The sequence below is a fragment of the Pseudorca crassidens genome, chromosome 17 (assembly GCF_039906515.1).
Source record: "Pseudorca crassidens isolate mPseCra1 chromosome 17, mPseCra1.hap1, whole genome shotgun sequence".
NCBI classification, from domain to species: Eukaryota; Metazoa; Chordata; class Mammalia; order Artiodactyla; family Delphinidae; genus Pseudorca; species Pseudorca crassidens.
The window spans coordinates 2028336-2095535 of record NC_090312.1 but is presented as its reverse complement, the minus strand read 5'-3'; the positions used below and the strand labels follow the sequence as shown (position 1 = coordinate 2095535).

Below are 67200 nucleotides of genomic sequence, written 5' to 3'. Positions count from 1 at the left end.
AGCCATTTAAGTGCACACCCAACCTCTTTCCTTAAAGCTCTCACACTCCAGGCCACTGTGCACCCACCCTAACCACCCCACGCCGGGTACCAGGCAGTGAGGAACAGCCCAGTGGTCCAGCTGACCCCCAGCCACAGGCCACACACGCTGCCCCAGCCTGCAGTACCCCGCACCTGGGTGCAACCCCGTGTGGCCACACTCTAAGTTACAGAGTTCTGCCTTTCTTTCTCCCGGTGTCATCCTGCTGGGTCCCGCTATCAGAAGAAATTTTGCATCTTATAAAACAGACATAGAAGGACCGGGGTCCCAGCTGTGCTGCTCACCAGCTGTGTGACCTTGGGCAATTCTCTGCTCCCCTTGGTTTTCCCATGTAAAGATGGGATCCCTGATGCATGCGGTCAGCACGTGGGCTAAGTGAGAGGATGCAGGTAGAAATCTTAGGAAAACGTCAGGCTTCATACATGCTCAGATGATTCCTCCCCGACACTTTGTCCATATCTGCACCTCAGATATCTGCAAACCCAGCTGCGGAGGTTGTGCATGGCTAGCGTCATTCTGATTGGACAATGACCGTGAACACCACTAGGCCCCATTGCTTCCCTGATGTCCATCCACCCTTTTCCTGGACAGAATCCAAGTTTTGTCCAGGTGTGCACCTTTCTGTGAAGGCGACCTCTGCCCGGGGTAAATCCTTCCTAGTGTCAGCCAGGTGGGGTGAAACATCGGTTGGTAATTAGTTGAGTCAAAGGCTTAGAAAGCAATTCTGGCCAAAGAGGATGTCTGAAGGGAGGGTTTATGGAAAAGGTCCCTCACCGTAAAGGAGAAACTCGGCCGACCCTGCTCTCAGGAGGACAGAGTCGTTTGTGGCAGGTTCATGCTCCCACTGAAGACCAGAAAAGGCAGATAAATCACAGAAACCATCTTTTAAGACACTAGAAACTGGAGAAGCAATAAGGACAAGAGGGACTAAAATTCCCGAGGTGGAAAATCTGTAGACTCGACGGGAAAATTCATCACCGCCTCCCCCGCTGTCTTGGGGCCGCCGGGAGCCTGTGGATCTGGCTCTGGCCAAGGGAGAGGCCACTCCTAGGGGGAGAGGAAACAAGCAGAGCTTCTGGCAATGACGCAGGGCAGGAAGGACGAGACCGGAGAGTCGAGAGGCCTCTAATGTATGGTTGGTCTCACACAAATTTTAGAATCCGTTCATCAATTTCCACACCCAGAAAGTTAAAAACACAATGAAGCACCACTACGCACCAGAAGGGCTAAAATTTTTAAAAACTGACAATACCAAGTGTTGGCAAGGTTGTGGAGCAACCGGAACCGTCTTGCAATACTGGAGGAAACACTTTGGGAAGACATTTGGCGATACCGACTGAAGCTAATCGTACGTATATTCCACCTCTGGTACCTGCCCAATGGAAATGAGGGCTTATTTACACCAAAACATGTGTAAAGTATGTCCAGAGCAGTGTCCTGCATAAACGCCACAACTGGCCAAATGCCACCAGCATTAGACTAGGCAACGACCCTGGTATTTCTGGACAATGGAACACAGCACAGCAACAAACATGGGAGTGGATGGACTGCCAGTACGTACAGCTGTGTGGGTGATTCACAGAGCAAGGCTGGACAGGAGACGTGGGACACAAAGTAGCTGATGCCGTTTACACAGGGTTTAAAAAGGAACAATTTGTGAGGAACTTCAGGGGATAGATTCGGGCAGGAGGGGCACAGGGAGCCTTCGGGGTTTCTGGAATGCTCTGTATCCTGATGTGAGTGGTGGCTACATTGCATATCTATGTATATATATTATATATGTGCTACATATATGGTATATGTATATCTAATTTCATCAATCTGTACACTTAAAGTTTATATACTTAGCCATATGTAAATTATATCACAATTCTTTTCATGAAGGAAACAAAGAGACATCTACAAGCCTGTTCAAAGCAGTACTATTTGAAACAGCCAAAAATGGAAAATTATCCAAAGCTCGTCCACTGTAGGGTAGATGAATAACTTGTGGTGTATTCACGTGGCACAATACTATGTAGCACTTGAAAGAGGCAAATGACATCCAGCCACAGCGACACAGGTGAGTCTCAGAGGCCTCCTTGCGTAGAAGAAGCCAGACCGGGAAGAGTACGATTCCAATTGTACAAACAGGCGCTACTAATCCACGACATCAGACGTCAGTATGCTGCTCACCCTTGGGGGTGACTGACGGGGACATGACAGGGCCCCCTGAGGTGCTCTTAGTGAACTGTTTTCTGATCTAGAGGCTGATTACATGGATATTTTCACTTTGTAAAAATTCATCAGCATGAATTTGTGATTGGAGCATTTTTCTCTATGTTGGTTATAACTAAAAACAAACAAAATCATGGCATGAAAAATGGGTCCCCTTCTTCTCTGGGTTGTCATGCTTGTATGTGATGTCTGGAACTGCAGCAGCCACCTTGTGAGCTTGAGGGGCGTTATTCCAAAAACCGATGATTACAGAGTGAAGAGATGCAAAAACTCTTGTGCTGTTGAGTCACTGAATTCAAGAGTCATCCTGGGTCGGCAGAGGCCAGGTCTTAGCTGACTGAAGTCACGACAGCCAGCAGAGGTCAGCACCATCAGTTTTCTGGCCCAGTTAGTCTGGTGGCTGATTGTTCGAGGGGCTTCGAGCCCTGTAACATAGCTCAAGAATGTGCGCCAGGCTATTCTTTACCTTTGAAGCGGAACTGGGAGTCTTGGTGACTGATCTGTCGTCTCTGTTATGGTTAAGTTATTTCCCTGGCCTGGTCAAGGGCAAGCACTGTGGCCAGGCTTAGATCACAAAATAGCTTAGGCCTAAAATGGCTTCTCTTATTGATCTTGAGGGGCTGCAGGGTGCAGTGGCCTGAAGTAGGATCTTAGTTTCCTGACTGGGGATCAAATCCAGGGCCATGACAGTGAGAGCGCTGAATCCTAGCACTAGACCGAAAGGGCTAGCGGGCTTAAAGCGGGGCCTAGGTTCTTGTAGCGGCCTACGGGTCCACGAGGGTCAAAGAAGAACAGCAGTGATCCCGAGCGGTCACCTGGCATGAAGAGCCCACTGAAGGCGAGGCTGGGGCCGCGGAGGCAGCACCACCACGAGGGGCGCGTGGAACCGAGGACCACGGATGTGGTGGCTGCTCTCCACGCACTGGACGCTTGAAGAAGGAGAATGGCAAGTCCCAAATCTCTGACTCATGATGCAGACTGAGAGCCAGGGTTCCGGTGAAAGGAGCTGGCTTCCTGCTTCTGGGGGCTGAGCGCGCCAACGGCGGGGGGCAGCTGCTCACGCAGGCCCTGCTTTACAACAACCAACACCCACCAAGTCTCAAAGTGAAGTTAGAACGTGGATCAGGACCCGAAGGGTTCCAGGGGCGTCCTGAATAGCCCCCCCGAGCCTGCCTTCTGGCCAAAGCAGCCCCCCGCCCAGCGTCCGCTGCCCCTTTGAAGACCCTGGGGGAACCATGGAGCACAACAGGGGAGAGGTTTGGAGTTTCAGTGGTGGGTGCTGCCCTTGCACCCAGATGGGTGGAGAAGCGCCAAGGGTTGGACACTGGTTCCCCAGCCCAGAGGAGGGGCGGTCACTGCCGTCCTCAGCACGAGCCCCTTTTGTGCCTTGAGGTCACCCCTTGCCCTGAGAGGTGCATGGTGCCCACCACCTCACTGCTTGATTGGAGTGGGGTCTCCTCGGTCCCCAGTGGGCCTGGTCAAGCTCTGGTTCCAGCTCTGAGAGTGGAACCTGCAACGTGTTTGCCCAGTCGGCCTTGGCAGGGCTCTGGAGAAGGCTCTAGAAGCAGAGGGTGGGAGCACAGGTTCCGAGCGGCGTGACAAGGTGCCTCCCCCAGGCCCGCCCACTCCTGCCTTTACAAGGAGGTGGACCCCGCTGCCCTGCTCTGAGGGAGGGAGACGAGGGACAGGTAGGAGTCCGTTCCTGACCAGCCAGTGTCTGAGGGGCTCACCAGTGCCTGTACCCAGGCCGGGCCTGCTCCGTGGCAGGACAGCACCTTCCTGCGCAGGGTCAACTGTTTTGCGTGCATTAATCCGACCTGAATGGCAGATGGAAAGAGGCTGTGGCCACCTCGTCACCCATGTGCAGAAACAAGGCAGAGAGGTGGAGAGGCCTGCCCAGCTCGAGCTGGGAGCCCCTCTGAACCTCCTTCTTGTTTCACGAGCCAGGACCGTAGGGAGGGTCAGGAGGCGCCTGGAGAAAGTGGTGGGGGGGCAGGTTTCTCAACCGCCCCTCCCCAAACGTGCCCAGACGGAAACCCGTGGGGCGGCCGGACCAGCACCTGCTAGCCTTCACCTGAGGTTCCTCATCTCACCCTCCCGGTGCCTGCTCTAAACTGAGATGTGAGTCTTGAGCCAAGCCTGGGTTTGAATCCCAGAGCCCCAATTCCCTGGGGGTCCTGGTGAGCCCAGAATGAGAAGAGGCACCAGGCTGGGGGAATGAGGAGGGCAGTCCAGGAGGGAGGCAGCTCCAGCAAGAGCAGAGGCGGGGCTTCCCTGGTGGCGCCGAGGCTGCCCGGCTGCCTGCCGATGCAGGGGACGCGGGTTCGCGCCCCGGTCGGGAAGATCCCACATGCCGCGGAGCGGCTGGGCCCGTGAGCCATGGCCGCTGAGCCTGTGCGTCCGGAGCCTGTGCTCCACAACGGAGAGGCCACAACACTGAGAGGCCCGCGTACAGCAAAAATAAATAAATAAATAAATAAGAGCAGAGGCGGGACCTCGCCTGGGCTGCAGATCAAGGGGACTGACCCCTCCCGTCCCAGTCCTGCTTCAAAGTCTGGGCCCTGGAGTCTCTCACCTGCGGCTCAGGGGGCCCAGCTCCATAACAAGACCCCCAGCTCCCTGGGAGCAAGCAGCTCGCTGCCTGAGTTCCACCTTCTCCAGGGCTCTCTGTGTCCCGGCCCCCATCACCCAGAATCCCCTGCCCCATCCCCGCCCCACCGGATCCTGGAGCCACAGCCTCCCACTCAGCGAGCTCCTCAGGCAGTGGCAGGGCCCTGCACCCCAGCTGCACTCCCTGCCTCGACCCCCCCAAGCTCAGGGCCTCGGCCAGTCCGCCCATCCCTGAGTCTCAGATTCCTCATCCACACGGCCCCCCATGGGCTCCCCCATCCCCTCCTCCCCACTCCCCCCAGGGGTCTCACCTCGCCCCTCTCCCACCACCCCCTTCCCCAGCAGGACTGCTGGCAAAAGCCTTATACCTGAAGTTCTGCCACCACACCTGCCGGGAGTCCAGGTGGGACGTCCCGGGATGCGGGTCCCACTGCCCTCCCTGTGCGGGAGAAGAGCTGCGGCCGGGAGGGCCCTGAGGGCCCAGCCCACGGCCCGGGGAGGGGCGCCCGCTCGTCCTGGGCCGCAGCCCTGGCTTCTCGCGGGGGCGCGTCCCTGCCGCCAAGTTTGACTTAAGTGACGCCCCCCCGCCAAGTGCAGACCCCCGTCCCGAGCTCAGCCATCAGTGGCTTTCCTTTCTTCCCGGCGTCTTAGGTCCGAGCTTGCGGGGTGGGCAGCGCGGGGCGGGCGCAGTGCAGACGTGAGGTCTTGGCACAGAGTGCCAAGCCCCCCCATCCCCCCTCTTGCCACGCAGCCCCGCCTAGCCCGCGTAACCGCTCCCCGATGCAGGACACAAAGAGCTTCTTCATCCCTTTCTCCGGCTGCAGAGAATCCCTACAAAATTACTTTCAGCAGTAACAGCTCAGCGCAAGGGAGGTGGGTCCCTACTGCCGGGAAATAAATGCCGTGCAGGATGTGCCCCTCGCCGGCGCATTTTCCCCAGGGGGCGCCAACACCAAGGCCTGCAGCCCTAGGCAGGGGTGGGCGAGGCCGACGGTGGGCGGGGCCAGAGCAGCCTCAGCCCAAGCCTGGGTGCTCCGGCCCTCGCGCCGGCGCGGAGGCCGGGGGTCCGTGGTGGTGTTACAGGGCTCACTCGTGGGCGAGAGCGCAGCTCCTGGCACGTGGAGAGGTCCCCACATCGCCGTCCGAGAGCTGCACAAGGAAGGAGATGGGAGGAAGTTTGGGTGGAGAATTAAGGAAAAGGGTGGCTTTTCAGGGACTTGTTTTTATTTTCTCAATGAGAGACACTTGAGTGTGCTTACATGCAGAAGGAGAGGAACCAGTCCAAAAATTAAACACAGAATCACCATGCAGTCCAGCAATCCCACTTCTGGGCACAGACCCCGAGGAATCGGAAGCAAGGACTGGAAAAGCTGTCTGCACACCCGTGTCCGCAGCGGCATTACTCGCAGTGGCTAACACACGGTGGCGGCCCGGCAGTCCGCGGCAGATGGAGGATAAACACGATGTGGTCTCCACATACAACAGAATATTATTCGGCCTTTGAAAGGGGGGAAATTCTGACAGGAGCTGCAACGTGGATGACCCTCGAGGACTCTACGCAGGGGAGGGGGATGGGGAATGAGTGTTTAATGGGGACAGAGTTTCAGTTTTGCAGATGGACAACAATGTGAATGTCCTTAATGCCGCTGAACTCTACACTTAAAAATGGTTAACGTGGCAAATTTTATATTATGTGTATTTTACCAATTAAAAAAAATTGGGGGGGGGGAAGGAAGAACCAGGAGACAGAAGGGAGGGGAGCTGAAGATACAGGGGAGGAGAAGGAGGCCGGGGATGGGGAGGCCGGAGGAGGGGCCATCCAGAGGTGGGTGACGCTGGGCACAGGGTGGGCAGGGCGGCAACCTCGGGGCCCTTGCCCCCAGAGGCCTGGCTTCTCATAGAAGTGGGGGGGGCGGGTAAGCTGAGGGTGCAGGAGCAGGGCGTGCTGACAGGCACCGTGGGCTGCGGGGGGGTACCACAGGCAGCCCCGCAGCTGGCGCCGGACACCAGGGATCCGTGGTGGGGCTTGGGGGGCAAGGGGAGGTGAGACTCTCCGAGGTTAATGTGGATGGGCCGAGAGTGTCCAAGGGTTAGAGGAAATCAACCTGGGGTGTGGACGTGTGGAGGTGGGACGGGGGCAGCTTGAACAAATGGAGGATGGGGGCCTGGAATCAACAGATGGCTCCTTACACCCTGATGTGTCTCCTCACGGGGTCCCGGGGCGCAGGGGAGTCGCCCCCCGAGACCACCTGGAGCCGGCTCCCTCTGGCTAGCCCACCCGCACGTGCCTGTTTCTCAGTTATGGATTTCAGGAAAGAAAGAGGCTGTGCCGGATCACCGTCCCTGGGAGCTGCCTGCCTGGCCAGTCACTGGGGGGCCATCAGAAGCAGAGAGAGAGCCCACGAGAGACCCCTCATGGCCCTCTGACCACCGGGGAGGACGGTCTGGACTCTGATCTAAGAAGGAAGGCCCTCCCTCTGCTCCCAGAGGCGGAGACAGTTGGCTGCACAGAGGGTGGGAAGGAGCCCGGAACAGGGAGGGGGGCAGGAGGGCCGGCGCATCTGCAGCCCACATCTGCCTTCAGAGGCCCCGCTGGCCCGTGGCTGTGCGCTGCCAGGCCGGGCAGATGCCCTTCCCGCACCCACAGCACCAACCTCCACCCCTCAGTCAGAAGCGTTGTCCATCCCTCCCCAGGTCTGGGTCCGGTTCACTGTGGTGACCCCAGAGGCCCAGAGTGTGGGTTCACAGCGCAGACTGGGGCCACACCGCTCCCCAGAGAGAGATCAGGGCTCATACCCTTCCCCTACCACCTCCCCCTCTGCCAGGGCCGGACGGGGTGTGGACGGCCAGGGTGCCCCGTCCACGGCCGGCACCAAGGTCTGAGGACAAAGCTGTGCTCCGCCAGCCAGGAGGAACAAGGTGACTCACTCAACTCACTCGGCCAGAGGGGGCCAGGCCTGGCAGGGGGGGACCCACACCCGCTGCGCCCACGGACCATTCACGGGAGCCAGCCCGACCGAGCAGGGCAGAGCAGGCAAGGCCGGGCCCACACCAGGCAAGGGTCTGCAGGCAGGAGGCTGCCCAAGAAGAGCGCTGGTGCGCGTGGGCAAGGCTGAGGGAGAAAGCCCTGACGTAGAAGGGCAGAGGCTCTAAAGTGGGCCTCGGGTGCCCACAGGGCCACCTGCCCTCAACCCTGGCCCTTGGGGTCTGAGGGAGCCATGTCCCCACCCGGGGGGGCTTCAGGGGTGGTCCTTGTCACGGAAGCCTGGGGTCAGAGAGCTCCACCAGCAGGCGTGTCTGAGGCCAGAATGTCTGGGGGGGTTGAAGGGGGACCCCACAATCACTCTGACCTGAGGGCTGGGGGCCTCGTGCACTCCTGTGGGCCACCAGCCTTGGCCAGGCCTGGCCATGTGACTGCGTCCTCGTGAGCGGGACCAGCCCCCAGCCCCCTTGCTGGGATGCGGCAGAGGGAGCAGCGCCCACTGTGGGGGAGGAGGGGTGAGGTGCAGCCTGGGGCAGGGGTGGGTGGGGAGGGGGGAGGGGCAGTCAGCGTAGGGCTGAACCTCTGCAGAAATTCCTTGTCGGTAAAGCAGTGATGGTAACATTACCCAGCCCTAGAGTTGTTGAGGACAAGTAAAATGACATTTAATTTTACTTAGTGAATTAAATGTGCTAGTATTATTTGCACCTCGGCCGAGGCGGAGCTGGGCCCGTCTGGGGGAACAGGTGGTGGGTGAAGCCTCCCTGCTCCCTAACAGTTCTGGGAACCCCTGTGGAGCCCTTCCTGGGAGCAGCTCCCGTGGCCCCAGATCAAAGCACCTGCAGGAGGAAGCCAGGTCTGCGGGGGCAGCTGGGTGGGGTGGCCGTGGACACAGGCCTGAGCAATGAAGAGGGCGGGTCCAGGGCCGTGAGCACCAGACTGAGGGAGACCCTGGCTGGAGAGTGATTTTAGCCTCCAGAGGGGGAAGGGCTGGGGGCAGCTGATAACGGAGGCCGGGCAGCTTCCTGTAGAAGCTGAGGATGGCCAGGCCGGCCCAGTGCCCACTGGAAGGCGAGAGTGCACTGGTCCAGAGGAATGGGGGAGGGATGATGACACCTGGTGGCTGACACTTCAGAGAAATGTCATCCAGCTGGCCTGTGGGGACTGTGACGGGAGCCGTCCTACACGCCAGCGGGCCCTGGCTCTTGATGGCCACGACCACTGTGAGAGCACTGAAGTCCACAGAACCAGGGAAAAGGGGACTGGGCTCAGGCTCAGGCGGCCTTACCCCAGAGCCAGCTCTCAACCTCTGCTGCAGGTGGTCCCTGAGAATATTCCACCCACTGGGGAAACTCAGGCTGGGCAAATTCAGGGAGTGGGCCACGCAGACAGTGGGCGGGCTCGCGTCCCTGGCTCCAGGCCCCAATCTAGCGTCCTGCCCCCGCCCCCTCCTTTCCGTGGCCTCCAGGAAGGGGCTTCTCAGCAGTCCCTGTGCACAGTCTGCGTCCCGCAGGGGAGGAACGGGAGAGTGGGGCAGCCCAGGCCCACACACAGCACAGCACGGGCAGGCTCCCAGCGGCTCCCCAGGAGGCCTCCACCCCGTCCTGGATGGTCGGCGTGGAGCTCTGGAGGGCAGGGGCCTCCAGAGGATAGGGTGTGAGGTGATGGTGGGAAGGCTTCTCTGAGGAGGTAGCGCCTATGCGGGTGGGACGGCCTCGTGGACGTTGGCAGGAACAGCACCCCAGGCAGAGGGAACAGCCAGGACGAAGCCCCGAGGCGGGAGGGAGGGCAGCCGGCAGCCAGTGGGCGAGCGCAGGGCTGGCAGGACAGGAGGCCTGGCGGGAGGACTGCAGCTGTGCTTTTCTTTGAAATCCTCTCAACAAGGCCCCCGGAATGCGGATGACGACTCACGGCTGAAGGTGCGTGGGCAGTGGTCTGCAGCTGGAGGACCCGTGAGGCCAGGCTCCTGGGGCTGTGTGGCCTGGGCCGGGTCCTTGGGGTCCAGACAGGGGGCAGTGGGCTGGCCGGCCCACACTACTGGGCTGAGGCCTCAAGGCCAGGGCAGAGCCACACAGGTGGACGGGACGCCCCAAGGCCAACCACAATGACTTCCTCTCCCCCACCCAGCCCCTGGAGTCAGGGAGGGAAATGACCATCCCTGGCCCAGTGCCTGGCCTGGGGGCCAGTGTGAGGCCCATTGTTTGAGGCTGGAGCTGGGGGGTCCAGGGCCTCCGGGAAGCCCCCGGCAATGTCCTTTGTCCCACTTCCCACAAATCCAGAGGCCCAGCGAGGAGCCGGGTGAGCAGACGCGGCAGCTCCGGCAGGATGAAGGTGCTGGTGGCTGTCCTGCTGGCTCTGCTGCTGTGCGGGCAGCCAGGTACTCGGGGCGAGGGGAGACGCTGCAGCGCGGGGGACAGCATAGTCCAGGCGCACAGGACCCCCAGCATCACCCAGCCTGGGGGCAAGACATGGCTTGGGAAGAAAGAGGGAATGCAGCTGGAGGCCGAGGCCACAGGGAGGTGGATGGGGCTGTCGTGGGTTCCCACGGGTCCCTGAACCTGCAGCCCCGGCCCAGCCAGGCCCTGGGGGCACGGGCCCCCTCCCCACCCACCCCCAGGCTCAGCCGCACAGAGAGGCAGGCTTTGGGGTGCCCTCTCCTCTCCCAGCCTCAGTTTCCTCTTCTGTGAAATGGACAGGCCATCCTGACGGCTACGGGCCAGCTGCTATAAAGGGCCAGCACACACCCCCTAGTGTTGCCGGTAAGGAACACACAGGTAAGGAAGCAGGGCCGGGGCTCGGAGACCCAGGCAGTGACCTCACCAGCTTGGGAGGCGGCGGGGAGGACAGAGGGACTGGCAAGGGGGCTGATGGATCGAGGGGTGGGGGCGTGGCACTGGACCCCGAGCATGTGTCCTCTGTGCCCGGGTAGTGGAGGTTTACAGGCGTCCCTGCGCGGCCAGGCAGAGGGCGGACGCAGGAGGTCGAGGATGATGACGTGGACGCTGGACCTGAAGGCTATGACGAGGACGACGACGAGGAGGACGACGAGGCCAGCGTGACTGCAGGCAGCAGAGGCACAGGTACCTGCCCACCCCGATCCCACGGTGGGCCACTTGTCCCCCTTTTCCAACACATGCGTGGGCACTGCCGAGGGCCAGGGTCCGCGAGGCTGACGGTGAGGACAGGACAGGCAAGGGCCTCCACCTGTGAGCGTCCCTCCCCTCGTGGGGGGAGGGGGGAGGAGGGGCCCCTGACACTCAGCACACCCTCACTTCTCACCCTGACCGTGACCCTCAACTGCCGTCCAGAGTAGGGAGGCCTAGAGAAGGAGCCATTCCTGGGAGGGACAGTGGTGTCGCGGCAGAGAGGTTAGAGAGAGTTCACCAGGCAGGACAGCAGCACAGCGGAGCCCGGGATGGGGAGACCGGAGGGTCACAGGCCCTGGTGTGGAGTCCTGTTCAGAAAGACATGAGCAGCCTGGCACTGGTGGGGCCGGGCTAGGGGAGGGAAAGGGGCCAGTCCTGAGGCAGGGGCGCAGGGTTCGTGGGGGTCAGCTGAGGATGCGTGAGTGGGACAGGAGCTGGGAAAAGGCCTCGGAGGTGAAGAGGCCGGAGGTGGGGGGCTGGGTGAGCGGGGGCGCGCTGGGGACTGAGCCCGCCCGGCCTCCCAGTGCAGCTGCGGTGCTACTCCTGCCAGTCCCTGCACCGGGATGAGAGCTGCAGACAGATGCAGAGCTGCATCCTCCCCAAGACCTGCAAAACCATCGTCTCCCACTGGAATACTGGTGAGCAGGCCACCCCGGGGCAGCCGGACGGGAGGAGCCCGTCTCCCACGTCTGTGCGGGGCCTCGTCCCTACAGTGTGACGCACTTTCTCCACCACCCCCTTCCCACCCAGAGTCAGGTCCCCGGACCACCTACTCGGGGTGGTGTGCAGACACATGTCAACCCATCAGCAGGACAGTGGATGGATCCCTGACGACCATATCCTGCTGCCAGGCCAGCCTGTGCAACATCCCGCCCTGGCAGGACCCCCAGGGAAGCGGGGCAGGTGGCCCCCAGGGTAGACCCTCAACCGTGGCCACCGCCCTCCTGTTCAGCCTCCTCGCCGGCCTTCAGGCAATGGTGTTCTGAGTGGGGGGGGGGGTCCCACCCCCACCCCCAGCCCGGCTTATACCCTGGCTGGTCAGCACTCTGCCCACTGTCTTCCCCTCCCTTCCCCTCCCCTGCCCCCACCCCAGCTTTGGAGAATAAACTGGAAGCGTCTGTAATGATCCGGCCAGCACTGGTTCCTCACAGCCACGTCTGCCTCTCCTCAGTGTCCCCATCTAGCGCCCTGGCCTCCTCTCCCTGCCTGTGTGTGGCACGATGGCCAGCATGTGGGCCTTAGGTCCAGGCCTCAGCTGCTCACAGGGTGGGTCCACCCAGCTCCCGCCCCTGGCAGAGAAAACACTCACCATGCGCCTGGGGGGAGACCACCCCAACTTGCTCCCCAACTTCCCACCAACAAAACACCTCCATCCAGGTGATGGGCAGCCCATCTGGGGGAGGAGACTTTGGGAGGAAGCCTTCCTTGGCCTATAGGAGGAAGGGCCCTCCACCCCGGGAGGATGCTGGGATTTGAGGGTGGAGTGGATGAGGGGCTGGAAGAAGAAGAGAAAAGAGAGGGAGGCTGGAGGGGTGGTTGAGATGGGACTTTGCAGCCGATCGCTCAGCCTGGTGGGTGCTGGGGGCATAGGGGCAGTGAATGGGGCGGTCAGGCCACCAGTATCAGGGAGGGGTGACATGGCCTCTGGGCTCCTGAGGAGAAGAGGAGGGGAGCAGTGGGAGGGGGCCGGGTAGGAGAACCTTGGCTTCCCCAGTGTCTGCTCTGGCTAGGCTGGTGTCATTGGCTGCTGGGCACTTGGCCTTCTTGGCTGGTGACAGGACAGAGCCCTGGAGTGGGAAGGAGGAGGCCTGGGCCTGGGCCTCAGTTTCCCCATCAGAGCAGTACAGAACAAGGCTTAGAGGACCCCTGATCCCCACCAGCTCAACATCCCCTGGGCTGGGAAGCCCAGAACTCTATCCTGCCTGGCAAGTATCCCAGCAGGCAGAATAGTCTCCCACTTTCCATTCTCCCCTTTCCTGACTAATGGAAACATCGAGGCCTAGCTGGGGATGGGGGGAAAATCCCTTAGGTAGAGATGGCATATCTTTCTCTTCTTCCTCCTTCCTGTGGCTGGAATGATGGCTGGAGCACAGCAGCCACCTTGCACCATGAGGCAGCATACTGAGAATGGCAGGGTAGCATAGAGGAAGGGGCCTGGACCCATTACACCAGCCTTGCACTGCCTAGCTCAGGACCCCTTTACCTGGGAGGGAAATAAACCTCTGCCATCTTGAAGCTAGTTATTTTGGGTTTCTCTGTTTCTTGCATTCTCACACGCTCTCATGCATATGCACGTATTCACACGTACTCCCACTCGCACACACACTTGTGGACACACGTTTGCACACACAGTCCCTAAGAAAGCATAGCAGATAAGAGCCGAGCTCGGGGGTCACACTGCCTGGGTTCAAATGTTAGGCCCACACCCTCCAGCTCCAGCCCCGGGTGAGCCCCTTTGCCTGCAGCTGGGCTTCTTCACCTGCCAAGTGGGAAAGTAGGAGACCCCTCCCCGTAGGTCTGCAGTGAGAACTGACTGAACCGCCGAGGGGGCTGCTTGTACCCATGCCTGGCAGAGAATAAACGCTCAGCAAGCTACTGTTGTCAGGGCAACCCTCACACCCTGCCCCTGTGTGCCACCTGCGAGTGCAAGCTCACGGGAGACGCCCCACCCGAGTCCTTTACCATCACAAGAAGCCTCGTTAGCCACACCCACCCGCTGCAGAAACACTGGGCGCCATCACCCGCATTCACAGGATTCCCTTCCACCCTCCGCCCTGAAGCCCCCAGAGCTCTGAGAGCACAGACGCCCCACCGTGCACCTCTGGAGCTGACCTCCTTCACGGCCCTTGGCAGCAGGAGGGAGCCAGGTCGGGCTCAGTCTGAAGCCACTGGCTGAAGGGCCTGCCCTGGGCTCCTGCTTTGGCGACAGCCTCTTCTCTGGGCTCCGGGCGCACTGCGTGCAGCTGGGCCCCTGATTCCCGCCCTGGAGAGCAGAAAGCACAGCCCTGACCCCTCACTGGGGCTTTAACATGCCCCTGCCCGAGGGCACAGGAGGAAGCAAGTGGTACCTTGAGCGGGCAGGTCCAGCTGTGGGCGGGGACCTGACGTGCCTGCCGGGCACCCAGTCCCAAAACACCGCCCCTCCCCGCTGCCCAGCCAGCTCCCTGTCCTGGCACCCAACAGTCCATCCGATGGAAGTGACACTTCTGGGCAAGGTCACACAGCTGGTGGTGGCAGGTCCAGGACCCAGCTGGGGGCTTCCCGCCGACAGCGGCCGCCTTCCCGGGGGGCCACGGGCCAGGCGGGCAGTGGCACCAGGGCACCTGAGTCAGAGGTTGGAACTGGCTAGATGGCGGCCAAGACCCAGCTGGGTCCCCAGGCCAAGCCCAGCATGAGGTGTCAGCAGACGGTCACAGCCAGGCCTTGTCACAGCGCATCTACGCCTTCCTAGGAGGCTGGCGGAGGGCATACCCATCTGGATCACTGCCCCTGTTCCCCACGGCTGCCGAAACAAATGACCACAAGCTCAGGGGCTTAAAACCACACCCGTGAATTATCTCACGGTTCTGGAGGTCAGAAGGTGTCACGGGGCTGCGTCCCTGTTGGAGGCTGTGACGGTCAGTTTTATGGGTCAGTTTGACGGGGCTAAAAGGGGTGCCCAGGTAGCTGGCAAAACATGACTTCTGGTGTTTCTCTGAGAGTGTTTCCAGAAGAGCTTGACATTTGAATGGCGGGCCTGAGAAAGGAAGGTCACCACCCCACAGGTGAGTGGCCACCACCCAGTCCATCCAAGGCCCAGATGGAACAAAAAGTCAGGAAGGACAAGCTCTCTCTCCCTTCTGGAGCTGGGCTGTCCATCCTCTCCCGCCCTCAGACATCGGGCTCCTGGTTCCCAGGTCTTTGGACTCAGAGGGAATTTACCGCACCACTTTCCTGTTCTCGCGCTTCCAGAGAGCAGGTTGCGGGGCTCCTCGGCCTCCAGGACCACGTGACCCAATTCCTGTAATCAGTCCTCTGTGCGTGTCTGTGTCCTGACCTCCTCTTCGTATAAGGGCACCAGTCAGATTGGCTTGGGGCCACTCTTGTGACCTCATGTACCTTAATCGCCTCTAAAAACCCCATCTCCAAACACAGTCCCGTTCTGAGGTCATGGGGTTAGGACTTCAGCATGTGGATTTGGGGGACACCAATTCAGCCCATCGCAAGGGGCTGAGACAGGGCTCTGTGGGGGGCCCAGACGGGGGCAACAGCCCTGAACTGAATTTAAAGGAGGTGTTTGCCAGGGTGGTGGAGGTGGGGGAGGAGGGCCGGGGGACCTGCAGGCAGACGGGGTGCAGGGTGGGTCGCGGTGGGCAGGGGAGGGCTGGAGCACGGCTCACAACTCCAAGACTCCGCTCCCCAGCCCTGGGCCCCGCCTGCGGCCCTCGTGAGCACAGCTGGTGGCCAGGCAGGGTCGCCCGCTCCTGCTGGCTTCCTCAGCACTCGGCCCGTCTGCTCCTCGGGTGCCTGTGTCCCCCACGAGCCCCATGGCAGCGGCAGCCAAGCTCCGAGCACCAGGTCCTGTGTGCAGACCTTCTCTGTCGGCGGAGGCAGTCCTCGGCCCCCCTGCAAACCCCGCCCCCAGGCTGGCCCCGCCCTGCAGAGGGCATGCACCTGTGGTGACCCTGAGCCTGCCTCACACCTCCAGAGGTTGTGCTGTCGCGGCCTGCGGCTCCCACCTGCCCGCCCCGCTGAGGGCCCCCCATATGGAGGTCTGGGGGCCTCGCCGGAGCCCCTCACCCCAGCCCTCCCCGCTCTCAGGAGTCCGGAAGTGGGCTTCCAACGGGCCCAGCGCTGGTGAAGGGCCTCTAGCCGCACTGGTCAGGCAGGAGAGGACGCCCGCGGAGCCGGCAGCTCCTCAGACACCCGGCCGCGACGGCAGCGGCCCTGTGAGGTGCCTCCTTCTGGACGAGAGCAGGCGCGTGAGGGGCCCGGGCGGTGGGCCAGCCTCCGGGCCTCGGCGCTCAGGCCTCGGGACCCCCCAGAGCAGGCCCTTCACCCTGGGCCCGTGCAGGCGCTCGGCCCCCCAGAGGGCCCTCCTGGAGAGCCTGATGCTGGAAACTTCCGGAGCCTGGTGGCCCTAGGTGAGGGCTCTGCCCTGCAGCTCAGACGCTGTTGCGGCTTCCCGGCTTTTCCAGTGTGACGTGGATGGGGCCCCGCCCTGCAGAGGCCATGCACCCGTGGTGACCCTGAGTCTGCCTCACAGGAGTGAGATGCCTGCCGGGCCTCCAGGCTGAACTGGCCTCTTCCCGGCTGAGGGACCTTGGCAAGAGGCTCGGCCTCTCTGTGCTCAGTTCTCTCTTCCGAAGAGAAGAAACTGCAGAAACGCGGAGCCCATCTCCTAGTATCCCCGTGGAGGCTGGCTGGGTGCCGGCTGCCAGGCGCTGGTGCACCACCGACGCCAGGGGTGAACGCCATGGTCACTGCTCTGACCCCGGAGCTGTCCCTGGGGAGTCTGCTCTGACCCCGGAGCTGTCCCTGGGGGGCTGCTCTGAGCTCCGAGCTGCTGTCCCTTGGGTTGGGAGGGCTCCTCTGGGCCCTGCCCTTTGGCCTTTGGAGGCAGGCTTTCTGTCTCTCCTTCCAGCATTGGGTGGACCCACTCGCCCTGCTCCCTTCCAGGTGCCCTGCCCGTGTCCCACCCCCTGGCCCCCATGAGAAGGGAACAAATGAACCCAGTGGGCAGAGGGACCCCTTCTGTGTCCCCACCCAGCCCTGGCGCTGGCAGACAGCTCAGGCAGAATGCTGTGTTCCCTTCTCCTCTGGGCTCAGCCGGGCTGCCAGCTGGACGAGGGGCTGCGGGAGTCCTGTCCCAGTGGGCAGTCCTGGGCATCCCGCCCCAGCTCCTTTAACGTGCTGTTTTCTTTGGGACTTCCTTTCTCTTAGCACAGGAAGCAGATGGCCGTGGTCGCATTTCCCGTCCTTGTTCGCAACCATGAGAACTGGGTGAGGACGAAGCAGTGACCCCAGAGCAGGACATTCCTGAGGACAGAGACTCCCGGCCTTCGGCCTTGGACAGACCCAGCGGCGCCCTCCAATGACCACCGGGGTTTGCAGAAGTCGATGGACTCGGGGACTGGCCAGCAGCGGGAGCTGAGCGAGACTGCCGACTCCTAGGCGCACAGTCTGACCGGAAGGGAAGGGAGTCACAGCGATGTCACTCGAAGACGTCAGGCCTGCACACATCAAGGGCTCCTGCCTGAGAGCGGGTCGCGGGGAGGCCCAGTTGGGGGTGCAGAAATGTGTTTCAGTGTCAAGAATGCTGACCAGAGCAGAGCCGCTCTCACCCACGGGACCAGGGTGGCTCTGGGCACCCAGAGGTGGAGAATTGGGGCGGGGGCTATGCTGGAGTAACGTGGAAAAACCTCCCCTCAGGGTGTCCCCTTGCTCAGCCTCATAATCCTCCCAGAAAATACCCAGGGTACGTGGCAGAGGCGGTGGCACGTGGGCTGTCAGCCCTGCAGAGCAGGCGTCCTGGAGAGGAGCGGCCCCATGAAGCCCCAGCCTCAGCACGTCCTCGGGCAGGAAGCCCCCGGAGTGCGGTGGCTGCAGGAAAGCCCTCAGCTCCAGAAGGCTTGTGATCCACCAGCTGCAATGAAAGAGAAGCTGTGCAGACGGAACACAGACTCAGCCCAGGGTGAATTTATGCTGAAGGACAGGGGAATGTCAGCTGTGGTCTGGTTTCCCTTGCCCATTCCCGTCCCCATCCTGGCTCAGGTAATGCCTAGCGATTTATCTCCCAGTAAGTCTGTAAGCAGATGAATGTGGGAAAGGTTATGTAATTTGTGAATGGATGTACTTACCACCCACCCCTCACCATCACGTGTAAGCCTGAGGGGGCGGACCTTAGTTTTTCTAAATAAATTGTGACACACAGTTGAGGAACACACCAAAAGGTCAGAAGTCAGTGTTGTTTGGAAGAACCATCGTACTGACCACTCGACTCCTGTGTGTCGGGAACAGCAGTTCTGGACACTGGCTGCCCGCTAGAATCATCCAGGGGTGCTTTAAAAAATCCCAATGATAGATGCCCACTTCCCCACCCCACTGTCAAATTAGCACCCCTGCGGGGGGGCGGGGGAACGCTTTCTTTGCGCTCACAGGTGTTCCCAACGAACAGCTCACGGTGACCACTGCTGCGCCGAGGGGATCTCGCCCTCTGGTGCCGCTCAAGCCTGACTGACCACCAGAGTCACTAACCCTAACCCCCAAGGCATTGTTTCAGCAGCTCTTGGAGGCCACCTGGAAAAAAAGGTATTTTAAAAGATTCCGAGGGGGTTCTGAGGAAGAGCAGGTTTGGGAACCAATGACACAGAGGGACAAAAACGAATAAGGACGCAACAGTCCTGCCAACCGAGGAACAAAGAGACCAGTGTTCACCAGCACCTGCCTTGCCCCCCAACGGCCCCCCTCCCACAGGGGTCTCGTCTGGTCTCACGGAGGACCCCTGAGGTCAAGTTCCTATCTGCACCACGTAGGTGAGAAAATTGAGGCTGCAGGGCTCAGGCAGGGTGGGCTTGGCGGCCAGACCCTCCCTTCCCGCTGAGGTGATCAGCTCAGTCCTTCAGTTCCAGCATCAGGCGGGAAGAAAAAGCCGCTCAGCGAGCCCCACAGTCTCATGGGGTCACATCCCTGGAACGAATCAAATCACACACCTGCGTATGTACGTGTACGTATGTGTGTGTGGTGGTATGTGTCCTGGTGTGCGTACGTGTGGGTGTGCGTAACTCTCAAGTCTCGGCTTCTCACACTGAATCCTGCCCCATCCAGTAGCGTGATCCGAAGACTTTCTGCCCCAGCCTGACCTTCTAGATACTAGGTGTTGGGTCCATCCAGTGAAAAGATTCTTTAAGCTTCTAGAAGGTTTGGACTGGATAGAGAGCATGATGTGAGGCAGCGGTGTGGACAGGCCACATAAGGATCACTTCTGTGGCCTCTCCCAGAGCCGGGACCACCAGGGTGCAGGACAGACCAGCCAGCACATCCCGCCCTGTCCCAGCTCTTCACTTGCAAGTTGCCCTTTCCCAGCAGGGCTGTGCTGAGGGCTTCATTCTCCCGTGCAGCCTGCACACGACCTGCCTGCAGGGGCGGCGCAGCCCTCACCCCCCAGTGGCAGGAAACCAGTGACCATCCCCAGCCCACGACTGGCGGTGCAGCAGGCGTGTGGGTCCAGTGGTGTGACGCTGGGCAAGTCTTAAGCTCTGCGAGCCTTAGTTGTTTCCTCCGGAGAGCAGGTTCAGCACCAGTGGCACAGTGAGGCCAGAGGAGGTGATGGAAACAAAGACATTTCACAGTCAAGAGCATGGCCCTGTGTAGCTGCCGTGGCCGAGCTGACCGTGGAGGGTTTGTGTCTATAGCCTTGACTCAACAGTGAAGGGAGGAGGCCTGGGCCTGAGACCTGGGGGCTTCGGGGATGATCGAGGTAAGACCTGAGCTTATTTGGGGGTTTGAGAGAAAGGCTTTTACTAGACTGTGCTGTCTTTACCCAAGACGGCACCCACTGCCCAGGACTCCGGTCAGCAGGGCCCATTCCAAGGCAGTCAGCCTGCTGGGGTCAAAAGCGCCCCGACCCCTGTCTCTGACCCCGGGATGTTCATTCATTCTGGGGGAGAGTAAAGAAGCAAAGAAATAAATATCACAGTCAGAACTTCCCTGGTGGCCCAGTGGTTAAGAATCCGCCTTCCAGTGCAGGGGACACGGGCTCAATCGCTGGCTGGGGAGCTAAGATCCCACCTGCCGCGGGGCAGCTAAGCCCACGCGCCACAGCTACAGAGCCCGCGTGTTCTGGAGACCGTGTGCCACAACTAGAGAGAAGCCCGCGTACCGCAACGAAGACCCGATGCAGCCCAAAATAAATAAATAAGTATTTTTATAAAGAAATAAGTAAATAAATATCATGGTTTTCAGACTGTGGTCACTGCTCTGAAGAGGTCAAGCAGAGGCCGCGGCGGGGGCAGCAACTTTCCACGAGAACTGTGAACCACACGTCACTTTTAATTTTCCAGTGGCCACATTAAAAAAGAAACAATTACTTTTATTTAACGCAATATATCCAACATACTATCATTTCAACGTGTAATCAATATTTTTAAAGTACTGAAATATCTTACATTGCTTTTTCTTTGTTTCATATTAATTCTCCCAAATCTGGAGTGTGAGTTTGCACTCACAGCCCACCTCAGTGTGCACCAGCCATGACTCCTCCGAGGCTCAGAAGCTGCTGTGGCTCTGGCCTGGTGCTGGACGGCTCGGGCTGGAGAGGGGGTGGGGTGGGTTTTAGGTAAGGAACAGAGCAGTGCTCGCCTCCCCGAGAGGAGGGCTAGCTACAGCCAGGCTGATTGTGCCGGCCCGAGACTGCCCACAGCGGGCCGTCCACACCTTGTTGGATAAACACTCAGCCAACGGGGCCGGGCAGGGCAGGCCCAGAGCAAGCAGGGAGAGACAGAAACCCGGTGCCAATGGGGGGGCTACACGGGGGCAGGCAGCGTGCTCTGTCCTCATTACCCGGGAGTCCCCACGTTCCTCTGACCCTGACAGCTGTCTGCCCTGGCCCTCCCAGGCCACAGCCAGCCCGGAGGACCCAGGAACGCAAAGGCCTGGGTACAAAGCCCAGGGGCGATTGTTTCCCCCACTATGCAGCCACTTTGTTCTTCTGTAAAAGAATCGATTCCCATTCCCCTCTCTCATTTTGGACATGTTTACAGACTTCAGAAGGAATATCTGAGCTAAAAATATGTAGAAGTATGCTTAGAAGAAACACCCCAAATATCGCCAATTTGAAATAGGAGCAAACAGAAGAAAGGAGAGGGGTTAGCTTACTTATAAAAGCAACACAGAGGTTTCCAGTTTCGGGTCTGACGTATAAAATCAACATACATTCACTGAAATACAAACAGTAGAGAAATACATAAGAGCAAAAAGTAAAAAGCCCTCGTCCTGCCCCTATCCTCACCAGAGGTGACCACTCTCAGATTTGACATTCACCCTTCCAAGGATTTTCTATGTATATGTGTGTGTACGTGTGCATACGCACAGATACATGTGTGTGTTTCTTTCACACAAATAGAATTTTACTAAACATATTACCTTGTGGCTTGGGTTTTTTTCAATTAATAGTAAATGTGTTGTGGAAATTTTCAATTAATTATGAATATTAACTATTTATAATTCATTTTTTCAGATCAGAACATACAGATTTACCCAGAAATCCAGATTTTTATATGAACGATCCCAAATTTTAAGTTGCCAAATAGTTATTTTTATTTACTCACTGAACAAGCAGTGTTGACTTAAAACAATAAAATAGCCAGTTATTTTACAAGCAAAATGAGTTGACTTGGGAACAGCAACGAATTGCGATTTGGGACCTGCAATCCATGGGGAATCACAGGCAAGTCTGGAGAACAAAGAGAGGAAACTCTTTTATAGAGGAGAAGGGGAGTTGGAAGGGGCTGTTCTAAACAGAGTCCATTGGAGGAAACTGGGAGTTTGAAGTTTAGTGGTTTTTCACTGGCTGAGCTGTTGCCCCGTGGGGAGAAAATCTTCCTTCCTCCTGCTGGGTAGTAAGCGGTAACCGTCTCCTGCTGGGTCTGCAGCTGACGTGGAGTGACAGGATGTGAGAGCTCCCCCTTCTGGCCTCCTGACTCCATTTTAAATGATGTTTCTGTTCATTAAATTTCACAGCAGTATTAAAATAACAACAGAAATCTAACACAAAATATGTCCACAACCCCATTGCTTAATCAAATTACGTTTTCATGCATCCATATGCTTACTTAAGTTTTGAATAGTCACAGTTAATTCTGCATCTCTATTTTAATATTATCGTGTGTCTTTTTTCCACTTCGGCACAACTTTATTTCTCCATTCACCTTCCCTCTCATTTTGCCTCATCTCCATATACCCCATCTGGTAGCCAAAGTTAACAGAGAAGCAAACTACATGCTGCAGGCCAAGTCCGGCCAGCTCCCTGTTTTTGTAAATGAAGATGCAGTGAAACACAGCCACCTTATCTGTTTACATTTTGTCTATGGCTAATTTCACACTTCCAGGGCAAAACTGAAAAGCTACACCAGAAGCCATCTGGCCTGAAAAGCCTAAAATATTTACTAGATGGCCCTCCACAGAAGAAGTTTGCTGGCCCCTAGTCTGGTGTGTGGGCTTCCATACATTTCTCCGTTCTCATGTGGACATATAGAAACAAATACATGAATATAGGTTTTGTTTTAGCCATTGTTTGCTTTTATAATAAAACTTGCTTTCTTTTTACTTAACAATATCTTGAGGACAGTCATTGTGCGTGTGTGTGTGTGTGTGTGTGTGTGTGTGTGTGTGTGGTATGATGATTAAGAATACAAGCTCTGGAGTCAGAAGCTTGGCTCTGCACGCACTAGCTCTACGACCTCTGGAAAACTGTCTGACTTCTCTGTTCCCCAATTTATTCAGCCATGTCATGGAGATGTTATAAATCATTGGGTTGCTGTGAGGATTAGACAAAATAACACATGTAAAATGCTTAGAACATTCAATAAACTCTTAGTAAACATCAGCTATTATTGTTCATTCAAAAATATGTATTGAGGAAATTCCACATAGTTGAAGTAATAGCAGCAGCATAAATCTGAATCTTCTAACATTTCCTTCAAAATATCAATAAAGAACAAATAAAACGACAGAAAACTCATGCCTAGGCATAACTATAAGACAGAAAACATCCGAACCTTGAGTTACCTGTAAAACAAGAAGCAAGAAGGGGAATTTAAGATCCTGTGAGACAAAGTTTTCAAAAATCAAACATCACACATCCTTTCCCCACTGACGCCCCTCTTCCACAAACAAAAGCCACCAGGTAACGAAACTATGCTTTTCTTCACATTGACACAAGAGGTCCCTCTTGGGCTAGGAATCTTGTAAAACAACCCATACCTCTGTACACAGAAATGCAGGGGTGAGCTCACCATCTCTCTAAAACCACTACACAAAGGGAGAGAAAATGGGGATCAAACAATTCAGCTCATGAAAATTCCCAAAATAACCAATAGCAAAATAGAAGGAAACTGTAACTCCAAACTGAATCAAATATCTGCAAGTATTTGGAGATATGGAAACAAAGGGAAAAAAAACCTTGAATCAGAACAGAAATGAACAAAAAGCAGGAAGAAATAAGGGAACTCAGGAAACCATAGAAGAAAAATCAATAACCAATCAGAAATGAAGACTGAATGACAAGATGCACAAGGAAGAACAGATTTGAATGAAATTAATAAGGAAGGCAGGAAAATAGCAAAGAGAATTTTAAAATGAAGAAGTAAGAAGTGTTAGAGAGAAAGTGATCAAAATGGAAGAGACAATGTATGGAAAACTGGAATTCCTGAAGAAAATAAAACAATGGAACAGAACCAAGACTTAAAACTATAATCCAAGAAAAGTTTCTGGAAATAAAAGAAGACCTAAATCTACATCTTGAAAGGGATCACGAGGTACCAGGAAAAACATAAGCCACGATGACCAAGTCTGAGACCGCCTAGAAAAACTATGAGATTTTGACGATAAAGAAAAGGTCAAGGTTCCCAGGCAAAAAGGTCAAATACTTTCCAGGAGCAGAAGAATGAGACCAGCATCAAATTTCTCAAAATCCACAACAGTAAGCAAAGCGACAATGGAGCAGAAGTTTCAAAAAAGACAAGAAAGGAAACTGTGAACCAAGGGTTGTGTAGCCACTCACACTGTGATCTTACCTCAAAGGGACCCTGTACCTTTGAGCCCAACATGAGGGATGTACCAGAAGCTTCATCCAACCAAGAGATGACAGGAACTTCAGCAAAAAAGATGGATGGTGTGATCATTTAATGCCCTGACCTTGGATCTAACATAAAAAAAAAGTGAGTGGTGGGACTTCCCTGGCCATCCACTGGTTAAGACTCCACGCTTCCACTGCTGTGGCCTGGGTTCCATCCCCAACTGGGGAACTAAGATCCCGCAAGCCGCGTGGCGTGGCCAAAAAAAAAAAGTGAGTGGAAGAATGTACTTTATATGTATTTTCTGACCAAGTAGAAATAATGTAACTTCTAAAATGTGAGGAGGTGGGAGAGAAGGAGGCGGGAAACCTCCCTGATTGTGTATCAGCGACAGTACAAGTTAGGGTAACATTCAATCTAGGTGAGCACAGCTCTTTCCTGCTGAGCCAAGCTTGCCTCCCATGTGCCATTTCGTGTCCTAGAATTCTCTTCTCCCTGTTGGCCCCCCACCCATGATCCCCACATCAGAACACATGTAGGTGCCCAGGCTACAGCGCCCCACCGAGAAGGAAGCCGATATTCTGGAAGGTGAGCATTCTGAGCACCTGGCAGGGGCCTGGAGCAAAGGATGTTCCAGGAAAGCCTCCAAGTCCCCCAGCTCTCCTCACAGAGGCTGCCCTCATGGAAGGAGGATCCCCCGTCCTCACTCGTCCCCCAGTGTTGCTGTACATATTTATAGAGCAGCCGGTGGGGGGCGGGGGACAGGTCTCGGTGACAGCAGGGCTCCCTGGCCGGGGAAATGGCCTCTGACCAGACCTTACACACCAATGCTGTTGGCATCACCTGGAGCTCCTGGTGGACCAACTCGGCCACCAAAGGGGGGCTGGAGGGAGCCACCAGGGCCACCAGGAGGCCAAGCTCTGTGTCTCTCCTCAGAGACAGGAGAACACCTTTCTTTCTGCTGTGCTGCTTCTCCTCAGTCGCATTCTCTCTGTCCAGCCATCAGTCACTCAATAATATTGATTCTGCACCAGTTCTGGGCTGGGCCGTGTTTGGGGTCCTGGGGATACACAGGTGAATAAGGCAGGTGCTGATCCGAGTCATAGGTAGTATGTAATGTGTAGAGACAGACGCACAAGCAGAACAACTCCACATAAAGTTGCAAAGGTAGGACAGAAGCACACACTGAGGGCTGAACTGAGCAGAGTCTTGGAGGACAGGTCAGTCGGGTGCAGGAAGGCGGGAGGGTATGTCAGGTGCAGGGGAGCTCAGGGCCTGAAGCCCAGGCCTTGCAGAAACGTGCACTACTTGCTAGGGTCTCTTGGAAGGGCAAGCGGTGGCGAGAGGGTGGCCAGCAGGTCGCTGGAGGGCCAAGGGAAGGGGACTTCTCAAGCCTGTAGGGGGAGCTCTCACGCCCAGCGTGTGTGGGACCAGCATCCCATCCCTTGTGCTGTGGGACCAGCCCCTCCCAACTCCCCCCTTTTCCTTCCTTCTAGATTTGCCTATGGTCCACCATAGCTTGCATTTCCTGAATTGCAATTCCTCTGGCTACTCCCACATAAACTTGCTTTTGCTGGTGAAATACCTGGCTATTATTATATTACTGAAGTTGACAGTAGCAACAAAGAAGGCAGCGGAGTTGAGTCTGGTCTTGAATATTTCGAAATCGAGGTACCTAAAGCTCCTGCAAGGGTGAAGTCCAGGAGAGAGCTGGGCAGCAGGGGCTAGACACAGAGATGCGTGGGAGAAGGCTGTGTCTAGGCGGCATGAGGGTCAAGCGCCCATTCGTTGCACCACACATAATGAGAGCCCACCAGGAAAAGCAGAACCGTGCGCCCCCAAAGACTTGATTTTCTGGCGTGGGAAGGGAAGATGAACATAATAAACACAATAATAAGGAAATTACATAGTGTGTTAGAAAGTGGAAACTGCTATGAAAAAAAATGCAGAGAAGGGTGAGGGCCAGAAGGTGGAGAAAGAGGCAGAATGCTGTGGTATTACGGAATGTGACCCCCAACAGTGCAGGCAGCACCCAGGACGTGCTCCTAGCCAGCAGACTACAGCAGAGCTGACAGAAGGCTGCTCCTACCGTTAGGTCATATGAGACTCCACCCCAGCAGACCCGGGCCATAGGCTCTCCACTGACCCTGAAGGAGCATGAAGAGGGCCACATGGCAGGGAACTGTGGGCAGCCTCCCAACAGCCCAGAAAAAGCTGGCCCTCAGTCACACAGCCACCAGGAAAGGAAGCCTGCTAACAACCACATGAGTGTGGAAGAAGATCCTTCCACAGTCTCGCCTCCAGCTGAAAACACAGCCCGCGGACACCATGACCGCAGCCTTGCCAGACTGAGCAGAGGACCACCTAAGCCTCGTTGGACTCCTGTCCCACAGGAACTGTGATATAACAAACACGTATTGTTTTAAGCTGCTAACCTTGTGATAACCAGGAAACTAATACACACAGGGTAGTCAGTGGTCAGGGGTCCCCTCTAGGAGGTGAGCTCTCAGTAGATGGAAGTGGGAGTTAGCCAACCAGACAGCTGGGGACAAGTGTCCCAGGCAGAGGGAGTGGCCAGTGCAACTGAACGCATGCCACAGCGTGCCTGCTGCCTCTAAGGAACTCAAACAGGTGGCTGGCGGGGAGGGCACGAGTGAGGGAGGGGGCTGGGGTGAGTGGGGGGAGCCACAAGAAGAAGGAAGGGGGTGCGGGGGGAGCGAGGGGGGCTGAAGTGAGTGATGGAGTACAGGAGGAAGGGGGCACAAGAGTAAGGGAACGGGCGCAGAGGTGACTGAGGTGCAGCTAATGGGAGGGTGGCTGCGTGAGGGGGCGTGTGGGACCCCAGCGGAGTGGGAGGAGGTGGCTCGGGGGCGGAGTGCACCGTGGTGCACCACCGAGATGCTGGGGCCTCGCCACCTAGAGCGGCACCGGAAACGGCCGGCTGGGAGCGGGCTCTTCCTGCGGGCACCGAAGGCGAGCGGGCGGGTGGGCCAGCGGGGATCGCCTGAAATGGGAAACCAGCTGAGGGGCGGAGCCCTCCCGGGAGCACCACAGAGAGGCCCGGGCCCTCGCCTCCTAGAGCGACGCCGGAAGGGACGGCGCCAGAGGCGGGCCCTTCCGGCCGGCGCATGGGCGGGGTTGCTCGGCTGTGCAGCTTCTCGGCGCTGGGCAGCTGGGGAGCGGCGGGACTCGGGGACGAGGCGTCCCTCCTGGCCCGGGGACCCTGCGAGGGGCGCGCCCGCCCCAGCCTCCATACAGGAATTCACTGCGTCCCTCTGGCGTCGCGTGGGCCCCCTGCCCAGAGCAACGGCACTCCTTTCTAGGCTCCTGGGCGCCACGGGGAGGAGGGCGAGGCTCGAAGACCAGCTCCGTGCGGATCGAGGTGGAGTCCCCGGGCCCAAGGCTGGCGAGGCTCTGTCAGGCGACGCCCTCTCCTTGGCTTCGACACCGCTGCGGGCCCACACACTGCTTGGGTGCACGTTTGCCCTTGGATCTCCCACCACTAGTAATCCAGCCTCTCCGTTAGACCCCGGCTTCTGAGGACAAGTGAGGTTACCACGGAGTATCCTGCTGCAGGGGGATACCCAAAGCTTCATGTTACAAGAGGCCTGGCACAGAGAGTGAAGGAGCTACACTGGAGTCGCACAGCAGGTACCAGCACCCCGGCCTTTAGGCCAGGGTTCTCATCTGCTCTGACAAGGTGGATTGAGTTTTCTCCGTGGCTGTAGCAGTCATCAGGCCTACAGGCCTGTGAAACGAAAAGACCAAGACAATGACCTCAGGTCTACGCCGCTTTTAATAATTAAATATTTTATTCCTTGGTGTGCACGGGACTTAGAGAAGTGAGTACGTCCAGTCTCTGCCATTAAGCACCTGCCAGCTTGAGTTAGGCAGACAAGACGATTATCTAGAATGTTTCCTGAGCAGCAGTATGTGCAGGCTACAGCCAAGTAACTAGGGATTCAAGGATGAAAAAGACACGATCCTTGCCCTGAAGAGCCCTCGGCTCGTCGGGAGACTGCCACGTCAGTGACAAGCCACACGTGGAGTGACGGGAGTTCTGGTGGGGGCACAGTTCTTGGAGCACAGCCGGCAGTTGTCGGGCTCAGTGGGTTCAAGGACCACCCCTCTCCATCAAGTGGGTCAGCACAGAGCCAAGCTGAGTTTGCGCCTTCCCTGGGGAGCTGTGGGCCAGAGGGCTGATAGCACTTTCCTGTTGGTTCTTGGTTCTCATCTGTTTCCTACACCTGAGCTCAAACTCCAGCCTGGCTGACTGGGGCCGTGATCCTCTGCCCTGGTTCCGCCTACCTCCCCGGCAGAGATGCTCCCATATTTGTGCATGCTTCCCTCAGCCTAGATGGCCTTCCATCACCCTCAGTTCTGGCTCTCACCTGATGCTACCTCCCAGAAGCTACCTCCAATAGAGCCTTCAGAGAATGACGTTTACCTGAATCCAAGTCAGGTGTATCTAAGCATTTTCATTTAGAAGAAACCAGACTCTCAAACTCTTGTCAAGTTGGGAAACCTGTCCAGTCATTTTATGCGTTGCCTCTGTGCATGGGAGAGTGGGTGAAAGCCCAAGTACCCCCTTTAACTTAAAGGGAATTCAAAGCATTTGTACCTCAAAACGTATGTCACTTGGGACATTATCACCCAGAGCACCACATTTTAGGGTGAGACAGCCTGTCAGGAGATGGACCTCCCAGTAGATCGGGAGACCAGCACAGGTCATGGGAGGTCTTCTCAGGGATGACTTGAGGACTCAGAACACGATCTGCTTTCTTTGGAAAGTGTTTTCTCCTAATCTTGTGGAGGATTTCTTTTGCTAGCAGTTAAAGAGCCTGAAGCTTGTCAAGGCTTTATCCTGGAATTGCATTAGTTAGCGCTGAGGGAAGAGGCAGGTCAACAAAACTCAGAAATAATACAGAAAAGCAATAGATGAAGGTTCTTAACCAATGAGACGTGAGCCATGCTGGTGACGCTTCTACAAGCACCTACCACTGGAACCGACTGATTCCTGTTTGAACTCGTGGTGAAGTTGGAATTCTTTTAGATGGGATTAGAGACAGAGAATGTCAGATTTTTTAGACAATGCAAGCAAGATCGTAGTTGATTGTTCCCTGGGGTTTTGGCCTTGAGTGGATGAGTTGGCTCCAGTTAAGTGCCACAAGGAGAATGGGAACCGGGTAAGGGAACCAGGGAGTGGGGTCAGGGAGGACTGCCTGAGAAGGGCCCTCAGAGCAGAGCTCTGAATGAGTGAGGGGCCAGCACCACCAACACCTCCTCTCAGGACCTGTTTCTAGGAGCACCCAGGTGCTGAGGCAGGAAGGAATGTGTGGCAAACCTAAGGATGGCTGGGGCGGGGGGGAAGCACAGGGGCAGCAGTGTGAGGGGAGCCAGTGGGGATTTGGGCAGAGATGTGACGGGGGTTCACTGGCTGCTCTGTGGAGGATGGACCCGGGGAGGGCCGGGGTGAGGGTGGGAGCGAGTTTCATCCAGCTCAGAATCCAGGCTCCAAGTGATGGGAGGTACCTTCCATGAGGGTCACATGTGGCTCCCACAGCCTGTAACTCCAAAAGCACGTTGTCTGGCCCCAAATACAAGAAGTGGAGAAGGAGCAAGTAAAGGGCTGGGAAAACTCCAGTTTGGGGACCACGCAGCAGTCGTTGGTCCATGGTACACATGAGTCCTACTGGACGCAGGTGTGGAGATGCTGGCCCCTGGCAGAGGAATAAGAATTCCTTGGTTGGGACTTCCCTGGTGGTGCAGTGATTAAGAATCTGCCTGCCAATGCAGGGGACACGGGTTCGAGCCCTGGTCTGGGAAGATCCCACATACCGCAGAGCAATGAAGCCCATGCACCACAACTACTGAGCCTACATTCCAAAACTACTGAAGCCCGCGCACTTAGAGCCTGTGCTCCACCACAAGAGAAGCCACTTCAGTGAGAAGCCCGTGCACCGCAACGAAGAGTAGCCCCCGCTCGCCACAACTAGAGAAAGCCCGCACGCAGCAACAAAGACCCAACGCAGCCAAAAATAAATTAATTAATTTATTAAAGGAAAAAAGAATTCCTCAGTTAGCAACTGAGTAAACGATGATGCCATCTACTGAGATGAGGAAAACTGGGAACAGTGAGGTTGTGGGGGGTGGGTTTCTGGGAAATAAGTGCTCTGTTTGGTCATGTCCAGCCTGAGACTCGTTAGATGTCCAGGTGGGATACGTGAGCAGGGAAGGGAATGGGGCCATGTTCCCATGCCTCCCCCACCCCTTCCCTGCCCATCTGCCCCTTCATAACTCAGCACTCAAAGACCTCATGGCTGTGTTCCTCCCAAACACTTGTTTAATCTAATGTTTGTGGTCTTGTTTCTCTCCAGCCTCAGAAGGGTTGTTGGTGCTCTTCTCTTTGTTGCAGAGTTTCTGTTCCAGAACTGCAGTTACCAGCTTGGGAAAATACAGTGTTGTGTCTAAAGCAAGACCTTTCTGAAGAAGTGGAGTTACAAGGAAATTCGTAAGGCTGGAGAATTTTGCTGCTGGTCATTCTCCTTGGCCCTTGCCGGCTTCCAGTGGTCCTTCCTCTCTCCTGGGGACAAGAAGGATGGAAAAGCCCACAGGCAAAAAAAAGAAGGCACAGACCCCAGAGGAAGAAGTACGTGTTCAGAAGGACACTCCCAAGGAAGATAAAGCATCTAGGAAAAAGAAGCCAAACCAGAGATCCACTTTGGCCAAAAAGCACAGTAAGGAACCCAGCCTGAGTCGTGAGGACGAGGAACACATGTTTGAGACCTTCAGTGCTACATTTAAAGATGACTTTGAGGGGGTTCCTGTGTTCACTCCCTTCCAGAGGAAGAAGCCCTACGAATGCAGCGAATGTGGGCGCGTCTTTAAGCACAAGACGGATCACGTTCGCCACCAGAGAGTCCACACTGGAGAGAAGCCCTTCCAGTGCGCCCAGTGTGGGAAGACATTCAGGCACAGCTCCGACGTGACCAAGCACCGGAGGATTCACACTGGAGAAAAGCCCTTTAAGTGCAGTGAGTGCGGCAAAGCCTTTAACTGTGGCTCAAATCTCCTAAAACATCAGAAAACCCACACTGGAGAGAAGCCGTACGAATGTAAGGAATGTGGGAAAACCTTTGCCTACAGCTCATGTCTTATTCGCCATCGGAAACGTCACCCACGGAAGAAGCACTGAGTGTGCGCAAGCCATCCAGACTCAGAGCTTTGTGCCCGCGAAAACTGTCCTGGCAGGCCTGCCTGGGGCTCCTCCTCCCTGGCGTCTGATCGGGCTGGGGGTCCTGCCGTCACCAGGAAAACCACCCCAGCCAGGTCAGCAAACACCGGTGTGGCCAGAGACCTTTCTGGTCTAGAGAATCTCCAGGGCAAGACATCATGATAACAAGGCAGCTCCTCACAGCTGTGGCACCAGGGAGGCGAGTGTACAAACTGCTGTCCAGGGGACAGGCTTCAGACCCGAGCACAGTCAGCACCTCCCACTGCCACCTCCGCCTGTGACTCCCATGCTGGCTTCGGCCCTCCCACCGGCTCCTTTGAAGACTGTGCTGCAGACCTTTGGCCCACTGGGTCCCAAGTCCATCTCCATGCAGCCCGGCAGGAGGCCTGTGGCCCTGAGCTGGATGGCAGTGCTTCCGCAGCGAGCACTGGGGACCCCAGTGTCCCCCTGGCTGGCTCTGGTGGCGGTGCTCTGCTTTGTCCTCTGCCTTCCCTCCTCTCTGGAGAACCATTCCTTGAACTTGGCCCCTGCTCCCAGGAACTGGGCTCTCTGTGTGTCCTCCCACATCAGCCATCATCCCAGCTGAGCAGCCTTGACTTACCAGGTGGACCACTCAGGACACTAAATGCTGCCACTGTGGGCGCTTCCTGCCCTGGCCGTGTGAGGCCCCGGGATGTTGACAGCAGCTTGGATGCAGCCTTTGCCTGCCATGCGGCCTTTCAGACACGAGACGGTGGGCCTGCCCCCCAGGGCCAGCTCTCCGTACAGGTTAGTTCCACTTCTCTGTGCTTGGCCCCCAGCTTCCATCCTACCCCCTTCACATCCACATGCTGTGCCTGCCCTTGGTTTCCCTCCAAGAGTGGTCTGGATGGGCTCCATGTTCTCCTGGGCGAGGGTGTGGTTTGTCCCAGAATTCCAGCACAGTATAAGAGGGGTGAGGTGACTGTTATCCAGGAAGTAATAGGGCTTTTTATCAGGAAAATGTTGACACCTACATTTTCAGCTCTTTAGACCCAGAAAACTAATAATGGCCTTGATCTTGGGGGCCCCTCCATCAGGAGACAGGAGAGAGTGCTCCCAGTGGAAACATCCCTCCAGGTTAAGATTTGTACTCTTGTTCTTTCTAAAAGCTATGACGTTATAACAGCTCTACCTGAGCTCGCACCTCTGCTTCACAGCTCGGCAGGCCCTCCTCCTACCCTGACAGGCAGGCCCCAGGTGTGACCTGTGATCCTGCTCTCACAGTCCCGGAACTGGAGATGTGATGAGGCAAAGTTGTTCAAACAGGTGCCAGGGTCTGGCTCAGGGAAAACACACCTGTGATCCTGGGTGGGGAAAGGTTGCTATAAAGGAGGTCACTGGGACATTTGGCAAACGTTGGGTCTAGACTGTCCACAGGGGAGGTGGGGGGGCACATCAGTGTCAAAGCTCCCTGGTTTGATGGCCTGCAGCCATCCCAGACAACGTCCTTGTCATGAAAGATGCATGCTGAGGTCTTAAGGGCCACAGGGTCATGACATCTGCAGTTTGCTCTCAAAGGCTGAGCAAAGAAGCAATAACAACAATGCAGATTGGCAGGTTGACAAACACTTTCTGTTAAGGGACAGATAATAACTGTTCTTGGCTTTGTAGCCATAAGGTCTCTGCCACAACTCAGCTCAGCCATGACATGCCATAGCAATTACAGCACAGAAACGGCCAATAAGCCTTTATTTACAGAAGCAGGTGGTGGGCCGGATTTGGCCAGTTTCAGATGAAGGGTATGTGACACGTTCCAGGGGTGTCTGCATCTGCTTCGGTTTGGTTTGGTTTTTATTTATGATGGTTTATAATATACCATGATGGATATATTGTTATATATAAAATATTGTATAAATGTACCGTAAATTACAACACATCACATGTACTATAGAAAAATTCTCATTTTCTGTGTTATTATGTTTCCACGTTAATACCAATGGGAAGCATTTTTCGTGGCTGCGTAATGATCCATTAAATAAAATGTTGACTTAACCTTCTCCTAACAGAGGCATGTAGGCTGTTTCCAGTTTAGGTCAATAAAAACAAGGCAGTAAACATCTCCACATTTAGGGCCAACAGGACGGGTTGCCAGAAATGAGCTGACGGGGAGATCATTCTGGCAAATTACCTTCCCCCAGGTTGTGCTGCATAAGTGCCCCAGCAGTGCACAGGTAGCAGGTGGGTTTTAATCTCGCCAATTTGATGGGAGAGAAGAAGCATTCTAATCTGGTGTCTTCGAGTTCTAGAGAGGAAGCAGGTGGCAAAGAGCATAGTCTCTGGAGCCAGGGGTTACTGACTCGACCCTCGTGCCTTGGAGATGTGGGACCTTGGGCCCGTCCTTCACCTCCTTGTGCCTATGGTTCCTCAGAGATGACTTGGAGGCATTGACAGTGCTCAGCCTGGTCAGTGACTGTGTGTGACCTCAGTGCTGTGCTGACCCCCAGTTCAGCTGCTGTCAGCTCCGGTCACGTGTTAGTGTCCTTAGTGAGGGGACATTTTTCCACAGGCATGAGAGGCGGCTGTGCAAGCAGACAGCCGTCAGTCCCTCTCTCAAGAGAATGAAATCAGCCAGGAAAACAAGAGAGACATGAGAAAATAAATCACACAATCAAACTAAAATCAGTCCACCGTCTTTTTTGCCTCCTGTCATTTTGGTTCAGACAGACAGGCTCATTTCCCATTTCTTCTGAGTTAACCATTATGACACCACATTACCACCAAGCACTGAACCCAAATCTTTCAGATAAATCTGTTTTGATGGGTTTTTTGTTTTTTGGGTTTTTTTTCTATTGCTCTTCAAATGAAACCCAAATTCCAGAAAAAGAAAACCTTCTAAGTAGCCTGAGTCAAAGAAGAAAAACATAGGCTTCCCTGGTGGCGCAGTGGTTAAGAATCCACCTGCCAATGCAGGGGACATGGGTTCGAGCCCTGGTCTGGGAAGATCCCACATGCCACGGAGCAGTAAGTCCGTGCACCACAACTGCTGAACCTCTGTCTAGAGCCCATGAGCCACAACTACTGAGCCCACGCACCACAACTACTGAAGCCCCCTGTGCTCTGCAACAAGAGAAGCCACCACAATGAGAAGCCCGCGCACCACAACAAAGAGTAGCCCCCGCTCACTGCAGCTAGAGAAAGCCTGCACACAGCAACGAAGACCCAACACAGCCAAGAATAAATAAATTTTTTAAAAGAGAGAAGAAAAAAATATAATGAAAGTTATAAAATACTTAAACCTGGATGATAATGAAAATACAACTTGCCAGAAATTCTGGTGTAACTAAAGCCAAACGGAAATTTGTAGCCTTATGTGACCAGCAGAAGAGCTGGAAATCAACAAGCTAAGCATCCAACTTTAAAAGTGAAAAAAGGCCAACAGAATAAACTCAAAGTAGAATGGAGGCAATAAATTATAGAAATTAATACGACTAATGGGAATGGAGAGCATTTTTAATAAAAGTTGGTGCTCTGACAGGACTATGAAAATTGACATTCCCTGGCAGTGGAATCCAGAAAGAGAGAAGGAAGGAGCAAAGGAGCTCCTTTAGGAGTGAGAAGGAGAGCTCCATTAGGAGTGAGAAGGGGAGGATAATGGCAGATACATCAGAGATTAGAAAGATAAACTGTCGAACCAAGAGATGTGAGAACTCAAATGAAGTGGGTTATAGAAGAAAGATGAGTTACTGAAGCCAACTCGAGGAAATAGCCTGAAGAATCCTCTAACCAGACAGATTGCTTTCATAGATGACATAAATTCAGAGATGCATAGACGACATAAATTGCAAAGGAAAGAACACTCCCAAATTTGTTCTACGAGGCCACCATTACCCTGATACCAAAACAAGACAAAGATACCACTAAAAAAGAAAATTACAGGCAATATCACTGATATTATGCAAAAATCCTCAACAAAATAACTAGCAAACCAAATCCAACAATACATTAAAAGGGTCATACACCATGATCAAGTAGGATTTATCCCAGGGATGCAAGGCTTTTTCAATATTCGCAAATCAATCAGTGTGATACACAACATTAACAAACTGAAGAATAAAAACCATATGGTCATCTCAATAGATTCACAAAAAGCTTTTGATAATATTCAGCACCCATTTATGATTAAAAAAAAAGAAAACTCTCCAGAAAGTGGGCACAGAGGGAACATACCTCAACTTAATAAAGGCCATATATGACAAGCCCACAGCTAACATCATACTTAGTGGTGAAAAGCTGAAAGCATTGCCTCTAAGATCAGGAACAAGACAGGATGTCCACGCTGGCCACTTTTATTCAACATAGTTTTGGAAGTCCTAGCCACGGCAATCAGAGAAGAAAAAGAAATAAAAGGGATCCAAATTGTAAAAGAATAAGTAAAAATGTCACTGTCTGCAGATGACATGATACTATACATGAAAATCCTAAAGATGCCACCAGAAAACTGCTAGAACTCATCAATGAATTTGGTAAAGTTGCACAATAAAAAATTAATACATAGAAATCTGTTGCATTTCTATAACAACAAAAGATCAGAAAGAGAAATTAAGGAAACAGTCCCATTGCCTACATATCAAAAAGAATAAAATACCTAGGAATAAACCTACCTAAGGAGGTGAAAGACCCGTACTCCAAAAACTACAAGATGCTGATGAAAGAAATCAAAACTGACACAAACAGATGGAAAGATATACCATGTTATTGGACTGGAAGAATCAGTATTGTCAAAATGACTATACTCCCCAAGGCAATCTACAAATTCAAGGCAATCCCTATCAAATTACCAATGGCATTTTTCGCAGATCTAGAACAAAAAAACCTTAAAATTTGTATGGAAACACAAAAGACCCTGAATAGCCAAAGCAATCTTGAGAAAGAAAAACAGAGCTGGAGGAATCAGGCTCCCTGACTTCAGACTATACTACAGAGCTACAGTCATCAAAACAGTATGGTACTGGCACAAAGACAGACTTATAGATCAATGGAACAAGATAGAAAGCCTAGAGATAAACCTACACACCTATGGTCAATTAATCAATGCAAAGGAGGCAGGAACATACAATGGAGAAAAGACAGTCTCTTCAATAAGTGGTTCTGGGAAAACTGGACAGCTACATGTAAAAGAATGTAATTAGAACATTTTCTAACACAATATACAAAAATAAACTCAAAATAGATTAAAGACCTAAATGTAAGATCGGATACTATAAAACTCTCAGAAGAAAACATAGGCAGAACGCTTTTTGACATAAACTGCAGCAAGATGTTTTTGAATCCACCTACAGTAATGAAAATAAAAACAAGAATAAACAAATGGGACCTAATCAAACGTAAAAGCTTTTGCACAGCAAAGGAAACCATAAACAAAACAAAAAGACAACCCACGGAATGGGAGAAAATATTTGCAAACGATGCAACTGACAAGGAATTAATCTCCAAAATATAGAAACAGCTCATGTGGCTCAATATCAAAAAACCCAATAAAAAAAAATGGACAGGGCTTCCCTGGTGGCGCAGTGGTTGAGAGTCCGCCTACCAATGCAGGGGACACGGGTTCGTGCCCCAGTCCGGGAAGATCCCACATGCCGTGGAGCGGCTGGGCCCGTGAGCCATGGCCGCTGAGCCTGCATGTCCGGAGCCTGTGCTCCGCAACGGGAGAGGCCGCAACAGTGAGAGGCCCACATACCGCAAAAAAAAAAAAAAAAAAAAAAATGGACAGAAGACCTAAATAGCCATTTATCCAAAGAAGACATACAGATGGCCAAAAAGCAGATGAAAAATGCTTAACATCACCAATTATTAGAGAAATGCAAATGAAAACTACAATGAGGTTTCACCTCACACTGGTCAGAATGGCCATGATCAAAAAGTCTACAAATAATAAATGCTGGACAGGGTGTGGAGAAAAGGGAACCCTCCTGCACTGTTGGTGGGAACGTAAATTGGTGCAGCCACTATGGAGAACAGCATGGAGGCTCCTTAAAAAACTACAAATAGAACTACCATACGACCCAGCAATCCCACTATGGGGAATATATCCAGAGAAAACCATAATTTCAAAAGATACATGCACCCCAATATTCATTATAGCATTATTTACAATAGCCAAGACATGGAAGCAACCTAAATGTCCATTGACAGAGGAAAAGGTAAAGGAGATGTGGTATATATATATATACAATGGACTATTAGCCATAAAAAAGAATGAAATAATGCCATTTGCAGCAACGTGGATGGACCTAGAGATTATCATACTAAGTGAAGTAAGTCAGAAAGAGAAAGACAAGTATCATATAATATCACTTATTTGTGGAATCTTAAAAGAAAATGATACAAATGAACTTATGTACAAAACAAAAATAGACTCACAGACTTAGGAAACAAACTTACGGTTACCAAAGGGGAAAGGTGGGGGGGGGATAAATTAGGAGGTTGGAATTAACATATACACACTACTATATATAAAAATTGATAACTGACAAGGACATACTGTAGAGCACAGGGAACTCTACTCAATACTCTGTAATGACCTATATGGGAAGAGAAACTGAAAAAGAATATATATATATACCCACACATATATGTATGTATAACTGAATCACTTTGCTGTACACCTGAAACGAACACAACATTGTAAATCAACTATACTCCAATATAAAATAAAAATCAAAGAACAAAACAGTCTATAGCAAATTAAACCTTAAGGTTAAATGTTAAACCGCGTTCTCTTTGAAAAAGAGCAGTACAGAGCTTCTGCCATCACTATTAATATTCACGTGGACCTTCCTGGACCAGGGCTTGAACCCGTATTTCCTGTATTGGCAGGCAGATTCTTAACCACTGTGCCACCAGGGAAGTCCCAAGTTTTGAAGCACTTTCCTTGAAATCTTGTTGCCACCCAGGGTGGGATACATGGGTTGAGCCACAGCCCGCGCCCCCTTCCCCACCTTGCTCTCCTCCAGCCCCTGTGGCCGTTATCCCCACCAAGTACCAGCCTCCGCGTGTCCATGTGCCCAGAGCCTGGCCTTATTCACACCGTTGGCATTGCCCAACTGTTGATAATTTCCCAATTATCAACCAGGTGATAATTGCGCTTCTTTATTTATTCAAAAGGTATTTCTGTCCTTTTTCGGCTGTGAAAGCGGATCCGCCCCAAAGCAAGAAGTTCCTGATGAAATATGCATGAAAAAGAACCTCACAACTAGCAAAACTTCCACGTTCCTGAGCTCCAGGGAGGAACAGAGATCAAGAAGGAAGGGAAGAGAAAGGCCGTGGTAAGAAAGGACACCCCTGCGGTGCACATGCTAGGCTGCAGGAGGGGCGTGCGGGGACACGGCGCGGAGGGCTGTCACTGCAGCGCGGGCGCTGTCACTACAGGGCAGGCATTGTCACCGCAGGGCAGGTGGCCAGGCAGCAGACACTCCACCCTCGGGCAGTGCCTGCCGTCGGGTCAGGTGGAGGTGGAGGGAAGTGTTCCGTCTGATAGGCCGCGTGAAGGCAGTGAGATGAAAAGGGGAAGCAACCGCAGGGAGCTGTCTCGAGATTCTGAGGCGCTCAGCCCCTGCCCCTCAGCCAGGAGTGCTGTAGGACAGGCTCCAGGAGGAAACAGCTCAGGCCAAGTCAGAACCTCCTTGGCCTCGGAGCTTGTCCCGGCAAACGCCCTTCAGGTTGTCCCCTCCCCACTGAACACGGGAGAACGGTTAAAGCAGCGACCGCAGAAACACGTCAGGGCACCTGAGTTACCGCGCAGGCTCCCCGCTGCCGGGGCCAGCACGGAGGGCGCTGGGACGGCATGACCTGGCGTCAGAGCGAAGGCACAGAGGACCTTGAACGGGCGTGGGGACACCTGCGGATGTCCCGGGGACGTGACGTCTGTGGTCCTTCGTGCCAGACCCTGTGCCCTGAGGGAAGCTGGCGGTGCGGGCCACGGAGCAGGCGGGGCTGACGGGCTTCAGCCCAGGTCGCCCTCGCCAGGTCCACTGCACCCCTGGGGAGGCTCTGGGCACCAGCATGTCACCTGGGCTTTATTTCTAATGGCCGCTCATGTCTGTCCCCATTTTGGGCACCGAGATGTGATCATTCCTTTCTTCTGCCGGTGAGCTAGACACCAAGATGCGCTGCAGAGTGACACTGGGCTGGCCTGGGCCCTGGGGGCAAGGCCAGGGCTCCGAGTCGCTCTGCTTGCAGTGGAAGCCCCTGGTGCTGGGGCACTTGGGCATTTGCTCTGGAGCAGCACAGACAGAGGTCACGGTGAGGGTGGGGTTTTCAGTGAGCAAAGATGGCGGGGTAAAGGGGGTGTCTCGAGGCCCACGGAAACAGTGTTGGGACCAGAGAGGGAAATGGCGGGGGACAGGGCGGGAGTGACCCGGGATCCACTGCCTGGGGTCAGGGCTGTGCTCTGAGAGGCAGCCGGTGTCTTCAAGGACCCCTGCCCCGAGCTCGAAGTTCACTGCCTCCTGGCTGCTTGCGCACAAACTCCAGCCACCTGTCAGCAAAGCCGGGAGCCGGAGGTCCTCCCCTTGACCAGAGCCCCTACAGGATCCAGGCCCAGCCACAGGGCGAGGCTGACACTGCGGACTCCACGGACGGGGATTTCCAAGGCCTGAGGACAGCCGTCCCTTGGGGTGAGCTCCCGGCGCCCCGGCCCCACTGCCCACAGCGATCTCGGCACTGGGCCGCCCCGGTGTCAGGTACGTCCGACACAACCTGTGAGCTCCCTGAGGGCCCGCGTGGCCTGTGTCCCTGCAGCCTCACCCACGCAGCATTCTGGTCCCGTTTGCCTTTAGTGTCCTGCCTCTTGGTGTTACTGCGTGTTTGTTTCCTGGAGAGCTTCAGCACTGGGGGTGCTGCTCTCCTCATGCCCCCCTGGTGGACCGAGGTGGCCATGGGCTACAAACGCCTGTGCACAGCGGGTGGCCTTGGGCCTGTGCTGGGGCGGACGCTTTCCCCAGTCTAGTGTTTCTGACTGTTATTTTTAGTCCTAGAAATGCAACTTTCCAACTAGTCAAATTTGTTGAACTTTTACTTGATTATATTTTCACATCCTTCAGTCCGTGGAAAGCAAGTGTGGTCTACCTTTGGGGTAGATGTTCTCTTTTGTTCTCTCCTCGCTTTCCCGGGGCTTGCTTTTCACGCGGTGTTCTCTTAACCCAGACGGCTGTTGCGCTGGTCCCCACGTTTCTTCCCAAATGCCCTGGGCATCCGTCAGTGCTTCCTTGTCCTGCTGCCTCTGGATCTTGTTTTCTCCTACAATAAACATCTGTTCTGACCTGTTCACTGCATTCAGCTGCTCTCCCCACAGTCAAGAGTCCCCAGGGAGGTGCCACTGCCTCAAGGGAGAGACCATCTTCCAGCTCAAGGTCTGGCCCAGGCCTGCAGAGCCAGAGGCCCAGCTGGTCACTGCCTCTGGATGTGTCTCTTGGGGGCCGCCTCATCTTAACCAAACTTGTAAGAGACCAACACACAAATCAGAAAAGGAATGTGCTAACTTAGGATGGGCATGACCCCTTGCTTCAGCAAAATACCGTGTCCCTCAATAGACACCCCTCTCTGAGCCTGGATACAGGTTCCCCTGCTATCCAAAAGCAGAGCGTTCCTGTGACACCTTCCAAGGCCGAAATGGCATAAAGCGAAGAGGCACTTAGTTACCTTGTTAGGACACGTGTTGCTCACGGCGCACAGGGCAAATCGAGACGAAGCGCAGACGCCCCCAGACGCGGCTCGCAGCCCCGGCAGCTTGGTGCTGAGTGTAGTCCCACAGGAGCTCGGCAGGGGCCGCTCTCGCTGCCTCGGTTGCAGCTGCTGCAGAACAAATGCTGAGCGCTGTTTTCACCTTTTGCCTTTATTCAAAAAAAGCTAAAATCCTGTTTGGCTTTGTTGGAAAACAGGTACTAATGTAGGTCTCTTGTAAAAGCAAAGTGGTGTAAAGAGAACTTTCAAAAAGCAGGGGACATTTTTCCCTGGGAAACAAAGTTAGGCCCTGTCGTTGCTTCATGCCTACAGTGTGACGTGACCTTGCCTGCCCCCAGACCCTGTCAGCACCCCGTTCAGGTCCTGAGCTCTGACGCGCTCTGTCAGTCCTCCCCTCTGTGCCCCTGCTCACTTTGCCTCTGTTAGAGCAGATGTTCTCACGAGGGGCGATTCTGCCCTCAGGAGCGGACGTTGGCAACACCTGGGGACATTTTTTTGGTTGTCCCAACTGAGGGGAGGTACTATTGTCAGTTGCGGGGGGCAGGGAAGCTGTTCAGCGTCCTAAAGAGCCCAGGATGCTGAGGGTGGGGACCCGAGTTAGATCCGTGACTTAGGCGAAGGGCCAAAGAGAAGATTCACGAGGCCGGAGAGAGAAGAGTAAGCGCTGTCGGCTGGAGGCTTCAGAAGCTGGAAAATGAGGAGAAGCAGCTTTCGGCAGAAGCCTACACACTTGACAAGGTGCACGTCCAGGCTGAGAAGGCTGGCAGGGCCTGGGGATGGGGTCGCGGGTAACCCTGACAGTGGGGCAGAGGTGGGAAGAAAAATGGTGATTGGCTAAAAGTCTCCATGGGAGTAATTAGAACCCCTCAGGCCTGTCCACCCTCATGGGAAACAGAAGGCTGCCCCCATCCCTCTGAAACTGAACCAGCGGGACAGACTGAAGACGAGAAAGGGTGAAAGTCCGGCCCACGGCCACCGCTGTCCACCATCGGGGAGGACACATCCAAGGAGAATTAGGTTGTGTGCATTTCCATCACAAGCCCCCTCCTCTCCCCTGCCATCTCCCCGTCTCCCTCCTGCCTGAACCCCGAGGTGTCCTCTTGCCCCGCCCATAGCCCCCGAGGTCACCAAGGCACCGGTCCGCCGGGGACCTAGAGCGTCCCGGAAGTGCGCGAGGCCGGGCGGGCGGGGCGCGGGAGCACTTCCGGCCGGCGGGCGGGCTGGCGGCTACCTCCCGATCGGAAGGTGAGTGGGCGCCGGGCGGCGGTGGTGGCGGCTGCGGGGCACCCTCGGCCCAGCCCGCGCTCGCGCGTTGTCCCCGCAGCCGCCGAGACCTTGGCCTCGGCCGGGCGTGGGGGGCGCGGATGGCGGGACGCAGGGGGCACACTGGCCCCTGACGATCGCGGGTGTCCGTTTGCGGGGCGCCTCCCCACGCGCCTGGAACCCCAGGGACGGGAGCTGTGGTGATGCCCACTTTGCAGATGGAAAAGAGGCTCAGAGCTGCCCCTGGCCCGAGGTCCGTGGCCGGACTCAGCCGGGGCACCCTGCTCTCCGCTGCCAAGCGCCCCGAGTTCGGGCTCTTTCCGGCGGCGCACAGGCTCCAAGCTGGGAGGCGGGGTGGAGGAGGGTTTGCTCCTGGGCCGGTGCCGTTTGTGTCCCCTCTGCCCTCAACCTGTTGCAGCAGCGTAGACGTTTGCACTGGCGTCCCTTCGTGACCGCCACCTCCCCTCAGAGCCCGGCTAGGGGTGACCGTGCCCTTTCCCAGATATTTAAAATGTGGCATACCCAGATGTCAGCACTGCAGACCCACCGTGTGTCCACTTACCTGGCTGTGGGTGATCCTTCCCATCTTTAGGGGCTGAGGTCGGGGGCTGACCCAGGAGGCCCCCACTGGTGAGGAGCCCTGTGGCGTCTGCCTCCCTGCTTCCTTGAAGCAGGTACTGCCTGCACCGTTATTGGATGTACATTACCTTTCATCCTTCCCCTGCCCCTTTTCACTCCCAGATAAGGCCTCCTACTTCATGGAAGTGTGAAAGAAAAATCCTCATTTTAGACCAACCTATTCCGGCAAACCAGACTAAAGAAAAGTATCTTTGACCCCAGAGGAGGCTCGGAGCACCCTAGGCGGGGCTGGGATGTGAGGGGTCCCAGCCTGCGGCCTCTGAGGGGGGTTTTCCTCTCTGGAAATGTCTCGTTAAGATTTAACCTAGGACGTTCCTGCTCCGGCAGGCAAAGTCAGTTCTTTACGCTCCCCAGGGCCAGCGGCCCCCAGCGGTGACGGGGGAGGTTTTTCCGGGAGAACCAGCTTTGCTTTTCTCCATGGGCAAGGCCTTGGGTTGGGAGGACGTTGCGGGCATTGCTGGGGGGAGAGCTTGGGCTCAGTTCGTGTGGGTGCGCTGGTGCTGTGCACATGGTAGAACACACCAGGGGCCCCGGTGGCCTCGCACGGTGGGCCCCACAGGTTACCTCCTGGCGCTTAGTTCCTCCCCCGGGGGAGGAGCCTCCAGCTCACCTGTGGCTGATCGGCCCCACCCCGCACATCCCTCTGACCCCCTCATGTCGCCGTGGTTTTCGTTTCCCCGGCTCCCAGGTGTGCAGTCCTCCAGCAGGCCTTGGGGGAAGATGGCAGCCCTGGGGGACAGTCAGGAGCCCCCTCATGTCCTGTCCACTGTCACTTTCGAGTCACCGGAGACACCTGGAGCCTGCCACCGCCACGAGGCCCAGCTTCACCTCCACGGCCATCAACATGGTACTTGCCTCCCTGCACCGTCACTGCGGGCAGGCAGCTCACTGGGTGCTGGGGCTCCTGCACCCTGGTGCTTGGGTCGGGACTCGGGCAGCAGTGCTTGAGGCTAGGGGTCGAGCTGTGTGAGCAGTGGCTCCCTAGAGAACAGTCCCTTGGAGTATGTTTCTTTAGGGGATGAGGGGTGCAAAAAAAGAAGCCTCGATGGCCAGGCCTGTGTGAGAGGAGTCAGTCACCTTATCTCCCTCTCCGAGCCTTTGATCCCACGCCAGGAAAATGGTCTCCAGAGTTCTGGGCAAGCTGGTTTGGGTGGGGACCCCCAGGGACCTGCAGGGATGGAACCATCAGCCTTGCTCCGCCCCCCGGCAGGGTCTGGGGGTGTCCAGGTGTGGAAATAGCCGACAACTGGTCGGGGGGGATGTCCAAGCCCTGCGGTGTGTGGTGCCCCTGGACCCTGCTCACACGCAGCCGTCAGGGAGTCTGGGGTCCCTTCCCTGCCCCGTGTCCCACAGGAGGCCTGGCCTCACTCCCCTCACAGTCGAGGACACAAATCAGCTCTTGGTAGCCAGGACGAGGACCCAGGTAGATGTGTTCTGTCCCACTCAGCGAGCCTCCAGAGGGCAACGAGGTGTGTTGGGGGGTACAACCCGTTCTAGAGGAGGGGGAGATGAGCCCCAGCCCCGCTGTGACCCTCAGGCTTCCCCGGCTGCAGCCCTGAGGTGCCCTCCCAGCCACCACAGGAGGAGGATCTCCGGGACGTGGAGGAGGTCCAGGCTGGCAGAGACACCTGCTGGCCAGGTGAGCAAGCGGAACCTGCCGCGGGGCCCCGCCCAGAAGCGCGTTTACCTGCGGCTGCTGCACTCCAGGCTCTGTGCAGCGCCCACCACCGCTGCCAGGCCCCGGGGCCCCACTTGTCCCTGGCTCAGCGCTCACTTCTGTCCCCCACAGCCCCTCCCCCCGTTCAGTCCCGGTCTTGTTGCTGACACTTTCTGGGCTGTGAGAGCAGCGCAGACCCCCATATCCACCTGCCTGTCCGGCTAGAGTGTCCGACTTGGCAACACTGGCCAGCAATCGGGGAGTCGTCCTGGCACCCCTGTGTACTGCCCTTGACCTCCACTTGTCCCCTAAATCGAGCTCTGGTCCCCACCCCCTTCCCCTGGGGCTTCGCTCATCCAGGCCCTCAGCTCCTCGTTTCTCTCCCTCCCCACCCCACCCCCCGCCTCTCTCCCCTAGAGAAGCCCTTGGGGTGTCCTCTGGGGATCCGTGGAGCAGCTCCGGGGCCGTGTGGGCAGCGTCCTCAGGATCAGGGGCTTTTCTGCTTGGCTCTGAGTCTGAATCTCCTGTCAGCCTTCCCCCCTCCACATGCGCGCGCACCCTGTGTGTTCTCACCCTGGTGCTGTCGTCTGGAACGGGGCGGGGGTCCCCGCGGACGGACAGCCTGGTGGGCGCCTGAGTGCTCTCCGCCTCTCCCGTTTCTCAGATCCCGAGTTGGAGCGCGAGCGGGCCCCGTCGTCTCCCCAGCCGCACAATCCTGAAGATGAGGTGGACCAGGACACGGGGGTGCTCAGGACCCTTCTGAGGAGCCTTCCCCATAGACCCAGGTGTGGGGACAGCTTGGGGCAGGAGTGCAGCCTGGAGCGGCCGTTAGGCCAGCCGCCGGGGGCCGGGCCCCGCCCCCAGAAGAGAGGCACCTGGCGTGGGCCGCTCGGGCTGCAGGGAGCCTCGGGGACAGAGGGCGGCCCGGGGCGCGCCGACGAGCTGGCGGGCAGCCTCGGCCGGGGCTCGGGCCTCGGGGCCCGGCAGAGTGGCCCGCGGGGCGGGAAGCCCCACAGGTGTGAGGCCTGCGGGAAGAGCTTCCAGTACAACTCGCTGCTGCTGAAGCACCAGCGCATCCACACGGGCGAGAAGCCCTACGCCTGCCACGAGTGCGGCAAGCGCTTCCGCGGCTGGTCGGGCTTCATCCAGCACCACCGCATCCACACGGGCGAGAAGCCCTACGAGTGCGGCCAGTGCGGCCGCGCCTTCAGCCACAGCTCGCACTTCACGCAGCACCTGCGCATCCACAACGGCGAGAAGCCGTACGAGTGCGGCGAGTGCGGCCAGGCCTTCAGCCAGAGCTCCAACCTGGTGCGGCACCAGCGGCTGCACACGGGCGAGAAGCCGTACGCCTGCAGCCAGTGCGGCAAGGCCTTCATCTGGAGCTCGGTGCTCATCGAGCACCAGCGCATCCACACGGGCGAGAAGCCCTACGAGTGCCCCGACTGCGGCAAGGCCTTCCGCGGCCGCTCGCACTTCTTCCGGCACCTGCGGACCCACACGGGCGAGAAGCCCTTCGCCTGCGGCGCCTGCGGCAAAGCCTTCGGCCAGAGCTCCCAGCTCATCCAGCACCAGAGGGTGCACTACCGGGAGTAGCGGGCGCGGGGCCGCGCGTCAGCAGCCTGAGGTCGAGGCGAGTTCCCGCGGAGGGCTCCTGCCTTCGCGTCTCCTGGCTGGCGCAGCCGGCATCTCGTGCGTGTCCCGAATAAAGTCTGTGTACTTGATGGACGCGGGAGGAAGGCCACGTGGCTGCCCCCTATCCCTGAGGGCTCCTGTAGGCAGAGCCCACCGCGTGCCCTAGCGGCCGAGGCCTGCGGGCGTCGTGACTTACCAGAGCCATAGCCAGGGCGGGGTCAGGCACCCCAGGACGGGTGTTTTCCAGATTGGGGTGGGGGGGCCCGGGCTGCCCGCTCTCCCCCTGGGCTGTAGTCTCTGGCGGTTTGGTTTCCTCATGCATCTGGGAGAATGTGTGTGGCATGTTCTCTCTGCAGCAAGCCCTCGGATCTGCTCTGTTTGCCTTCTCACCCTGCCTCTGCACCTACTGGTGGCTGCCTGAGGCCAGCGGGCTTCAGTGGAAGGTGGCCCTGCCCAGCCTTCATAGCTGCCTCCAGCCCCAGGAAGCCGGGGCCCCAGGGGGTTCCCCGCTTGACAGGTCTAGGCGACTGCAGCTGGGCATTGGCTGTAGCCGGCTTCAGATCTGCCATGACTGCCCTGTAGCTCCCCAGCCCCTGTGGTAAAGGGGAGAGCCCAGCTGGGTGGGGCGCCTTCTGTCTGCCTTCCTGCCTGCTCCTTCCTGGACAGCTTTTGGACCCCCACCCCTGCCGCCTGCACCACACACGGAGGAGTTGCCCGGCCCCTCTCCAGGGTATAACTCCGCCTCGCCTCCACATCCTCTTTCCCAGTGACCCCAATGGAGAGCCCTGTGGTTGGGCTGCCCCGCCTCTCCAGGCTACACTCCCAGGGCCCCGAGGCCATCAAGCGGTTTGGACTCCCGCACGAGGGTCAGAACACCTCCTTGAGTCGTCTTTGCTGGTGCACTGTGACACCCTGGAAGATGGGGGACATCCGCCTTCTCCCCAGCCCCCTGTCCCTAATACCACGTGGCTACTGGGTATCGTGAAGCTTCCACCTTGGGCAGCCAGGCCGCGGAGCGGGCGAGCAGAGCCCCCAGGGCTTTCCGGGGAGCGGTGGCTCAGCCTGTGCTCCAGAAGGGTCATCCTGCAGCCTCAGCACCAAGGCTGGACTCGGATACCTGCACCACAACCGGACTTAGCGGGCAGCCCCAGAGCAGAGCCTGGCGGTCCTCCACACTGTCCTAGACTGTCCTGGAGGTGGCCCAGCAGACCCTCGGTGACGGGACAGGGACAGGGCGGGAGCTCCCAGGCCACTGAGCAGCAGGCGTGCAAGCTAGGAAGGCTGCCCAGAGGAGGGGAGCGTGGAATCAACCGCCCCCAGCTGCAGCTCCTCGGTGCCAGGAGGTGAACTCTCAGCAAAGGCTCTGTGTCCTCCCTTGTCGCATGCGGCCCGCCGAGATGGGCTGAATGGCATTTGCATTTGCCGGCTTGGGACCGGTTCTCTCTCGAGGGTTCCGTCTGATGCATTCAGCACTTCCCGGGAACCCTGAACGCCCGGCAGGACCGAGACAAGGACTCCTCAGGGCATCTTCTCTGCCCGTTGTGGCTGCCCAGGTTTATCAGTATCTGGCTGCACAGGACGTTATGGTTCTCGACCCCTGACCGCTCCTGGGACGTGGGTACAGCCCGGAGTCTCTGCACTGTCCTCCTGCCTCGTGTCCGGCACAGGCGTCACGCCCCTCCTCCCCCGCCATGGTCATCCTCCGGTTCCAGCTCTGTGCCCCGGCCTGCTCTGGAGCCTCTATCCAGCCCTGGTTGCGAGTGTCTCTAGCTCAGCGGCCACTGTCCCTCGCCTCCCGCTGACCCTGTTATCTCCAACCCCATGGGCTGTGCTCCCTCCCACCCGGGCCCGTGTCCTCGGCTCCAGCCAGCCTCATGCTGTTCCCTGAAGTGACCCACTGGTCTCCGGGAGACCAGGGTTAGGGTTGCCCAGGCTGCCCTGATGCCAGCCCAGGCACTTACTGTCCCTCACAGAGCCTGTTTCCTCCTCTGGAAATAGGGGCAGCCGTCTGTTGGCACCGCACAGGGTGATTGGGAGGATGGCCATAGAATCCTTTGCACGCCACCAGGCACACAGCAAAAACCCATAAAAGGGGCTCCTGGAAAGGCTCTGTCGACAACCAGGGACAGGTCAGGAACACTGTTAATGGACAGCCTCAGCAGAAAGCCACCTGGGGCCAGGGCCGGCCACGGCGAGTGTAAACATTGAGGGAGACAGAGTGAGGCACCAGGAAAGCGGTCCCTGTGCATTTCAGAGCCCAGGAAGTGGTCACTTGTGTAGGGGCAGTATCTCCTTTCGGCCCTAGAAGTAAATAAAAGCCCTATAGGAGCTTGAGCCCTAAAGAAAGGTGGCCCTGTGAGGAGCTCCCAGGGCCCCGCACAGGGAAGAGGGTCCAGGAGCTGACAGTCCATCTCGGGCTCTGTGCGGCGCAGAGCGGGCTGACGTGTGCCTGTGAGTCGGGAAATAACGACAAAGCTGGGCCTAAATGTGGACACTTTTCAGTTGGATACAAGGGGTTTTATTTTTACATGATATAAGCAGTGTGGCATGATGGTTAAGAGAATCGACTTTGAAACTTAAAGCCCAACTCTACACTGAAGTGTAAGGTTGGACAAGCTATTAGTCCCCAAATTTGTTTTCTAATTAGGAAAAAGAAAAAGATGTATTAGGGCTCTCCAGAGAAACAGACTCAATTGGAGAGATAGGTAGATAGGTAGGTAGGTATTCTTAGGAATTGGCTCACGAGATTATGGAGGCTGAGAAGTTCTGAGACCTGCAGTCAGGATGCTGGAGACCCAGGAGCGCCGATGGCATAGTTCCAGTCTGAAAACTGGCAGGCCCAGGACCCAAGGAAAGCCAGTGTTTCAGTCCAAGTCCAAAGGTAGAGTGAGACTGACGCCCCAGCTCAACAGTCAGACAGGAGTTCCGTATTACTTTGTCTTTTTGTCCTATTCAGTCGTTCAGCTGATTGGCTGGGGCCCACCCACGTTAGGGAGAACAACCTGCTTTACTCAGTCTGCTGCCTCAGATGTTGATCTCACTCAGAATAATGTTTGACCAAATATCTAGACGCCCTGTGGCCCCGTCCAGTTGACGCATAGAATTAACCGTCTCAAGCAAGGATAAGACTGTACTTAATGCCACAGGGTTGGCCTCATTCCTCCTGATACGGATGTGCTCTCTCCCCGTGACGCAGAGCAGAGCTCAAAGCAGCCCCAGACCCATTCGTATCTATTTTCACCACTAGAACGGTAAGGGAAGCGTCCCAGGGAAGGGCTCTGCTGGTTCCTGCTGGGCTCTCGTGCACTCGCTGTCCGTCCCTGGGCCAAGGGCTGTAATCAGGGAGGTGGCCCAGAGATCGTCATTCAGCCTGATTCAAGGTCACACCCATGGCTGGCTGCAGGATGCTGGGATGAGCAAACAGAACCATAAGGTCCTCTGCACACGTTTTCAGTACCAGTATTGTCCACGCGCTTGTCTTTTTCAGTTGCTATGCAACATTCCATATCGGGCTACCTCAGTATCCCAAGGGTTTCGGACTTTGAGAGACCCCCAGATTAATGATGGCCCAGAGGTGGAAGCCAAGACATGGTCTATGGACTCATCTGCCCTGTGCCGTGTGCCCCAAGCAGGTGGGCAGGAAGGCAGGCTCTCCCCACATCCAGCTTCTAAGGGCACTCACTCTACTTCGTAGCCCAGCTCTGCCGCTCATTTCTATGCCACCTGGGCAAGGTCCGTATCCTCTCTAAGCTGCATCGGTAAATTGGCGATAGTGATTCTATGGGATACATCACGAGGTTCTGTGAGCGCTAAATTAGACCATCATGTGAAGAACCAGCAGAGCACAGGCCAGAAGCAGAAGTTAACATCCACTTCCCACCTGGAAAATACACATCCTCCCTCATGATAGTTTATTACGCTTATTTATTTCCATCCCATTCATTCAGTAAACCCTTTCTGAGCACCTGCTCTGGGCTGTGCATGTCCCCATCTAGGAGGCTGCTTTTCCACACAGCACATCACACCCAACTCTGTCCTCGGTGCGCAGCACGGTGGCGGCCTGTGCACTGATGCACGGTTAAACAGTCACTGGGGTCACCCAAGTGTATCAATGGTCAGATCCCCTGACTTTATCTCTTAAACCCAAGGCTGCAGGCTAAATCAGATCTGGCCGGACTTTTCCAACTCCACTAGGGAAAGTGAGACAAACTGTTCTTCAGGGGTCTCTGACAGGGGTCTCTGAGCTGAAGGAGGGGTTATGCCAGACCCAGACCCCTGAGGAAAGAGTATCAGAGGCTCCTCCTGGGGGCAGAGTTTGCTGAAAAACACAGATTCCCAGGCTCCACACCAGGGAAGACAGATTCAGTAGGCCTGGGGTGGAGTCAGGGAATCCGGATTTAGTTCTGACACCCCCAGTGAAGTTGACAGTGTGCCAGGCTTGGGAACCTCCGGTATCATCTAGTCCCTCAAAGCAGGTGCATCTGCATAGGCAGTGGTCCAAGCCCCACTCAGACACCACCTGGAGAGGCAACCCGAACTGCTGGACAGCTCTGCCTTGCGCCAGGATCTGCCCTCTCACCGCCAGCTGCTCCCAGCTCTGCCCTCTGGGCCTGTCGTAGCCTGGCTGTACTCACTGGTAGGAAGAACCCTCAGGATCTGAAGGTAGTGGTCAGGCCAGGGTCCATCTCCCCGCTGCGGTTCTTTTCTAAGCACTCAGTTCCCTCAGCTGGTCGCAGGGTTTGTGGACTTGCCTTAGCAATGGACGGTAATGTTCTCACCTCAGTCCAAGCCAGCGTGCGTCATTCCTCCCCAGAGCCCTTCCTACGGCCTTCCTGGCCCTACACGCCCGATCCCCTTGCTCTTTCCCTCCCAAGGTCTCTGCCTCGCCGACTTCTCCGAGGCCCCATCGGCGGTGCAGCCCAGCACCTCGGACAGCTCCAGGGACGTGCGCACGCCTCCGGGCGCAGGTCCACGGCCCTGAGGCTCTCCGGGTCCCCCGAGCCTCAACCCGGAACTCCGCCCCAGGAGCCCTCCCCCCGGCGGCTCCCCTGGGCGAGTCCCCCCGCGGGGACCCCCGAGAGGGTCCCCTGAGCTTCCTAGAGCTCCCGGAAGTGCCGGCGGCGCGGCGCGGGGCGGGGCTCCCTGTGGGCGCGGCGCGCGCTTCCGGCTCTCCCGCCGGGGCCCGGGGAGCGGTGGGTGAGAGGCCCCGCGGTGCTGGTCGCTGGGCCCTGCAGCCGGGCCGGCGGGGGACGAGGCGTCGCGCCCGGCTCCCTCAGGCCTTCCCTCCCGCCGTCAGCACAACCAGCCAGCCGCGCCCCCTGCCGCTCTCGGTACCATGGCCGGCGGCCTCGACCCCCGGCGCCCGAGCTTCGTTCGTGCGCGAGGAGGGCGCCCCCGGCCTGCTGGGCCCAGGGCCTGGACGGCCACAGGCCAGGTTCCCAAACCATGCTTCTCCCACTCCTTATTTTAGGGAGTCCGCTGGAAGATTTGAAAATCCCGGGAAAGCCCGGGTTTCCCTTTCAGAGAAGCTCATCCTGGAGTGTCCAGGTGCACCTTGCTAAGTCCAGGCCAATGTGCCCTTGGGGAGAGCATCTGGCTCTGGGCACGGCCCCATCTGCACAGCTGGGGTGTGTTTTCCCCAGGACCTCTCCACGGATCAGCACGAATCCTCATCTCACCGATGGCAGCGCTGTCACCCGCTGTGACCTCACCCCCACTCTGCCTGCCGAGGGGACCGGGCCAGGCTCTCCTCTTCCGGAGGCGGGGACCCAGGGACATGGTACACCCCTCTCGAGCCCCAGTCTTTGTCCCTTGGGCCACAGATCCTGACCTTAACATCTGTCATTCAGTGTGCAGCCTCCTCGGGCTGTTCCCAGCGCCCCCCCCCCCCCGCCCAGCGCTGCTGCCTTGCCACAGGGATCAGCGAGGCCCCGGATCTCAGGGGAAATGGAAGGCTAGTCCTCAAGGAGGACAGGTTTTAACAGAATTCTTTTCTTTTTTTAAAATTTTGTCTTAACTTTAAGAGTTTTTGAGCAAAAATCGTTTGGAATCAGAGAGCACCAAACTGGAAGTGGTTAGGAGCGCTCCCAGATTTCTTTTTCTTTAAGAGTGTTTTGGGAGTTTGTGTCCTTCTAACACCCTTCCGCTCCCTGACCTTGATCCCTGCATAACCCCATCCCAGACAGAGGGCCTAATTTCCTTGTTCCCGCCCCGCTGATTTAAATGAGATGATGCGGCCTTTGTCGAAGTCTCTCCGTGCTCTGGTTCAGAGTCTGGTGTCATTTGCTGCCTCCCTTTCTGGTTTCAGACCATGAGGACGGAGTTCATAGTGAGGAGCAGATTCCGGGCAGAACCGCAGGGTGTCCCGGGGACAAAGGTTCTAAGGTCCGGGCCACAGGTCCAGGGACCTGCCGGGCCGTGCAGAAGCCATCGGGGTTCACAGGGGCGGGCAGGGCTGCCACACAAGGCCTGCGTGCACCAGGCAAGTCCCGAGGAAGCCAGCCTGGTGACCCGCCAGGAAGACCGCGCAGGAGGGAGCCCGGGTAGCTGCGACCCAGCTGGAGGAGCCACTCAGAATCCAGCAGGCTTGGGGAGCCCCGGCGGGCGAAGCAGCACTGCACCGGGCCGTGCGCCCCGAGGCCGCCCCGTGAGGGGCCCACATCCTGGAGCAGTGGCAGCCTCCAAGCAGGGAAAAGCCTCCCCAGTGCCGCAAGTCGGACCTGGTGAAGCACCAGCGGGTCCACACTGGCGAGAAGCCCTACGCGTGCGGCCACTGCGGGAAGGCTTTCGTGCAGAGCTCTCACTTCACGCAGCACCTGCGGTTCCACAACAGCGAGAAGCCCCTTGCGTGTCAGCAGTGCGGTCAGGCCTTCAGCCAGAGCTCCAGCCTCGTTCAGCACCAGCGGGTCCACACCGGGGAGAAGGCCTACCAGTGCGGCGAGCGCGGCCGCGCCTGCAGGGCCCTGTCGGGCTGCTTCTGGCACCAGCGCGTCCTCACCCGGGAGAACCCTTTCCGCTGACTGGGACCGCAGGGGTCCACCGGGGCCTGTGCCGCGCCAAGCCGACCTTCCACTAGAGGGCGCTGTGGACGCCGTGGATGCCTGCCGCGCGCTGCTGGGGGCGCGGGGAGAGCAGCACGCGGACCATCGCTGAAGGTGGCCCCTGCACCCCAGTTAAGATGCCGGCGCTCGCCCCCTCGCCCGCACGCTCCCCCAGCCCTCGCCGCCCCAGGGCCGCCCAGGGAAACAAGTGCGAACAGAGTCCCGGTCGCGGGCGGGACAGAAGGTCGACGCAAGGCGGCCACGCCCTTTCTCTTCCTGGGAGACCTAGCGGCTTTGCTGCTGACAGACACGAAGGGAAATGTAGGGCCTGAGCGCCCCGTGGTCCCCCTAATGGTAGCCCTGGCCGAGGCCTACAGGAGAGCTCAGGCACTAGGGAAGATGGTGTACAGCTGTCAGGCGACCAACGGACTTGCATGTTAAGGGTTATTTTAAAAATAGGATTAATATGCCCAAAAGACATGTACGAACGAACACATGTCCTGAACGAAATATTTGCGGGCTTGTACTACGGGTACTTATCCCCGACCCGAAACAGTCTTGTCCCTTTCATAGAAATGCACGGGGTTAACCGACACTTGGCAGCGAGCACTTTGCGCTCTGAGGCCAGGGCACGCGCGGGGCGCCGCGGCGCCGCGAGGGGCGGGGCGCCGCGAGGGGGCGCCTGACCCTGGGAGTGCAGGAGCAGAAGACCATTCAAGAGTTTGGAGCTTCGAGCTTAGTTGAGACTAGTGGGTGTTTTCTCTGGTTGTGGTGCCGTGAGAAGAGGCTAGAGCACAGGCCCGGACATGGATAACGTTCGTGGGAAGTGGCCGCAGTGGCTCTCCGGATGCCTGCGCTCAGGTGAGTCCCCTCGACTGCCTCGTGGCTTGTGGGAGCGAATGTTCAGGAGCGGAAGTCGGGCTGGCGTTTTTGGAGTGTTGCTTTTGCTAAGAGTAGCCCTCACGATACTGGAGGTTTTCCCTTGTGATGCGTCGGCAAGCTTATTTCTAGTTTTTGGATCATTTTTTTTTTAATATTTATTTATTTATTTACTTATTTGGCTGCGCCATGTCTTAGTTGCAGCACACGGGATCTTAGTTGCCTCGTGGGGGATCTTTTTGTTTCTGCACGGGAGATCTTTAGTTGCGGCTTTCCAGCTCTTAGTTGCGGCATGCAGGATCTAGTTCCCCGACCAAAGATCGAACCTAGGCCCCCTGCACTGGAAGTGCGCAGTCTTAACGACTGGACTACCTGGGAAGTCCCTAGATCATCTTTTTAAGATGTTTTAATTTTTATGTGTGCTTTATGATTTTTATAATTTGTTACAAATAAATGCAGTGCGTGGTGGGCATGTACTCAGCGTTTACTGATGCCTCTGCAGTGAAAAGCCTCAACACATAGGGTGGGCTGGCAGGAGACTGGTGCGGGGAGCCCCGTTTGGGCGGGATTGCGGGAGAGGCTCCAGAGGGGCCCCGGGGATGGCGGGGAGTCCAGAGTTGGGAAGGTTGCGGCTTGCAGGTTGCAGGTACTGAGGAAGCTCAGGGCTACTCCGGCATCAGCTCTTGCATTCTGAAGCTGGTTTTGGTCCCAAAGAGAAAACTGTTTAGGCTGTTGGTGGGGGTCCAGACTACCCGGTTCCTCCCCTCCTGGCCCTGCTGCTGCCACCCAGCCGCCCGCTGGAAGGCCTGTCCACTGTGCTCGGCCCTTCATCTCTCCCCAGCTGCTCAGGGCAGTAAAAGGGAACTGGGAAGACCCAGCGGGCTTCGTCCACCTTTCTGTCCTGCACCCGCAGCGACCAGCAGCAGCATTCCAGTGGCACCTGTTTTGTTGGCCCTGGATGGAGGAAGACGGGCAGAGCAGAGCCGCTGACCAGTGGTGAACAGGGACCCCTGGCTTCCAGCGGGGAGATTCAGTGCCCATCTGTCAGCACAGCGCAGTCAGGCTTGACTGAATGAGGTGTGGTGATTGCCTTCTCCATGTCCCAGCTCCTTCCTCTGGAAACACAGCCTCTCTGGGGGTTAATATCAGAAGAGGAGATGAACACAGTGCAGGGCTGTTCAAGGAGAGTGTGGCTGGGAGCAGGCAGACTGAGTGGTATCTGCACCGTCCCCCTGGGGCTGTTAGTGGAGGGACAGACCACATGCGCGCTTGGGGCCTCAGGCCAGCCTGAGTTCAGCCCTCCGCACCTCGTGCCGGCCCAGCCCTGGCACCACTGAAGCCTGTCCGGCCCTCTGGGCACCGGCCAGGGCCTGGTCCTGGAAGCTGAGTGGTCCCACTACCCATGAACAAAGCAAGCGACAGAAGCCCCTCGGCACTGGCTCGGGCAGCGCGCAGGATTAAGGAGCTGCTTCAGGACCCCCAGGAATCTGGATTTTCTAGGCTGTCGGAGAGGTCTCTGGCCCCTCCCTGCCTCTCATCTCTGCAGGCCCCATGTGGCCTCGGGCTCCAACCGCTGACCGGCCTTCCCCAGGTCTGACACCATCTCAGCCCGGGCTGCAGAGTACAGCGCCCTCTCTCGCCCCAGCTCCTGGAGAAGCGGGTGGTGGGGGTTCCAGAGTGATCTAGGGGAAGAGAGGGAGAGGAGCATTCCCAGAAGGAAGGGGTCCTGAGCAGAAGCAAGCCACAGGCCCCCAGATGCACCCCTGAACCTGTCGGAAAAGAAAAGCCAGTGCATGTCCCGTGAGGAAGCCGTCGTCGTAGCCTCTGAACAAGAAAGCTCCCTCCGGGCACCTGGTTGTAGAAGCGACATGTGCGTGATAGGAAACTGGGACACGTGGGAACATCTGGAGAAAAAAACCTTTCGCCACCTGCGTCCTGGGGTGTGGTTGTCGGCCTCATCTGCACCATCGGAAAACAAACTCAGTATGCAATTTATGATCTGCTTTGGGGCTTAAAAACAAAACAGGCTTTCTCCGTGTTTTACAAGATCATCAATGACTGCTGTTTGTCAAGATTTCACTTTTTGAGAAAACTTTTGACAAAGCCCGTTTTCCCTATTATATAAACAGAATATGTCATAGAAAATTTGGGAAATGGGGAAAAGTAGAAAGAAATCACACTAGTTCACACCACATGGCAGAAATGTACCTTTTAGTTTTTTTATATCTATACAGATTTCTTCCCCGAATCTTTTTAGAATGGATTGCATCCATTATGTCTCTTGGTACCGTAACCCTTTAGTGTGTATTTCCTATATTCAACGACATTCTCTTACAAAACCACAGTGCGGGTACCAAATCCAGGTAATTGGACATTGATACAATGCTCAACAAAGCAAGCCTTCTCGTTGTGCTCGTGGCATTTTCCCTCCAACCCAGCATCCATTCTGGGATCCTAGCCTGCCTGTGGTCACTGTGTCTCCTGAGGAACCTATAGTGTGGAGCAGTTCCTCAGCCTTTCTTTTCTCCCGAGATGATTTATTACTTGCAAGGGGAAAATGGTGCCCACATGGTCAAAAAACCAGAGGACACTGACCGTGTGATCAAAATGGTCACTAGCCAGTGAAGAGCCCGTGGACACCATGTCCCTCCACGTGACGCCCAGAGGACACGTGGTTGCAGGATTCCAGCTGGAGAGGTGCGACCTGTGTCCAGTGATGCGGAAAGGGAAGGGAATGGGCAAAGCTCAGAGGGAGGCGAGAACGAGCCTGGCGTGTTCAGGGAGCGGTGACTGGTTTCACAGTTGGGGGGAGCTGGAGGAAGAGGTGACACTGGACAGGTGGGTGGAAGCTGATGGAGGTAAGGTCTGCTGCCATCCGGGCACTGGGCCACCATCAAAGGCCCAGCCCAGCTGTGAGGGTGCCAGTCTGCACCCGTGCTTCTGTCTGGGCTAAGAACCCGGGGTGGGTGCCAGAGCAGCAGACTTCCGTAGGAGGAGAATCTTGCGGAGGGACATTGTCAGGGAGCAGGGAGTCATTTCAAGGGCTCTCTGGGCTGTGGGGTTTCTGGAAGCAGGTTAGAATGAGGTGGCTGAGGAGAGACCACAGGAGTCATCTACAGGAAAGTGCCCAGAGCACGGAGAGACAACTCAGCGATGGGCTGGGGACAGGACATTCGTCGCCTAAGCCCCACGACACGTGTTTAAGGCAGACGCTGTGAAGGTTCCTCAGCCGGGATTAAACACAAGAGTACCCACTCTGCAGAGGACCCCAAGGCCACCGTTCCTGTGGGAAGCCTGCAGCCCCACGTCACGTGTAGAGCCCAGAGAACTCCCGACCTTGGGAACTGAATCCTGCCCACCGCCACGTGAGACCCCAGGGGAGACCCCAGTCGTGGCCAACACCTTGCCTGCAGCCTAGGAGAGACCCCAGCCCAGGACCGGCCAGGCTGTGCCCGGACTCGTGCAACACAAGGAAGCCGTGAGATCATAAACGCATGATGCTTCAAGCCCTTAAGTGTGTGGTCACTGAAAACCAGCGGTGAGGGAAACCCGGAGAATGTGGCGCAGCGGCCCGACGCGCGGGAGGAAGGGGATTTCTGCGCTGCCCCCGGCTTAGGAGGGGGATCCACCTGCGGAGGACCAGCCGCTGTGAGGCTCTGGCGCCCAGGCCGGGCAGGCTCGGGGCGCCCTCCCCTCCCCCCTTTCTCCACGGGCGCTGACTTCATGCGTCCGTGCATTCGCTTATTCCGCAGTCAGCAAGGTCACCTAACCCGGCTTACTCCCCGGACCACAGGCCTGGACCTGGTGGAGGCCACGCGGCCCGGGGCGGGGGTCCGGGAGGCGTCCCAGAGGTGCGGGAAGTGAAGCCCTGCAGGGGCGGGAGCGGTCGGTGTGAAGGTGGCCGGACAGCAACCGAGGGTCTTGCATGCGAAGCTAGGAAATCCGCGCATAGCTCGCGAAGGCAGGCCCACCCCCACCCCCACCCCGCGGCCTCCAGGGCAGCTGAGTGCGGGTCCTCCGGCGCCCTAGAACGTTACCGGAAGTGCCCGAGCCGCCCGGGAGAGGGAGGCGGCGCTTCCGGCGGGCGGCGGGGGCTCCGGGTAAGTGGTGGCGGACCGGGGCTTGGGCAGCGGTTGGCAGACGATGGGCCGCGCCCGCGAGGGAAGTAGAAATATGGGCGCAAGGACGGGCCGTCCCTACGGGGCATGGGGCCCTTATCTGTCCTGGGCTCTCCCTGCGAAAGGGCTCACATCCGGGAGGAGAGCGGAAGCGAGGGGCGGCCCCGGGGACAGCCTTCCCCGCCCATTGTGACGACCAGTGTGAAGGCCCCGGGACAGCCTCAGACAGTTCCCTGAAGTGAAATCACAGTTTAATTTTAAGGCCTTTGTAAATCATCGAATTATCCGCCGTCCAGTGCACTTTTTCTTCTTCCAGCGGTGTATGAAGGTGCCTGTTTCCCCTAATTGTCTGTATGCTCATAAGGTGCCACTGTTTTTAAGCCTTATTGTTTTTTTTAATATTTACTTATTTTAGGCTGCGTCGGGTCTCAGTTGTGGCTTGGGGGAACTTCCGCTGAGGCACGCGGTTCCCTCGTTGTGGCACCTGGGCTTTTCTAGTTGCGGGCGCATGGGCTCCGGAGTGCATGGCTCCGTACTTGTGGCGCTCGGGCTTAGCTGCTCCGTGGCATGTGGGATCTTAGTTCCCCGATCAGGGATGGAACCCGTGTCCCCTGCACTGGAAGGCGGTTCCTTAACAACTGGACCACCAGGGAGGTCCCAGCTACTTGTTTATTTTCTTCTGCTGGTTACCTGTCCATAACTTTAACTAGTTTTTTCGTGCTTTTTCATGTATATATAGTGGGTTTTTAGATATTGAGGATATGAATCTTTGTGTTGCAAATATCCCTCCGTTTTTTTTTTTTCCTTTTGTTTTTGACAGTAAATATCCTTGTGTAGTTAGATCTGTCACACTTTACCTTTGGTGGCAAGCTTAGCAAAAGCGTTCCTCAATCCAGAATTGCGCCATTCAGATCGTTACTTTTTTGGTTTCATATATTTATATTCAGATCTTTTGTTATTATCAAGAAAAAATATAAATGCATAGAAATTTTTCCACACATCCGAGGACTGACTAAAGGTGCTCGTTGGTTCCTGGTGGAGCTGAGACCACAGTGGGCAGGTAACAGGTGCTGCCACATCTATCTCTGCTCCTGATCTGCTGGGGGGCGGGGGTGGGGGAGCCAGCATGGCCTAGACAGTTCCCAGAGGGTGTCCCGTGGAACACTAGTTTCTGGGATGTTTGCTTATTCAGACCTTGGTTTATAGTGAGGTGGCTCCTTCAGGGCCCTCTGGGCAGGCTCTGAGCCTCCCTTCTCTGAAGGCACTCTGACCTCACCCCCACCCTTCCTTTCTCTTTCTCCCAGGCAGGTGTCCTACTACTGGTGTTTCTGCGGCAAGCAGCAAGCAGAGCCCCAGCCTGAGTCCACAGAACGCCCCAGAGAGGCGACCCTGATGGACACGTGCACAGGTGAGGGAGGCAGGCAGGCCCAGAGGGCCATCCTGGGGTCAGGGACGTGGGGACAGCTTAGGAATCGGGGCTCCCAAGTCCATCTGCCTGGCTGCTACTAACCATCACAGCTTCTAACCATCACAGCTCCCCACCTCCATGCCTGCTGTGCTCCCTCAGCCCCTCCCTCCTTTGTTCTCCTGGACACACTCTATACCCTGCTCTCTCTTTCTCTGGTCCCCCCACCTGGAGACCTCTGAGAACAAGAATTTTATTTTTTAAATTATAGTTGACTTACCGTGTTGTGTTACTTTCAAGTGTACAGCAAAGTGATTCAGTTATATGTACATGTTCTTTTTCGTGTTCTTTTCCATTATAGGTTATTACAAGATAATGAATATAGTTCCATGTGCTGTACAGTAGGATCTTGTTGTTTACCTGTTTTATATATAGCAGTGTGTAGCTGCTGATCCCAAACCCCTAATTTATGCCTCCCTCCGCTCCCTTTCCCCTTTGGTAAACATAAGTTTGTTTTCTGTGTGTCTTTCTGTTTTGTAAATAAGTTCATTTGTATCATTTTTTTTAATTTAATTTTATTTATTTATTTATTTATTTTTGCGGTACGCAGGCCTCTCACTGCTGTGGCCTCTCCCGTTGCGGAGCACAGGCTCCGGACGCGCAGGCTCAGCGGCCATGGCTCACGGGCCCAGCCGCACCGCGGCATGTGGGATCTTCCCGGACCGGGGTACGAACCCATGTCCCCTGCATCGGCAGGCGGACTCTCGACCACTGCACCACCAAGGAAGCCCCATATTTTTATTTATTTTATTTTAACAATTATTTTGGCTGCATTGGGTCTTCGTTGCTGCGCGCAGGCTTTCCTCTGGTTACGGCAAGCAGGGGCTACTCTTTTTTTTTTTTTTGCGGTACGCGGGCCTCTCGCTGTTGTGGCCTCTCCCATTGCGGAGCACAGGCTCCGGACGCGCAGGCTCAGTGGCCATGGCTCACGGGCCCAGCCGCTCCGCAGCATGTGGGATCTTCCCGGACCGGGGCACGAACCCGTGTCCCCTGCATCGGCAGGTGGACTCTCAACCACTGCGTCACCAGGGAAGAGGGGCTACTCTTCGTTGCAGCGCACGGGCTTCTCATTGCAGTGGCTTCTCTTTGTTTTGGAGCACGGGCTCCAGGCACGCAGGCTTCAATAGTTGTGGCACTTGGGCTCAGTAGTTGTGGCTCGTGGGCTCTAGAGTGCAGGCTCAGTAGTTGTGGCACACGGGCTTAGTTGCTCCACGGCATGTGTGATCTTCCCAGACCAGGGGCTCGAACCCGTGTCCCCTGCATTGGCACGCAGATTCTTAACCACTGTGCCAGCCGGGAAGCCTCTGTATCATTTTTTTAGATTCCACATATAAGTGATATTATGTGATATTTGTCTTTGTCTGACTGACTTCACTTAATATGATAATCTGTTGCTGCATGTTGCTGCAAATGGCATTATTTCATTCTTTTTATGGCTGAGTAGTATTCCATTATATATATATGTACCATATCTATTCATCTATTGATGGACATTTAGGGTGCTTCCGTGTCTTGGCTATTGTGAATAGTGCTGCTATGAACACTGGGGTGCATGTATCCTTTCGAATTAGAGTTTTTTCTGGATGTATGCTCAGGAGTGGGATTGCTGGGTCATATGGTAATTCTATTTTTAGTTTTTTAAGGAACCTCCATACTGTTCTCCATAGTGGCTGCACCAATTTACATCCCCACAAACAGTGTAGGAGGGTTCCCTTTTCTCCACACCCTCTCCAGCATTTATTATTTGCAGACTTTTTGATGATGGTCATTTTGACCAGTGTGAGGTGGTACCTCATTGTAGTTTTGATTTGCATTTCTCTAATAATTAGCAATGTTGAGCATCTTTTCATGTGCCTGTTGGCCATCTGTATGTCTTTGGAAAAATGTCTGTTAGGTCTTCTGCCCATTTTTTTGATTGAGTTGTTTTTTTGTTATTGAGTTGGATAAGCTGTTTGTATATTTTGAAAATTAAGCCCTTGTCAGTCGCAATGTTTGCGAATATTTTCTCCCATTCCATAGGTTGTCTTTTTGTTTTGTTTATGGTTTCCTTTGCTGTGCAAAAGCTTTTAAGTTTGATTAGGTCCCATTTATTTTTGCTTTTATTTCTTTTGCTTTTGGAGACTGACCTAAGAAAACATTGCTACAATTTATGTCAGAGAAGGTTTTGCCTATGTTCTGTTCTAGGAGTTTTATGGTGTCCTGTCTTATGTTTAAGTCTTTAAGCCATTTTGAGTTTATTTTTGTGTGTAGTGTGAGGGAGTGTTCTAACTTCATTGACTTCCATGTGGCTCTCCAGCTTTCTCAGCACCACTTGGCTGAAGGGACTGTCTTTTCACCATTGTATTCTTGCCTCCTTTGTCTAAGATTAATTGACCATAGGTGTGTGTGTTTATTTCTGGGCTCTCTGTTCTGTTCCATTGATCCATATGTCTGTTTTTGTGCAAATACCATGCTGGGTTTTTGTGGGGGTTTTTTGAATTTTATGTATTTTTTGATACAGCAGGTTATTAGTTATCCATTTTATACACATCAGTGTATACATGTCAATTCCAATCTCCCAATTCATCCCACAACCTTCCCCGCACCCCCACCACCGCTTTCCCCCCTTGGGTCCATACGTTTGTTCTCTACATCTGTGTCTCTATTTCTGCCCTGCAAACCGGTTCATCTGTACCATTTTTCTAGGTTCCACATACATGCGTTAATATACGATATTTGTTTTTCTTTTTCTGACTTACTTCACTCTGTATGACAGTCTCTAGATCCATCCACATCTCTACAAATGACCCAATTTCGCTCCTTTTTATGGCTGAGTAATATTCCATTGTATATATGGGCCACATCTTCTTTATCCATTTGTCTGTCGATGGGCACTTAGGTTGCTTCCATGACCTGGCTATTATAAGTAGTGCTGCAGTGAACATTGGGGTGCATGTGTCTTTTTGAATTATGGTTTTCTCAGGGTATATGCCCAGTAGTGGGACTGCTGGGTCATATGGTAGTTCTATTTTTAGTTTTTAAGGAACCTCCATACTGTTCTCCATAGTGGCTATATCAATTTATATTCCCACCAACAGTGCAAGAGCGTTCCCTTTTCTCCACACCCTCTCCAGCATTTATTGTTTCTAGATTTTTTGATGATGGCCATTCTGACTGGTGTGAGGGGATACCTCATTGTAGTTTTGATTTGCATTTCTCTAATAATTAGTGATGTTGAGCAGCTTTTCATGTGCTTCTTGGCCATCTGTATGTCTTCTTTAGAGAAATGTCTATTTAGGTTTTCTGCCCATTTTTGGATTGGGTTGTTTGTTTTTTTAATATTGAGCTGCATGAGCTGTTTATGTATTTTGGAGATTAATCCTTTGTCCGTTGATTCATTTGCAAATATTTTGAGAGTTGTCTTTTCGTCTTGTTTGTAGTTTCCTTTGCTTTGCAAAATCTTTTAAGTTTCATTAGGTCCCATCTGTTTATCTTTGTTTTTATTTCCATTACTCTAGGAGGTGGATCGAAAAAGATCTTGCTGTGATTTATGTCAAAGAGTGTTCTTCCTGTGTCTTCCTCTAAGAGTTTTATAGCGTCTGGTCTTACGTTTAGGTCTCTAATCCATTTTTAGTTTATTTTCGTGTATGGTGTTAGGGAGTGTTCTGATTTCATTATTTTACATGTAGCTGTCCAGTTTTCCCAGCACCATTTATTGAAGAGGCTTTTTCTCCATTGTATACCCTTGCCTCCTTTCTCATAGATTAGTTGACCATAGGTGCGTGGGTTTATCTCTGGGCTTTCTATCCTGTTCCATTGATCTATATTTCTGTTTCTGTGCCAGTACCATATTGTCCCTTGATTATTGTAGATTTGTAGTAGAGTCTGATTCCTCCAGCTTCGATTTTTTCCCTCAAGACTGCTTTGGCTATTCGGGGTCTTTTGTGTCTCCATACAAATTTTAGGATTTTTTGTTCTGGTTCTGTAAAAAATGCCATTGGTGATTTGATAGGGATTGCATTCCATCTGTAGATTGCATTGGGTAGTATAGTCATTTTCACAGTATTGATTCTTCCAATCCAAGAACATGGTATATCTCTCCATCTGTTTGTATCATCTTTAATTTCTTTCATCAGTGTCTTATAGTTTTCTGCATACAGGTCTTTTTGTCTCCCTAGGTAGGTACCGTGCTATTCTGATTACTGTAGCTTTGTAGTATTGTCTGAAGTCAGGGAGGGTTATGCCTCCAGCTTGGAGGAACAAGAGTATTAATTCTTGGCTTTGTCTCACCAGGGCCCAGCAGTGTCAACTGGCCTAGGCTCAGGGTTGGTGACCAGGAAGTGTGTGGTGGATGACAATCTGGCTGGCCTCCCGCCCACTGGCCACCTCCCTCTCGGGCTCCAGGCCCCTCTGTTCTGAAGATTTCAGGCCACATTTGGGGGAGGGCTCATATTCAGTTGCCTGTTGTTGCTGTTGTTGAATTGTCACATGACCTGTGCTAACAGCCAGGCCATCTTCCCTTGGCAAAGACACATGCCATTTCAAGCTTTTCCCCATCATACTCTACCCTAAGGTTCTGGTTCAGCAGTGGGAGCCTGGGGAGAACATGACCGTGGCTCCCCAAACACACCTGGAACTGCTCTCCCAGGAAGTCACAGAACCCCCGTGTCGGGTGGTTCAGCCACCGTGTCCCTGCACCTCATCCCTCAGGGTGTGAGTTGGGGATGACCCAGAGGTGCAGCCATGGAGCCACCCTTCAGGCCCAGTACTTCCAGGCCACTGTCTCCCTCCCTTGTCTGACCCTACTCCTGACCAGATCTGGCCCAGACAGCACTCTTCAGTCTCACAATTTGGGGCTAGATTTTAGCAAGTGCCACCATACACAGTGTGTGGAGGAAAAAACAGGTTACCAAAAACATCCCATTCAGAAAAGGAATAAAGAGAAAGCACCCTGTCTGGGTTGCTGGCCTGAGCATATAGTATGAGATGTACGGCCTGAAGGGAGGTGAGGCTGAGGGCTGGGCCCCAGTGTCAGAGTGGTGACCAGCATCTGTGCCAGGGGACTGAGCTTCTTGGTTAGGACGTCTGGCAGCCCAGGTTCTGCCTTCTGGGCACACTCCTGGGCACTTGGGCTGGAGGTGCCTCTGTTGGGGGCGGCCTCCCTGGCTTTTCCCCACTAGGTGCCAGGAGTGCCCCTTGCCCACTGTGACACCGGAAGTGTTTTCAAACATGGCCACACGTGCCTGCTCTGCTGCCAACCACTTCTCTCTGCATTCCAGGCCACGAGGCTGTACCAGGGTGTCACCAGAGCCTGGGGGTCTGTCTCCCCCAACTCGTGAGACCAGGCAGACTGAGGTTAGAGGCTTGGGCCTTTTCTGGAGTCACAGGGAAGCCTGCTGATTAGCTCTCTCCCAGTCCCTTGTCCATTCCTGCGACCACAGGTGTTAGAAGTCGGGGAGGAGAGCTGGGCAGGAGGAGGACAGGCGGGATAATGGGTTTCTGCTGCCCAGTGGCGTCTTACTGTTCCCTATCATCACGTGGCTCTCCCGTGCCATCCATGTGTCGTCAGCAGAGTTCTAAGTTGTGCATCTCTCCCCCTTTTCCAGCTTTCCTAGCACAGGCACCGAGTGGCGGCCCGGCTTCCTGCTACGCTGCTTTGGTGGCTGAGCAAGGGGCTCAGAGCCCAGGGCTGATGCTACGACAGGCAACCTTAGAAGAAGGGGGGCGCCGTGGACAGGCTGTGCCAGGACTGTTACGGGGGCCTCCCCGGACACTGCGGTTTCCAGACCCTTGTGGGAATGAGGAAGCTAGAGAGAGGCCCAAAGGTTCCCCTCGGGGACCAGTTGTTTATGAGGAAACTGGAGGGCAGAATGGCCATGAGGACAGTGTGTCCGGGTCAGAGGTCACCCTGAATGCAGCCTCCACAGCCGATAGGAGAGGCCACTGGAAAGGACGGCCTTACCGATGCAGCACCTGCGACAGGAGCTTCAAATGCTATTCAGATGTGGTGAAACACCAGAGCATTCACTCTGGGGAGAAACCCTACGAGTGCAGCGACTGTGGGAAGGCCTTCATCCACAGCTCCCACGTCGTCAGGCACCAGCGCATTCACAACGGGGAGAGGCCTTACGTTTGTAAGGAGTGTGGGAAGGCCTTCAGCCAGAGCTTCAACCTCATCAGACACCAGAGAATCCACACGGGAGAGAAGCCCTACGAATGTGCTGAGTGTGGCAGGTCCTTCAGTCAGAGGTCAGATGCCATTAAGCACCAGAGAATTCACACTGGCGAGCGGCTGTATGAGTGCAGCGAGTGCGGGAAAACCTTCATCCATAGCTCAAACGTCGTCCGACACCAGAGAATTCACCACGGAGAGAATCCTTACGAATGCAAAGAGTGTGGGAAAGCCTTCAGCCAGAGCTCCAACCTCATTCAGCACCAGCGGGTCCACACTGGGGAGAAGCCCTACGCCTGCCAGGAGTGTGGGCGCGCCTTCAGCCGCAGCTCCTTCCTCAGTGAGCACCGGCGCATCCACACCGGGGAGAAGCCCTACGAGTGCGGCGAGTGTGGCCGCGCCTTCAGGGCCCTGTCGGGCTTCTTCCGGCACCAGAGGATCCACACTGGGGAGAAGCCTTTCCACTGTGCCAGGTGTGGCAGGGCCTTCCGCCTGAGCTTTCATCTTATCCAGCACCAGCGAGTTCACGGCACGGAGTGAGCCTGTTGGGGGGTGAACATGGAGTGGAAAATTGAGTAAAGAAGATTGGAGTGTGGGTACAACACCCTTCACTTTTTGCCCACTCCCCCAGCTTTGTGTACTTTGCCCCACAGGAAGAGGATAAAACTGTCTTGCTGGTCTCCAAGCCTGCCCGTGGAGGCCTGCAGTTTGTCTGCCGCCGCCTTGCCAGGAGCACTGGAAAGGAAAGAGGAGCCGTGGGGAAGGAGACGTGATGGCAACGTGTGCCTCGGAAGTTAATTTATTTCATTTTCACAGCACTGGGTTTTTTCCTGAAGTATAATTTACATATAGTGGAACACATAAATCTTAAGTGTTTGGTTTTATGAGTTTCAACAGTACAATGTGCTTTGACCTTTACAACCACCACACTCTGAAGATGTAGACTATTTCCATCACCCCAGAAAGTCTCCTTATGCCCCTTCAAGTCAGCCCCTCATCCTGAGAGGCAACCAGTGATCTCGTTTCTGTCACTATAGTTTTGCTTGTTCTAGAACGTTATATAAATAGTGATATAATTTATACTCTTTTAGGTCTTTTTCCCTTTGCTTAATGTTTTTTGAGGTTTATCCATGTATCAGTAGGTTTTGGGGGTTCTTTCGTGTTTTTTTTCAGTTTCATAGCTCTTTTGAGAAGTCAAGAATCACTTTCTACCCTGTATCAAAGCTATATGCTTATGTCTGTGTCTTTTATCAAAGTATGAGCCCCTGTAGCTAAAATTATTTTAGCACAGCCCCGGATACAGGATGTGCACTCCACAAAAAAATAAGTACATGAAATATGCAGGGGAGTTTATGAAAGACAGGCATAGAGGAGAGACCATAGGCTTGGCCGGAAGGAGGAGGTACTGATTCACTTGTTTTCATGCCATTTCGGAGTATACAGAACTCTTCTCAGGCTTAGGAAGGTAGTATAAGATAAAACAAGTTTAAGATGTTTGTGCTTCCAACAGACATTTCCTAAGCACTTAGCTGTCCAGGCTCTACGCCACTGTTGTAGGAAACACAAAGCCACTGTGCTAGCTGCATTCAAGGACTGTAGGTAAAAGTCCAATAACAGAAGTATACAGAGGGAACTAGTGACACAGGAGG

General features: G+C 55.4%; 5 protein-coding genes across 27 annotated transcripts; all 5 read left to right on the top strand.

Moving 5' to 3' along the window:
• The first annotated feature begins 9368 nt into the window (after window positions 1–9368).
• GPIHBP1 (glycosylphosphatidylinositol anchored high density lipoprotein binding protein 1) lies at window positions 9369–13231 on the top strand. 6 transcript variants are annotated; one of them, XM_067712713.1, is made up of 6 exons: window positions 9369–9507; window positions 10126–10223; window positions 10543–10620; window positions 10807–10926; window positions 11517–11630; window positions 11743–13231. In XM_067712713.1, the coding sequence occupies exons 2-6, from the start codon at window positions 10172–10174 to the stop codon at window positions 11976–11978; spliced, it is 600 nt and encodes a 199-aa protein (XP_067568814.1). In that variant the 5' UTR covers window positions 9369–9507; window positions 10126–10171; the 3' UTR covers window positions 11979–13231. The 6 variants fall into 6 exon arrangements, with proteins under 6 accessions (XP_067568814.1, XP_067568811.1, XP_067568813.1 ...); XM_067712710.1 differs by having other exon boundaries at window positions 10513–10620; XM_067712712.1 differs by lacking the exon at window positions 9369–9507 and adding an exon at window positions 9512–9765.
• A 14047-nt stretch (window positions 13232–27278) lies between these two features.
• On the top strand, window positions 27279–40286 carry ZFP41 (ZFP41 zinc finger protein). Of its 3 annotated transcripts, none has more exons than XM_067712706.1 (4): window positions 27279–27416; window positions 30181–31767; window positions 38128–38288; window positions 39438–40286. In XM_067712706.1, exon 2 carries the CDS (start codon window positions 30364–30366, stop codon window positions 30958–30960), a length of 597 nt encoding a protein of 198 aa, XP_067568807.1. In that variant the 5' UTR covers window positions 27279–27416; window positions 30181–30363; the 3' UTR covers window positions 30961–31767; window positions 38128–38288; window positions 39438–40286. The 3 variants fall into 3 exon arrangements, with proteins under 3 accessions (XP_067568807.1, XP_067568806.1, XP_067568805.1); XM_067712705.1 differs by having other exon boundaries at window positions 27412–28951; XM_067712704.1 differs by having other exon boundaries at window positions 27412–31767.
• On the top strand, window positions 38153–49802 carry GLI4 (GLI family zinc finger 4). Of its 7 annotated transcripts, none has more exons than XM_067712685.1 (5): window positions 38155–38288; window positions 39496–39638; window positions 43295–43453; window positions 44144–44245; window positions 44928–49802. In XM_067712685.1, exons 1-5 carry the CDS (start codon window positions 38197–38199, stop codon window positions 45857–45859), a joined length of 1428 nt encoding a protein of 475 aa, XP_067568786.1. In that variant the 5' UTR covers window positions 38155–38196; the 3' UTR covers window positions 45860–49802. The 7 variants fall into 7 exon arrangements, with proteins under 7 accessions (XP_067568792.1, XP_067568786.1, XP_067568787.1 ...); XM_067712686.1 differs by having other exon boundaries at window positions 39496–39704; XM_067712684.1 differs by having other exon boundaries at window positions 38157–38288; window positions 39553–39704.
• A 2406-nt stretch (window positions 49803–52208) lies between these two features.
• Window positions 52209–53595, top strand: LOC137210699 (zinc finger protein GLI4-like). Its single transcript, XM_067712759.1, has 2 exons — window positions 52209–52226; window positions 52570–53595. The coding sequence occupies exons 1-2, from the start codon at window positions 52209–52211 to the stop codon at window positions 52915–52917; spliced, it is 366 nt and encodes a 121-aa protein (XP_067568860.1). The 3' UTR covers window positions 52918–53595.
• Window positions 53596–53601: 6 nt separating this feature from the next.
• On the top strand, window positions 53602–66631 carry ZNF696 (zinc finger protein 696). 10 transcript variants are annotated; one of them, XM_067712695.1, is made up of 4 exons: window positions 57924–58263; window positions 58902–59002; window positions 59240–59343; window positions 64995–66631. In XM_067712695.1, the coding sequence occupies exons 1-4, from the start codon at window positions 58258–58260 to the stop codon at window positions 66089–66091; spliced, it is 1308 nt and encodes a 435-aa protein (XP_067568796.1). In that variant the 5' UTR covers window positions 57924–58257; the 3' UTR covers window positions 66092–66631. The 10 variants fall into 10 exon arrangements, with proteins under 10 accessions (XP_067568802.1, XP_067568798.1, XP_067568797.1 ...); XM_067712694.1 differs by having other exon boundaries at window positions 64986–66631; XM_067712701.1 differs by lacking the exons at window positions 57924–58263; window positions 58902–59002 and adding an exon at window positions 53602–53799 and having other exon boundaries at window positions 59244–59343; window positions 64986–66631.
• Window positions 66632–67200: the final 569 nt, after the last annotated feature.

What these genes read in the sequence shown, in the direction of transcription:
- GPIHBP1 (XM_067712710.1), top strand. Translation starts at nt 10,172, where the DNA reads ATGAAGGTGCTGGTGGCTGTCCTGCTGGCTCTGCTGCTGTGCGGGCAG. An exon ending in TGCAGGCAGCAGAGGCACAG is followed by an intron (nt 10,927 to 11,516) that starts GTACCTGCCCAC and finishes CCGGCCTCCCAG; the next exon opens with TGCAGCTGCGGTGCTACTCC. An exon ending in CGTCTCCCACTGGAATACTG is followed by an intron (nt 11,631 to 11,742) that starts GTGAGCAGGCCA and finishes CTTCCCACCCAG; the next exon opens with AGTCAGGTCCCCGGACCACC.
- ZFP41 (XM_067712706.1), top strand. Translation starts at nt 30,364, where the DNA reads ATGGAAAAGCCCACAGGCAAAAAAAAGAAGGCACAGACCCCAGAGGAA.
- GLI4 (XM_067712686.1), top strand. Translation starts at nt 38,197, where the DNA reads ATGAAAAAGAACCTCACAACTAGCAAAACTTCCACGTTCCTGAGCTCC. An exon ending in CTGGGCCGCCCCGGTGTCAG is followed by an intron (nt 39,705 to 43,294) that starts GTACGTCCGACA and finishes CCCGGCTCCCAG; the next exon opens with GTGTGCAGTCCTCCAGCAGG. An exon ending in CCTCCACGGCCATCAACATG is followed by an intron (nt 43,454 to 44,143) that starts GTACTTGCCTCC and finishes TGTGACCCTCAG; the next exon opens with GCTTCCCCGGCTGCAGCCCT.
- ZNF696 (XM_067712694.1), top strand. An exon ending in CCACAGTGGGCAGGTAACAG is followed by an intron (nt 59,003 to 59,239) that starts GTGCTGCCACAT and finishes TCTTTCTCCCAG; the next exon opens with GCAGGTGTCCTACTACTGGT. An exon ending in CCTGATGGACACGTGCACAG is followed by an intron (nt 59,344 to 64,985) that starts GTGAGGGAGGCA and finishes CCCCTTTTCCAG; the next exon opens with CTTTCCTAGCACAGGCACCG.